Genomic DNA, 71,461 nt, shown 5'->3' on the forward strand with positions numbered 1-71,461 from the left:
CTGACCCCACCCGAACACTACCACACACCCCAATCCCCATGCAATGGGATGGGCACGTGGCACACGCATCCTCCCATCCATCTGCGCCACGCTCAACCCACCCACACCGATGCTCGATGCGTCTCACGATGCAATACGCACCCACTCACATATCTGTGTTTTGCCGTCACAGGAGAAGAGGAGCAAGAACAATCGCGAAAGGGCACGCACCGGAGGTGGCCCGCCGCAAGTGGTGGAGCTCGACCTCGCCCGCACGCGACATTGCCTGTCGGTGGCTGATGGCGAGTGTGTCGCTGCCGAAACGGCCGGTAAGGGAAAGCTGACACTCAACACCCATGATCGCGAGTGACCGTATCATCACCTGCCATCAGGCGCACTGTCAAGTTGGTCCACATGCCTCATAGTGCCCTCTGTTCTCTTGCAGGTCCGTCTGTGTGTGAAGCGATCGAGGAGGGCGATTCCTCAGAGGACATGGCGGTCTCTGAGGGTGCATCGTCACATCAGAGCCAACCATCCACCAGCGCAGAGACACGCACCTCGGTGGGTCCCCCTCGCCAACTAGTTGGGGTAGCACTTGGTGAGTCACCGCGCACGAGTGAGCATGAGCAGACCCTGGTGGCAGGGGCAGCCGCGGAGGGTCCACGACGGAGGGAGCACTCATCTCCTGGCTCTGCTCAGCCGGACCCAGATGCTGAACCCAGGGGGCCACCAGTGAAAAGGAGAGTCGTCGAGGGGCACCAGCTAATTGCTGAGGTACTGGGAGAGGTGCCGCGCGCATTGTCCACAATAGCGCAGGCGATGGAGGAGTCCGACTCCTGCATGCGGGCATTGGTGGCGCAGGCACAGGAGGGTACCGGCGACACAGTGTCACGGGTAGGTGCGGGACTGTCTGCGGTGGAGGACAGGCTGGCCTCCCTCGAGCGTCACGCACAGCTCCAGATCGAGTCCTTGCAGGCCCTGACAACGTCTGTACGGATTCAGGGTGAGCAACATTCCGCCGCCATCAACAGGCTGACGGATACACTAGGGGTGGCCTTGCAAGGCCTCACACATGCCATCCAAACTGCCGTCCAGCAGGGTGGAAGGGGTGATGTGGGCCGAGGCCACGAGAGGGATGATGGTGACCGGGGACATGGAAGCGGGGACGCTTCTCAAGGCGCCCCCACGTCCCACCCGTCGCCCACCTCTCAACCAGTACCCGCAATGGTGCCTCCTCTCCAGGTGGCCGAGTCTGCCCCTGCCCCGGTGCAGGAGGAGCAGTCTGTGGAGGTGCCCTCACGGGCACCGAAACCCAGGGGCCGTCTGCCAAAAGCATCTACCCGGTCAAGGCGAGAACACGAGCAACCTGCCACTACCTCTGCTGGAGCCACAGGGGTAGCACCACGTAGGGGTACCCGGAAAAGAAATGCAAAGGCGTTATAATCACAAAGGGAATACACCAGGGTGTCTATTAATTTGTACATTTTTTTTTTATATCATGTCACATTGGAGATATTAAATACTCTATTCTCACCACTCCTGCCACCTCTCGTCCATTCTTCCGCGGCCTGTGCAATAGTTGCGTTCCGTGCAGGCCATCATGATGGCGAACACCTGCTGCCGCCCATTGGGCACACTGCTGTGGCTGCAGGAGTACTGGCAACACTCTTCAGTGGAGGGGGCTGGTATGGCCGCTCGCATGTGCAGGTGAGGAGATGCGAGCGCCTCGCAGTGTCTGACTCTAGGAGAACCGTTGACGTATGAGTGCCTCCCTGGCCCGGCGAGCATCCCGGTGAGTCGTGGTTCGGCGCATGGGTCGTCCACTATCCTCTGGCGCGACCTCCTCCTCCTCCTCCTCCTCCTCCTCGCCCTCGCCGTCCTCAATGTGGGTGGCGGGTGTGGATGGGGCCTCCTCCAGCGGCACCCCTCTCTGTTGGGCCATGTTGTGCAGGGCACAGCAGACAACTATGATTCGTCCCACTCTGAATGGTGTGTATTGCAGCGCTCCCCCAGAACGATCAAGGCACCTGAAGCGCATCTTGAGAAGCCCTATGGTCTGCTCAATTGAAGACCTGGTAGCAGTGTGGCTGTCATTGTACCGACGCTCCGGCTCGGTGATGGGGTTCCTCAGAGGTGTCATGAGCCACGTGTGTAGAGGATACCCCTTGTCGCCGAGGAGCCAGCTGTTGCCGGCGTTGGGTGCCTGCAGGATGGGCGGGACGGCGGACTCCCTGAGGACGAAGGCATCGTGGCAGCTGCCGGGGTATCTGGCGCACACGTGTAGGAATCTCTGGCGGTGGTCACAGATGAGCTGGGCGTTCATGGAGTGATACCCCTTCCTGTTGATGAACAGCCCTGGCTCATGCGGAGGTGCCCGTATTGCGATGTGGGTGCAGTCGATTACACCCTGCACCCGTGGGAAGCCGGCCATGGCATGGAATCCAACCGCCCTCTCCATCTGGCTGCGCTCGTCCATGGCGAAGTTGATGTAGTGCGAGGCCCTGCGGAACAACCCATCGGTGACCTGCCTTATGCACTTGTGTGCAGAGGACTGACAGACCCCGGTGATGTCCCCGGTGGCACCCTGGAAGGAACCGGATGCGAAGAAGTTGAGGGCAGTGGTGACTTTGACGGCGACAGGTAAGAAGATGCTGCTTGGTCCATCAGGGAGCAGCTCATCGTTAAGGAGGCTGCAGATGTCGGCGACTACCTGGCGATTGACTCTGAGCCGACGTATGCACTGCTCCTCGGAGAGGTCCATGAAGCTGAGCCTCGCTCTGTACACCCTGTGCGGAGGGTAGTGCCTCCTGCGACGCATCTCTCTCTGCAGTTGCCCTCCCTCCTGCTGTGCAGGTGGGTGTGCCACCGCACCGTGTTGGGGGGCCCCACGTCTCCGAGGCGGACGGCGTGGACTGCGAGGCTGCTGGGGCTGGTCATGCTGTTCGTCCTCCGACGATGTCAACGCACCACCCATCTGGCAGGTGTTGGTCTGAGGGGTTGTGCAGGGTAGGTGGGTGGTTCCTCGGACTGGGGCTGCGGTTTCTTGTCGGTCTGTCCTCTGGCTTGGCGGGGGGTGGTGGAGGGCAGGGGTTGCCCTATGTGACGCGGTGGCCTCCTGCGTGGGTGAGGGCTCTCCCCCGTGGAGTGCACCTTGGCACCTGCCACAGGCTGCTGGCTGCAACACGCCTGGTTGAGGAGGGACTGTTTCCCCCAGTGTGTGAAACTCACTGCCTTGAACCTAAAATCCCACACTTCCTCTTTTGACAGCTGCTTCAGCTCATTAAATGACCACAACAAGCAAGGTAAGTACACTCAAGTGGAACCCCGCTGGCTTTAATTGCCTGCGGGATTCCCACCAGCGGGGCCTGCGCGCGCAGCCCCGCACGTCAGCGCGGTACCCGGAAGTGGCCGGGATTTCGTCGCGATCCGGTCACGTGACCGGATATCGGGATTTTCGGGGCCACCCCGCTGGGAACCCGCCGGAAACACGACGCCAAAATCGAGCCCATAGTCACCATATAATTGAAAATTATTTTAAAAAGCACATTTAAACAGTTTCAAATCAAACACAAATAAGAGACAACATTCAGGGACTCAAAAAGTTGTTTGGGAAAATCCCAACCAGTGGTTACGCCAGTGATAATGGATACATTCAAAAACTGAAAATATTTTCTAATAAAATCCAAACCATTCCAGGTGGTGGTTGCACTGTTATTTTTATATGAAGAACGACACTTGACCCTTTGCAGGTGTTGTTGTTCCATCTGCACAATGCCTGCTGGGAATTGGACACTATTTGGGGAAACGCATCAGAACAAGCCGTTAACCAGGTGGGCAGGTCAGCAGTGGCAGGGCTCTGAATGGGAGGAGTCAGCTGCCTGCATGTGGAATATGTGGGCAAAGTATACTGGATGGTGAGAGGTCTGAGGTTGAGAGGGCTATGGGATGCTGTGTAATTAAATAGGGAGAAAGGCAAGGGGAAGTTATTGGAGCTTTGTTTAAGGGCAAATTTGTGACTTTTTTAATGAGATAAATGTTCGATTTATGGGTAAATAGTGGGGTGGGTGAGGAATTGTCATGGCAACTGGATCTCAATTTTCTTTGCTGGGATCTAATTGGATGGAACTTTTTTCCAAATAGAATAAAATTATGTAGTTTTTTTGTGGAGTGCAATTGGAAAGAAAATTGAAAATGGGGAATATGATTCGTTACTCACTGAATAACAAAAGTAGAAAATAACCAAGTTAACCAATTCATAAAAAAGATCAAGTGGTGCTATTAATATCCCTACAATCCTAAATTTCCCCTCTTAGCAGGTGATAATTCAGCACGCTTTTAAAAATGTCAATTAACCCCAAATCAACCACTTCTGAAAGTTTGCTCTACATGGTAATTCTCTGACTTCATGCTCCCAAGTGTGCAGCTGAATCATGGTAAGCAGAAGCTGAATTTCTGATATGTTCGGCCAGCACACAAAGTCAGAGAAGTAGCCCTCACGTGTTCACAATCCTGTAGGTAAGAAAGTTTATCTAATCTCTGCTGCTTGAGGTTTGTGAATTTTGCATTTATGTCTTATGGTTTTATGCTCACGGTCCAAGTTAAAAAGCTTGCTTGCTTCAACCTTACCTGTATCTTTACGGTTACTTATGCTGATCTTTCAGAGAAATGCAAGGTTACTCTGTTCCTAATTCAACAAATAACTTTTGTTGTGTGCCATTTAGTGTTACTAGTTATTCCATCAATAATTAGAATAGAACTAAAAAACTTTTTGAATACTTTTTAATTACAGCATCATATTTTTATTGCATTTTCTAAGTAAGTATATTGAAGAATATTGTTGTATAGAACAATTAGCTGTTATGAAAAAAATGGGCCCTTTTAAACAAAAAGTGTTTGTACAGCAGGTTTGAAGAAAGAGCTATCGAGATGCAAAAACATAAGTAGAGAGAAGTGGCAGGAAATGTGGATGCAGGTGGGCTGAGGGTTTATCATTCTCCTACCTTCCCACTCTTCCAATCCTAATAATTATCACAGACTATGTCAACTCAGAAAACTTTTCTTGGCAGATAAAAATTAAGATATAGGCAGATGAGTATACTTTAACTTCATTCTGTATTTTCTTTTATGATTGTTCCCGTTTACATCTTCATAGGGATGGCACAAGAAGAAATTACTGGACCCTCAGGAGGCAGCTCATCTGGCTCCTGTTATCATTCCAAGACTTAGCATTCAATAGTCCAGTCACATCCACCTGGGAGGTTCTAGATAACAGTATGAAGAGAGTACTGATGTGAAATCGCTGAGCACAGGAGCTGGAAGTGCAGAATGAGGAAGAAGAGGAAACCTAACAGCTGCACAAACAGTGGACCTAGACCTTTGTGGCCTTGCTTTAAAAAGAAGAATGCTTTCAGAGAGTGATAGATTGTTGCAGTCATTGGGTGATATACCCAATGGCTTCTACCACATTATGGAGCACACCACAGGCCACCACAATCTGGGATACTTTCTCCAGATTGTCAGTACAATCCAGCCATCCCAACCTCTGTTTCAGAATGTCAGTGGTCACTCTAGTGGAAGCATTATATCTCTGCTTCACATCATTAGGTGGAGCCCCCAGGGGTAGCATTAAAATGTCAACAGTGGGTGGCTAAGGTCCCTAGCAGCTAGCCCTTCAATCCTTTCCCGTTTTCAAAGAAGGGTGGAATGCTGGTTGTCTGAGAATGAAGGTGTCACATGAGCAGCTGGGAGCATGGCATTCACCTTCATAATTTTATGCCGGTGATCACACACTAGCAAGATATTAATAGAGTAGTACCACTTTCAAGGGGCAATCTCTATGCAGGAGCTCGAATTGGTTCCATCAATCACACTTCACATCCTAGGCAAACCAGCAGTCCCTACTCTTTGCACCAAGTATTAGCATCAATCACTCCCAAGTTAAACATATAGAAATTGTCCATTAGAAACACACAACACGGCTTCCGAAAAAATAGGTCGTGCCTGACAAATTTGATCGAGTTTTTGGAGGCAGTCACTAGGGTAGTGGATGAGGGTAATCCGGTAGACATTGTCTACCTGCACTCTCAGAAAGCCTTTGATAAGGTACCTCACATTAGGTATCAGTAGGAAACTTGTGGTATCAGTAGAAATTTGACAAGCTGGATTAGAAATTGACTCCAACCCCACAGCCAAAAAGTTGTTGTTAATGGATGTGGTTCAGCTTGGAGACATGTTACTGATGGTGTCCCCCAGGGATCCATCCTAGACCCGCGACTCTTCACTGTCTTTATTAATGACCTGGACAGCGGTGTTGGGAGTATGGTAAGTAAGTTTGCAGATGACACCAAAATCTGTGCAAGGGTTAAGACGGTAGAGGAGTGCAATAAAATCCAAAAAGATTTAGATGTGCTAGGGGAGTGGGCCACACATTGGCAAATGGTGTTTAATTTAGATAAATAGAGTGTTATGCATGTTGGTAGGGCCAACACAGAATACATGTATCAATTGCAGGGAACAATACTGAAAAAGGTTGAGCGACAAAAAGATCTTGGTGTTATTGTGCACAGATTGCTAAAGGTTCATGATCAATGTAGGGAAACTGTAGCTAAAGCTGATTGCTGTGATCGTCTCCCAGCCTAATATATGCTATGCGTTTTTAGAACCTGTCACTCACCTGACAAAGGAGGTAAGCTCCGAAAGCTTGTGATTTTCAAATAAAACTGTTGGACTATAACCTGGTGTTGTAAGATTCCTTACATTTGTCCACCCCAGTCCATCACCGGCATCTCCACATCATAACAATATATTGGGTTGTATTAATAGAACCATTCAGTATAAATCAAAGGACACCATTTTGACATTATACAGGTTGCTGGTCAGACTGCATCTAGAGTACTGTGCCCAGTTTTGGTCTCGCCATATGGTGGGTGATATAACAGTTTTGGAAGAGATGCAGAGGATAGCTACAAGAATGCCTCCTAGCTTAAAGGACCTCAGCTACTCAGATAGGCTCAAGGACATCGGTCTATTTACTTTAGAGTAGCGTAGACATAGAGGTGACCTGATAGAGGTCTATAAAATAATTAATGGGCTGGAAAGCGTCGCTATTGATAGATTATTCCAGTTTAACAGGTGGGGGAGGACCAGGGGACACGAGTTTAAACTATGGAAGAGTAGGAATAGAATGGATGTTAGGCAGTTCTTCTTTTCCTAGAGAATTGTGAGCATCTGGAATACATTGCCAGTTGGTGTGGTGGGTGCTGACTCTCTACTTTCAAGAGGAAGCTGGACCAGTTCTTGACTGGGGCAGAGGTCTCATCATATAGAAGGTAAGTGTCTTTATAGATAACACTTGGTCCATGTGATCTCCTGGATTGGTTTCGATCACCTGAGGGGGTCGGAGAGGAATTTTACAGGGTATTTTTTTTCTTATTGGCCCTGGATTTTTTCTGTTTCTTGCCTCTTCCAGAAGATTACATGGCTACGGGGGTGGGTCTGAGGGTGGCAGGTCGGGGGAGGAAAGAAGTGTTTAGCCATGTTGGTCTGGCCATTATGTTGTGGGGCAGGCTTGATGGACCAGCTGGTCTTTTCCTGCCCATCAATTTTGTATGTTCACAAGATAGTAAATTAGATACAGAATAAAGCTCTCTTTGTATTACCCAATTATTGAGCCTAAATCACCAAGCATATCCATTTCAACATCAGCTGTGTACATTCCCTCTATGAGTGAGACCGTCAATTTAGTATCAAAGTACAAGTCATTTATGTGGTATGCATGTGGACCTTCCAGGCACCAGGCTTAGATTGTATTAATTATTTAATTTAAGATGCTTAGGGCTAGAAATTGGGCCCTCTAGCTCCCGTTGTTTCAGTGCTACGCAGCCTCCCGGATTGTCAAAATGTCTTTTTGGCTGCGCATGCACGTTTCTAGCATGCCGGATGCCATCTTGGTAAAGGTAGTTGCGCATGCACAAATAACAAACGCCGGCAGTGTGTAAAGTAAGGAGAAAATGCATACAATCAGTGTGCAACGCTGATTTAAAGTGATAGACACCATTTTGGGACATAACGATCCACTCAACACAGTCTTAACTGCGACCATCTGAACATGTCTTAGAGTACCTGGAGGACTCCCCACCAATACTATTTAAAGGGACCATGCAGGATTTACAGGTTAGTTGCTGGATAATTGCTTCTGGCTGCTGATGCATTTGTAACAGTTTTTGGAGGACTCCTATACTTGAATACTGGGATGCGGGGACATAGCCTAACATTTAGAACCAGGACGTGCAGGAATGAAGTTAGGAAACACTTCTACATGCAAAGGGTGGGAGAAGTTTGGAACGCTCTTCTGCGGATGGCAGTTGATGCTAGATCAATTGTGAATTTTAAATCTGAGATTGATCATTTTCTGTGAACCAAGGGTATTAAGGGATATGAAGCTAAGGCGGATATATGGAGTTAGGTCACAGGTCTACCATGATCTTGTTGAATGGTGGAATAGGCTCGAGGGGCTAAATGCCACTACCACCTGCTGGCACCTGTTATGTGCCAAGTTCTCCTGCAAGAAAGCAAGACGTGTATCTGGGTGATGTGCCTGTCAAGGTCGAATGGCTGCAGTGTTTGTGGCCTGTGTAGTCGTGGGTGGGCGGTTTGCAACAGTGGTAATGTGTAAGGGTGAGAGGAGGCATCTGATTGGCAGAGTTGAGTACTGATGGGAAGAGTTTGTTTGTATGTGGGTGATGGGGGTGTAGTGCATGGAGGAGTGGATGCGGCTAGTGGTGCAGTTGGTAGGAGACGCCACTTGACAGTTGACCTCACTCACCTTGACCACTCATGTCAAAGCATTGAATTTCTCCCTCCACTGCATCCATGTTCGTGGTGCTATGCACCTGGCATTGACTGCATCCCCCAGTGCCTCCCACTGCCTTTTGGGCATATGTTTGAAGGGCCTCTTGCACCCCCCCACCCCCTGCGGATATAGGATGTCCCTCCTTCTGTCCACCTCTTGCACCAAGGCCTGTAGTGCATCAGCAGAGAACCTTGGTGCACGCATTCTTGCAGGCCTGGTACAAACTCAGATCGGCAGATTGGTGAGGTCTGGCATGCAGATTGGAGGATGTGGGATTTAGTAGTGTGCAACCTTTATTCAATGTTTTAACATAACTCATCAGTTTGTAAACATAAGGACGGGAGCTGCATTTGTGTTTTACATATGCAATATCTGATCTCTGTTCAGACTTCGTGCAGACAGCAGACTGTTAGTTTCAGCAAATAACAGGTACCGGCTACCTTTGAGATTTTGGCTGCCTGTCAGAGAGACAGCCTACTTTTAAGAGATTCAGGCTCCACCTGCTGGTGGAAAGTGCGCACGTCCTTGAATCCTCGTGTTGGGCCTGGTTTTTAACGTTGCTTGCAAGTAAGTGTTCAGGCCAGACGAGTGTCTCGTCCTGCCTGCGCAGGAAGCACTGGGCGCGGGTTAGGCGTGGATCACGGAACCCGCGCCCGGTTTCTAACCTAATCGAATTTAACCCCCTTACAGAGAGGACATTTTGATATAAACACTTCAGGCTCAATTCAGGTCCACGAGGTGAAAGGACAGTGGTGGTAATTCAGTAATCAATTGCTTCCAGTGGACAGTGGCATTCTCAAGGAGTGCAGGCTGGGCAATAACTGACCCACGCAATGTGATTTCCCACCATTAACATGAATGGATGGAATGTCACTGGCTGCTGAACCAATGACTTGGGGCCTTGTTTCCTATTTTTAACCTGCGAGTATGACTGAAGTGTGATCAATGTAAACCACAACACGTAGTAGAGGAAAAGTGCAATCTGTGAAGGTTCTTTTTTTCTGAATGAGTAGGCCATCTAATGCATTCACAAGCAATACATTCATATACAACTGCAGTGAACTGAATTCAAAAGATTTTCAGCAAGAGTTAGGGAATGAAATTCCTCTCTGTTCTATTTGTAAGAAAATGGTTAATGATTTATAGAATCATAGAATAATACTGCACAGAAGGGGCCCTTCGGCCTATTGTGTTTGTGCCGGCTCTTTGAAAGAGCTATCCAATTAGTCCCACACCCCTGCTCTTTCCCCCATAGCTCTGCAAATTTTTCCACTTCAAGTATTTATCCAATTCCCTTTTGAAAGTTATTATTGAATCTGCTTCCACTACTGTTTCAGGTGGTGCATTCCAGATCATAACAAATCCCTGCGTAAAATTTTTTCCTCATGTTGTCTCTGGTTCTTTTGCCAATTACCTTCAATCTGTGTCCTCTAGTTACCGACCTTGCTGCCACTGAAAACAGTTTCTCCTCATTTACTCTATCAAAACCCTTCATGATTTTGAACACATCTATCAAATCTCCCCTTAACCTTCTTTGCTCTAAGGAGAACAACCCCAGGTTGTCTAGTCTCTCTACTTGCCAAAGTCTTTCATCCCTGATACAATTTTAGTAAATCTTCTCTGCACCCTCTCTAAGGCCTTGACATCCTTCCTAAAATGTGGTGCCCAGAATTGGACACAATACTCCAGTTGGGGTCTAATCAGTGTTTTATAAAGGTTTAGCATAACTTCCCTGCTTTTGTACTCTATGCCTCTATTTATAAAGCCAAAGATCCTGTATGGCTTTTTAACAACTTTCTCAACTTGTCCTGCCACCTTCAAAGGCTCGTGTACGTACACCCCCAGGTCTCTCTGTTCCTGCATCCTCTTTAAAATTGTACTATTTCGTTTATATTGTCTCTCCTCATTCTTCCTACCAAAATGTATCAATTCACACTTCTCTGCATTAAATTTAATTCGCCATGTGTCTGCCCATTTCACCAGTCTGCGTGAAACTCCTCTTTTCCTTATTTTAACTAACTTATTAACTTGTTTATCTTATTATTAACTTGTTAATATGTTCGAGTATATCACAGATATACTCGAACATATTAACATCGAGCAGGAGGAGGTATTGGCGGTTTTAGCAGGCCTAAAAATGGATAAATCCCCAGGCCCGGACGAAATGTATCCCAGGCTACTGTGTGAGGCAAAGGAGGAGATTGCGGGGGCTCTAACACATATATTCAGAACCTCTCTAGCCACAGGGGATGTGCCAGAGGACTGGAGAACCGCTAATGTAGTACCATTATTCAAGAAGGGGAGTAGGGAAAAACCGGGGAACTACAGGCCAGTGAGCCTAACATCAGTGGTAGGAAAATTATTGGAAAAAATTCTGAAGGACAAAATTAGTCTCCACTTGGAGAAGCAAGGATTAATCAGGGATAGTCAACGTGGCTTTGTCAAGGGAAGATCATGTCTGACTAATTTGATTGAATTTTTTGAGGGGGTGACTAGGCGTGTGGATGAGGGTAACGCAGTGGATGTGGTATACATGGATTTCAGTAAGGCCTTCGATAAAGTCCCCCACAGGAGATTGGTCAAGAAGGTACGAGCCCATGGAATCCAGGGTGCCTTGGCACTTTGGATACAAAACTGGCTTAGTGGCAGAAGGCAGAGGGTGATGGTCGAAGGTTGTTTTTGTGACTGGAAGCCTGTGGCCAGTGGGGTACCACAGGGATCGGTGCTGGGTCCCTTGCTGTTTGTGGTCTACATTAATGACTTGGATATGAATGTAAAAGGTATGATCAGTAAGTTCGCTGATGATACAAAAATTGGTAGGGTGGTAAATAGCGAGGAGGATAGCCTCAGTCTGCAGGACGATATAGATGGGTTGGTCAGATGGGCGGAACAGTAGCAAATGGAATTTAACCCGGAAAAGTGCGAGGTGATGCACTTTGGAGGGACTAACAAGGCAAGGGAATACACAATGAATGGGAGGACCCTAGGCAAGACAGAGGGTCAAAGGGATCTTGGTGTGCAAGTTCACAGATCCCTGAAGGCGGCGGAACAGGTAGCTAAGGTGGTAAAGAAAGCATATGGGATACTTGCCTTTATTAGCCGAGGCATAGACTATAAGAGCAAGGAGGTTATGATGGAGTTGTATAGAACACTGGTTAGGCCACAGCTGGAGTACTGTGTGCAGTTCTGGTCGCCACACTACAGGAAGGATGTGATCGCTTTGGAGAGGGTGCAGAGGAGATTCACCAGGATGTTACCAGGGCTGGAGCGCTTCAGCTATGAAGAGAGACTGGGAAGATTGGGTTTGTTTTCCTTGGAGCAGAGGAGGCTGAGAGGGGACATGATTGAGGTGTACAAAATTATGAGGGGCACAGATAGGATGGATACTAAGGAGCTTTTTCCCTTCGTTGAGGGTTCTATAACAAGGGGACATAGATTCAAGGTAAAAGGCGGGAGGTTTAGAGGGGATTTGAGAAAGAACTTTTTCACCCAGAGGGTGGTTGGAGTCTGGAACTCACTGCCTGAAAGGGTTGTGGAGGCAGGAACCCTCACAACATTCAAGAAGCATTTGGATGAGCACTTGAAATGCCATAGCATACAAGGCTACGGACCAAATGCTGGAATATGGGATTAGAGGAGAAAGGGCTTGATGGCCGGCGCGGACACGATGGGCCGAAGGGCCTCTATCCGTGCTGTATAACTCTATGACTCTAAGATGGATTTTGGAGCATGCATTAGACTTCGATGGTGTTTTGAATGGAGGTAATGGAATAAAACATGCAAGAAAGAATAATGAATCTGCATTTATTTAACATCTTTCACATCCTCAGGACATCGCAAATGCTTCACAGCCAATCAATTATTTTTGAAGTGTAGCCACTTTTGTTTTATGGGCAAATGTGACAATTTATGCACAGCAAGGTCACACAAACAGCAGTTGAGATAAGGTTTTCATTGAGGAATGAATACTGGGCAGGACACCTCTGAGCTCTTCTTTGAATATCACCATAGGATCTTTTAAGATCATCTGAATAGGCAGCTCAGACAAGGCAGCACTCCTTCAGTACTGCACTTTAGTGTCAGCCTAGATTATGTGCTCAAGTCCTGGCTTGTACCCACGACCATAGCCAAGCTGACATTTGGAGCTGGAGATTGAGATTTTTCTCAACCTACTACAAATCAGGAATATTAATGCAAAGAATATTTCACACAGCTTGGAGCTAGCAGCACTTTCATGCAAAATTAACTTTTCCTGAGGAACATTTGTAGTAAATGCAGTAGCTTTGAATGAGCGGAAATAGCAAAATTTAATTTAACAGCAAAAATTTCCTGATTTATAGTATTTTGAGCTGTACTAGTAATTATTTCACTGAAAATTAAGTAATAGCGTATAGTTCATTGCCTTTGTGGGTTTCAAAAAGTGATAGTAATAATATAAAATGTAAGGCTTATAAAAATGGATATATTTCAGAATTCTACCACAAGGTGGAACTGAAATTCCATTTTTAGCACATAGTTTGACGAAATGTTAAGTTAATGGCCCAGAATTTGCTGGAGCGGGGCATGTTGCAGTGAGTTGGAATTTTTTCCTCACCCTTCAGGCTCCTTGAGTGTTACGCTGCAAATTGCTGGAATGTGAGTTGATACACTGCCTGTATGAGAAATCCAGGTATGTCTTCTTGGGTCTGTCCATCCTCTGACGTGGGTATGTACAGCTGGTGTTTTGATGGCACCTATGAAGCTGGGCTCTCCTGGTTTCCATACTCTCCTCCTCCATATTCCTGCCATCATCTTTCTCAAAATAGAAGAGCAAGAGAATTTCTGAAGGGAAATCCATAGCTTCTAAAAAAGAAATGCAACATTGTTAAAGTACTCACTGGAATCTTGCAAGTGAACTATACTGTTTAAGGTCAAAACAGGCTCAGTAATTCTCAGTCCATTTCAGTCTTTAAAAAGACCTACCTGTTCAGCAATGGCCTCAAATGTGCTTTCCCACCCTGGGACACTCCTGACAATGGCTCTCTGGTGCTGTTGTTTCCTGGGGACAGAACAACAAAAAGATACCAATGACAATTAAGCCATTCTCACCCACCAGCATTTACATGTGACGGTGTGGGCTCAAGGATATGCTGATAGGGTTAGATGAAGTAGGGAGGGAGGAGGCTCGTGTGGAGCATAAATGCCGACATGGACCTGTTGGGCTGAATGTTGGGCCAAATGGCCTGTTTCTGTGTTTTTCATTCTATGTAATTCTACGTAAGTTAGGCAGTTGCATTCACTGTTATGTAGGGTGGAGGAAAATTCTGATGGACATTTTTGGGGGGTGGGGTTTTGGTGAATTCCTCTCTGCTTCATTTTTTTTCTTCCTTTTCTTCTACCACCTTAAATCGGTGGTAATCAGAAGGAAAATCCAGGCCAGTATCTTTCATAAATACTCAGACGACTGCTATTAAAGCCTTGGGCTCCAACTTTCAACAGAGTTTTTTGTCTGGCTTTAAAGTGTTGGCCGATTGGATGGAGAGTGACATTAAACAGGGCTTAACTGCCCCCATTGTTACCTAAAGGATTGTTTGCACACAAACCATTGGACATACTGAGGGAGTGCGTAGCAACAGAGGCATGTTCAGAATAGGCATGGATGAAGCTGTTTTCTCTTAAGGCAAGACCCCTTCCAAGACATCCAGCCCTCCCACCCAAATGACAGAAGATGTGCCAGAAAACAAAAGGATCAGCCAGCCACTGCAGCGGCTTATGTGGCAGAAACTGTTGTAGGGCTATTTTAATCCTAAAGGACATCCTACAAGACCGAGCAGCCAGCCACCTCCTTACTTCCCATGCTGTGGAAACATTTAGGAGAAGTAGTAGGATAGGATTGTGAAAACCATACACCGTCAATAAGAGGAAGCACTGAGGTAAGATACGGTAAACGCATTTAGAAATACCACAAATAGGGAATAACTCGGTTGAATTTCATGTCAGCTTTGCCCGGAGAGTTTCTGATGATGCAGGATAATGTATCAGCATAGCAAAGGATGGGCTTCCATGGTAGATGCAGCAGGCAATAATGCTAAAGGTGTTTTGGGCCAGTTGATTGTGAACATGTTAAGAGGGTGAATGGGGGGAGGGCACTTAGCTGAATTATCTTGTATGAGCACATGTCGCAATAGTCTCAAGAAGCTCGACACCATCCAGGACAAAGCAGCCCACTTGATTGGCACCCCTTCCACCACCCTAAACATTCACTCCCTTCACCACCAGCGCACTGTGGCTGCAGTGTGTACCATCCATAGGATGCACTGCAGCAACACGCCAAGGCTTCTTCGACAGCACCTCCCAAATCCACGACCTCTACCACCTAGAAGGACAAGAGCAGCAGGCACATGGGAACAACACCACCTGCACGTTCCCCTCCAAGTCACACACCATCCCGACTTGGAAATATATTGCCGTTCCTTCATCGTCGCTGGGTCAAAATCCTGGAACTCCCTTCCTAACAGCACTGTGGGAGAACCTTCCCCACACGGACTGCAGTGGTTCAAGAAGGCGGCTCACCACCACCTTCTCAAGGGCAATTAGGGATGGGCAATAAATGCCGGCCTCGCCAGCGATGCCCACATCCCATGAACGAATAAAAAAAGTCTTCCTGGCTTCATAGGTTTTTCTGTAGCAACACCCTCTTGATCAGTGCCTGCAGCCTGCACTGACCTTGGTTGCAGTCGTGGTCTCCCCCTCATCTGTCTCTATTGCAGTTATGCAGCAGGCAACAGACAATGATTTTGGAAGCTCTGTTGGGGCTATATTGGAAGTTATCCCCTGATCTGTCAAAGCGAATTCAAGATGCCAGTGGTGTGCTCCATAATAATCCTGGTAGCTGTGTGGTCCCTGTTACTTCTGTATTCAGTTTCTTGTGTTTGGTTAGCCCAGGAATACCATTAGCCAGGGCTAAAAAGGGTAGCCTATGTCTCTTAGGAGCCATCCTTCGTTTTCAAAGAAGCCTGGCACAGAGGATTGCCTTGGAGAGAAAGCATTGTGAGTGCTGCCTACAAAGCAGGCAGTGATCTGCATGATCCAGTATCTCTGATCATTAACCAACTGCAAGTTGATGCAGTGGATCCCCTTTCTGTTCAACAGTGACTAGACTTAAAGATTAATTCATTGGCTGCGAAGCACTTTGGGACATTCTGAGGACATGAAAGTCACTTTATAAATGCAATATCTCTGATGTACATAAGGTTTCCATTAATGATCCATTGGCCTGTGGGGAATCCAGCTGTGTGGGGATATTGCGCAGCTCTGTCATGCTGCTGTTGCTATTCAGTGGTGAGTCTGCAGAATAATGCATCAATCACTTAGTTGATGCATCTATAAACAGCAAAATGGCTAATTCTGCAGATAATCCCTATGGTAGCCTGGAGCGAGGCAGGGGTATACAGTGGAGCGAGGTGACTTCACCTGCCACTGGCAGTGCCATTGCTATGGGGGAGGTTGTCTGTCAGTGTCCTAACAGCAGGGACATCTTTTCAACTACCTACATGCTAACTCGGGCATGTGGACCTCGTTGCTCTTTGGTTATTGGCAAGTAGGTGCGCCAGGCCCTATGATTACAATTGGTGACATAATGGCAGGCGATGGTCAGTCCAACGGTGGTGCCAGCTGATATCCTGACATGACTCCTTTCATCTTCTGCCATCTTAAGCATTAAGAACGGTTAGAGCATTTTAAAAGCCAACCATTACTGAAAAATGCTTCAAATAAAAATTACTCTGCCTTGTTAAAGAACTCTCTTAAAATGTTAGCATTAGATAAACCTAGACTTCTACCATATGACAATGTCGAACTATGTACCATTAAAATGCATGGTGCTTATTGGTCTCCTGGATACATTACCTAAATTTTCTGAGGCAATGTGATAATTTCTAGTTAGGTTCTGAGTATGATTGAATAGGTAATAATGGAACCAAGTGAAGAAAGTCTCACTGAGCTGGACAACAGGAGATACATTGGAAGGTGGTGTGGCCAATCGTGTTGAAAGCTGCAGAGAGGATGAAGAGGGATGGTGTACCATGGTGATGATTACAGAGAATGTCATTCATGACTTTTGTTAGGGCCATTTTGGGACCTATATACTTTTAACTGTTGGGTTTTGATACTGAGATGAAAGATGGTACAAGTGCTAATTAGTTAATTCAATATTGCTTCCCCAAAGACTGTAAGCAGTAAACAATTCCTCCACCTGTTTCAGTAATCAATAAATACCTTGCATGCATTGTGTTGGGACGTCTCTGGCCCTGGGCACTTAGCAGGGGTAGTCTATCCAGCCTTCACTTCTGGATGTGAACACATGGCATTAAAAACAGAGACAGAGACACAAGTAGGCAATCAGTCAGGTTTTGAAAACAGAAAGCTGCAAGGACAAGCTTTGGATAGGCTCAGAAGAAAAATACAGGAGTTTGCTTAAGATTTATTTTATTTAAGTGAAATAAAAATGACCCATTAATATGGAAACTCTTGGTTTAAGAAAATCATTTTTACAAGCTTTCCTGCTGAACACAGACTTCTGTTAAATGCAGATGGCATGACATTGAAAAGAGGACATCTACCATTGGGGATCATGCATGGTGGGAAACATTGTATAACATGGGACAGCATCCTTGGGCTGGAATTCTCAGCTTTTAATCCTTCCCCAATTTGTTCTTATTGTAATTGCTAACACAATGCTTTTGTGTAATATCCTCAATGTATAAAAAGCTGAATATGCAAATAGATGTATTGCACTACTGAGCCATGAGTTAAAGATGGGGTGGGAATGTGAGCCTAACGGGATATCCCTGTAGGTTTAATAGAAGGAAGACATAAGAAAAGCAATTTTACAGCCTTTCCTGCTGAACACAGCCTTCTGTTAAATGTTAACATCAACAGGCTTTTCGTAACCTTGTGTAGATAATGCACCCTTGAGTAATGCGACATCCTGTCTCCATTCTTATCTCATGTTTATAAGATGGGTTAAGGGAGGCAGTGACATCAGGTATTGTATGTTATCTGGAATACGCAGGAGTGAAGCAGATGGCCGCTAGCCTAGAGACAAAGAACGATTGACAGGGGTGAAGCTCAAGAATGCACACAGTCCAGTAGGGTGTTAATAACATATATAAGTTAGGAGGTAAAGTATACTTTTTAGAATATTCTTGGAGCGAGACTGGACTGTTCAAGTGTTACCACAAGGGCCTTCAAGAGTGATCGCCTCAGAACCTTGTTGGTGTTCAGCTTTGCTAGGTTGTATCTCAGTGTCTTATTTAGTATGTTATAATTGTAGTCTTGTATTTTAACATCTGTACTACTTGTAACTTCTTAATAAAACCTTTATGCTTTGAAACAAAACAACCCTCTAGTCTCTTTGTGCAAGGGACCCAACCTTTAACAGGTTGCTCACATTTGGCATGTTTGTTATTTTATATCATTACGTAAAGTCAAGTCATACTCATTAAACTGAGACTGATCATAACTATTGCTCTGTATGTTCACTTGCTGTGAAATAAAAAAGCTTAACACTTCACATCTGGCCTTATCTCATCAATTGTTTTCTTAGTCTAACTATGAAAAGATTGAAGAAACACATGTGCAAAAGATATGGGCCCGGAATTTTTTGAAGTGGCATAACCAGCCAGTTGCGTTGAAATTTATACTGATCTTCCTGTCAGCCAGTTATGTCAAAATTTCCTGCAAATCTCATCACCATATGCCGGAATGTAAAAACCAGCTCAAAATAGTGGAAATCAGCGTAAACAATCAGGGCCTGAGGAAATCATCTCCCTTCTTTGAATCCTGCATTATGCATGAAAATTAAAGTTTGAAGCCATTAAACCACCATTTATGCACATTAGGCACAAAGAATGCAATTGTGGAAGTTTTTCAAATTTTAATACAAATCATTTTGATGCTATAAAGACGCAGTCACAGATACAGAAAATACATTGTAGGTATCAGTGAGGAGAAATTTAAAAAATTGATTAAAACAATCACCATAAAACTCCAGAAATATGACTTTGCGTCCTCTTACAGCCCATTCAGAACTGGTGTAAATTCAGGAAATAAACATGTGCTGCACTTTAGCATGGAGTGGGGGGTGGAACTATGTTAATGAGCCACAAAGGACTTCAGTGGCATTTTCACAGAATCTGCGTAAAAGATTGAGGAAAACGCCCAAATTTCCTGGACCTTTTACACCAGGAATTGGCATTACACTGTTATTTCGCCATAAGTTTTCAGAACATTCCGGGCCATGATATCCAGTTCAGATCACAAGGGAATTTTATTGTTACATCCCTAGATTATGCTAAGATCCTGGGCAGTACGTACAACCCCTAAATGCAAGACCGCTCAAGGGAGTGACTAGTCCCACTGTACCTGAAAGAATAGCTAAGGCAGGACCCTAACCTTGTAACATCCCCTTTTAATTTTTACAAGCAGGATAAGTTTACGTAGAAGCAATAAGATACAGTAAATTATTGATGGTACAAAGGGTTTGAAAATAATAAAGATCAAATCAATCCAGAAGAGATTAAAATATCTTCTTCAAAACATATTTCTTGCACAGTTAAATAATCAACAAGACATTTGAAGAAACTGTATTTCACAGATCTCCTGACACGATGTTATGGGAAAGCTTTAGGCAGCCGCAGAGAATCCAGCTCTCAATTTAAACTCAATTGAAACAGAGTAAAAGGTATTGAAGAAAATCTGCAGTATATATACACCAGACAAAACTTCTCTGAACATTATCAAACATTAATTCATAAAGTTCAAAGTGCATCCTTTGTGTAGAATGACTTGATGAGACACCCATCACACCTTTGACCATGTGACAAAGTTTCTATATCCTGGCCAATTTGCAAATCAAAGAGTCTGCCTATGGCTTGCAGATAGCCTCCATCTTAGTTTAGTAAAGAAATATAAAATTCCATCAACTTCAATCATTCCTTCCCCCTCTGCTATTCTGCTGTAACCATTTAGACATCCTCTGGACCCATCCTCTGTTTCTATACTTGTTATATAATCACTCCTGCCACCACCCACCCCCCAACCTATCACCCTATTCCCTTTTGTTCTTATCCTGCCCCCTGCACTTGCTCATAAACTGTTAAATCTCTAACATCTTCCAGTTCTGATGAAGGGTCATCGACCTGAAATGTTAACTCTGTTTCTATCTCCACAGATGCTGCCTGACCTGCTGAGTGATTCCAGCATTTTCTGTTTTAATTTCAGATTTCCAGCATCCGCAGTCCTTTTGCTTTTTGTTAACTTCTGTCAGCTGTCGTTTTGAAAAAATACATGGATTTTATATATTTACAATCATAAAAAGAGACCCTCGCTATTGAAATCTTCCTGATTTGACCCAGGGCAAGTTGTACTTCCATCACAATTCAGTTGCTTGTCTTCAGACTGCTTTTATTTGATTTCCAGAACTCTTTAATGACAAAATAGTAGTAGATGGCATCCAGGAAACAGTTTACATTTGCTAAACACAGGCAGATTTGGAGAAAGTTGCGCAGAGGCACCAGGTAACTCTCTGATATCCAGCAACTGCGTGCTAAAAAGTACATCAGAATCCCCACATGATAAGGTGTGAAACAAACAAGGAAAGTTAACAGATTTGAAAGGACGATCTTTACAGACTTGCTGTTGGATCTGTTCTCCAATTTCACGGCGCCGCTTCTCCGCAGAGTTCTGATCATCTGGATGGAGCAGAACATCATGGTGACAGCGGTGACTAGAAATATGGTTTGGAGGAATGCAATAATACTCACTTTCCAAACAGACACGGAATGGTTGAAGAAACAGGTTTTCGAGTTCCATTGAGAATAAATGCAGGTGCTGCAAGACCAGACAGCAATCCAAACTACGGCGCAGGCGATCATGGTTTTTTGGGGGGATCTGAAGGTTCTGGCCAGAAAGGGGTGGTTTATGGCGATATAGCGATCCAGGCAGATCAACGTTATGATCAGGATACTTGCATAGGTATTCACATAGTACAGAGATTCCAAGAAGTTGCAGAATCCCGAACCCAGAGACCATGTCCCACCGACCTGATAGGCGTAGATTTTGAAAGGCAGGGAGAAAAGCAGCAATATGTCTGAAACGATCAGGTTGGTCATGTAGATCGTAGACTCCGTCCACTTTTTAAATTTGAAGCACAGGACCCACAGTGCAACTACGTTGAGAACCAACCCCAGAATAAAGGTCGGCGGAGAGAGGATTAACTGAAATCGCTTCACAGAATCGTCCACTGTGGCTGTTGACATGTTGCTCGCTGTACAGTTCATCGCTGAAAGAAACAGAATGAAAATGTGAATTGTTATCAAGACAAAGGAACTTTCAAATCTCGCTCATTTGAAATCATGCTCATTTTGTGTTTTAAAAAAATGTGTGATTTGACGTCTGTCGCCCTCCAAAGTAATCCCAGCTCTTTTGTTTAAATCTGCCTGACACTTTGCGATCACAAATCTCACACAAAGTTGTTGCTAGCCATTAAGTCAATTTTCCGGTTGCCTATTTTGCTTGCTTTTAATTCTTCCCCCGTAATTCCTGCTCTATAAATATGCCTGTTTTGCATTGCATTTTGAATCTCTTCAGGCCACACTACCATAGAATTATAGGATGATACAGCACAGGAGACCATTCGGTCCATCGTGTCTGTGCCGGTTTTTTGAACCAGCCATCCAATCTGTCTCAATTCCCTGCCTTTCCCCCTTCATGCAAGGACATACAATCGATCTATTAAAATATTGCAGAAAAAAACGTACCACCTGCTCAGGTTTGATTCGTTTTTGCTGTGTGATTGGAATTGAGGTACGAGCTACACACTTCCCGTTCAGTGATGTTCTAGGCCAAATAGAATCTTCCGCTTTCTTTCAGATTTTTGGCAGATCACAATAGAAATTAGTCACTAATTTATTTTTAAACAAAATCATCAGCAACTTTCAGCAGAATGTTTGTTCAGCAAACTGGTTGTTCAAACTTTCAAGGGGCCCAAATGCTCTCTCCTGAATTAACAGAGATTTTACTGAAAAATAATGGCATGTGAACAACGCACACCATTTTTAATGTGCAAATCGGTCAGCGAGAAAGAAATAACCAGTGAATTGCCACAAGTTGCTCTGCCCTTAGCTTCACAGAAGTAGCATTTCGCACTTAACCTCCCCGTGAGTTTCATGAAGTTGCTGCATTTGCACATTAATCGCTCATTAAACTCGCCACAGAAAATTAAGTCTAGAAATTAACAGGATGGGTACCCTTTTAACGAGTGCCAATCAACCTCTCTTGTCCAGAAAGGGAAAAATAATAAGGGTGGAGTCTCATTCCTTCAGGTAAAAATGTGCAGGGCTACAGAGAAAGGGCCGGGGAGTGGGACTAGTTGGATTGCTCTTGCAGAGAGCCGGCACGGGCTCAATGGGCCAAATGGCCTCCTTCTGTGATGTAACGATTTTATGAATGTAGGTTGTGAATTGTTGTTGGAGATTTTAAAAATGTTAAATTGAAAAATTTTTTCTTACTTTTCCTTTCTGTCCCTTTTTAATCTCTCTTAATCCAGTCTTTCTTTCCCTCTCTTTATTTTTCTTTCTGTACCTGATTTGACATTGAATTCACCCACTCTAATTTACCCTCCTTCTCAGTCCTTCCTCTGTTTATTTTGCAATCCTTTAATCTCATTGGTTAAGGAGATATACTGTTGGTCCAGTTGTTCACCAAGGTCCCAGATGACCCATTGCCCTCACTGCCCCGTTATCAGCTCACACTTCCTGCAACTTTGTGGGCAAAATTTTTTAAAACTCCTGCTCCAGCAAAATCCGGCCCATTAATTTGCTTTCAAAGGTAATGAATTGTACCTCAGAAGTATGAGATTTTGTATCCTGTTGGAGCTCCTGGCCCATAATTTGCTGTCAAAATAATGGCGAGGCTATTGGCTCATGCCGTTATTTATGTGCAAATGCTACAGCAACTTAAGGCGAGGGGCAGAGGGTGGTGGGTGTATGGAATTCGCTGCCCGAATTGGTGGTAGAGGCAAGGACCCTGAACTCTTTTAAAAAGTACCTGGACCTGCACCTAAAGTGCTGTAAGCTGCAGGGCTACGAACCGGGTGCTGGAAGGTGGGGTTAGAATGGGCACCTGGTTGTCCTTCGAGCCGGCGCGGACACGATGGGCTGAATGGCCCCCTTCTGTGCTGGATGTTTTCTATGGTTCTAACCGTTCACCACTACTCTCTGGTTTCCTGTCACTTAGCCAATTCTGTATCCATGTTGTTACTGCCCCCTTTATTCCATGGGCCGCAATCTTGATAAGCCTACCATGTGGCATTTTATCAAACACCTTTTGAAAGTCCATATACACCACATCAACTCCATTGCCCTCATCTACGCTCTCTGTTACTTCATCAAAAAACACAATCAAGCTAGTTAAACACGATTTTCCTTTAACAAATCCGTGCTGGCTTTCTCTAATCAATCCACACTTGTCCAAGTGACTTAATTCTGTCCTGGATTATCGTTTCTAAAAGTTTCCCCACCACTGAGGTTAAACTGACTGGCCTTGCTGCTGGGTTTATCCTTACACCTTTTTTTGAACAAGGGTGTAACATTTGCAATTCTCCAGTCCTCTGGCACCACCCCTGTATCTGTGGATGTTTAGAAGATTATGGCCAGTACCTCCGCAATTTCCACCCTTACTTCTCTCAGCAACCTAGGACGCATCCCATCCGGACAGGGTGACTTATCTACTTTAAGTACAGCTAGCCTTTCCTGTACCTCTTCTTTAACAATTTTTAGCCCATCCACTATTTCAAATATATCTTCCTTTACTGAGACTCTAGCAGCATCTTCTTCCTTGGCAAAGACAGATGCAAAGTACTCATTTAGTACCTCAGCCATGCACTCCGCCTCCTTGAGTAGATCTTATTTATGGTCCCTAATCGGCTCCACCCCTCCTCTTACTACCCATTTACTGTCTACATGCCTGTAAAAGACTTTTGCTTTCCCTTTTATGTTGGCCGCCAGTCTATTCTCATATTCTCTTTGCCTCTCATTTCCTTTTTCACTTCCCCTCTGAACTTTTTATATTCTGCCTGGTTCTCACTTGTGTTATTGACCTGACATCTGTCATACGCCCCTTTTTTCTGTTTCATCTTACTCACTATCTCTTTTGTAATCCAGGGAGCTCTGGCTTTAGTTGCCCTACCTTTCTGCCTCGTGGGAATGTGCCTAGACTGTACTCACACCATCTCCTCCTTAAAGGCTGCCCACTGTTCAATTACAGTTTTGCCTACCAATCTTTGATTTGTCCCATCACACTTGTGCTGGCCCGTTGCCCTTACTTCTATCATGTTTCAGAATTTTTGACCATTTTTCCAGAGAAAGGATTTGAAAAAAAAGTTAATTTTAAATCTTCGAGTTTTGAAACAAATTGTATACACGCATTTAAAAAAAGCACGGAGATGAAAGGTGATTAAAGGCTAATGAGTTAAGCTTTGACATTGTTTCCCTAAAGCTTGTAAAGTGTAAGCAATCTATTAGCCTGTCCCATTAATTGATAAACACCTCACACCCATTGCATTGCAAAGTCCCTGGATCTGGCAGGCCTTCTCTTTTGGCTGTGAACACAGGATGATAAAACAAGGACAGAGACACAGGCAGATTTTGAAAACAGAAAGCTGCAAGTTCAAGCTTTGGTGAAGCTTGTGAGAATGCAGGTGGTTAGTTAGGACTTATTTTGTTTATGTCAAATAAGCCGACTCACTGATGTGGGAAAACAGCATTCCTGTCTGGGAAGAAGTCTCAACAAACTCCAAAAAAAAATTTTAAATTATTTTTTTCTTTTTTTCCCTCTCTATTCGGCTTTTCTTTTCATCTCTCTATTTCTCTTTCCATACCTGATTTGACATCGAGTTCACTCATTCTAATTTACACTTCCTTCTCAGTCCTTGCGCTGTTAATTTCACAATCCTTCAATCCGATTGGTTAAGGAGATACACAGTTGCTGTGGGAAAGCATGGCATTTTCATTATTCAGTGGCAGAAGGGTCAGTAACCAAACGATGCAGATTTAAGGTGACTGGTAAAAGAACCAGAGGAACCTTTTTTTAAAAAAACACAGCAAGTTATGATCTGGAATGCACTGCCTGAAAGAATGGTGGAAGCAGATTCAATATTAACTTTCAAAAGGGAATTGGATAAATACTTGAAGGGAAAAAAAATTACAGGGTTATGGGGAAAGAGCAGGGGAGTGGGACAAATTGGATAGTTTTTTCAAAGGAGCCGGCACAGGCACAATGGGCTGAATGGCCTCCTCCTGTGCTGTACCGTACTATGATACAACACGTACACCTGTGAAAGACACAAATGGATTACGCTGTTATATAGTTAGCTAATGGGTAGTGTGGGCAACCCCTAAACTCAGACTGGTTATGGAACTGACTAGCAGTGCTGTACTGAGAATGTTTAAAGCCAGGCCCTAAACTTGTAACAACCCTATTGTTTTTCTTTTCCAAATATTTATCCACTTACTTTTTAAAAGCTATTCTGGATAGTGTTTCCATCATTGTTTCTGGTAGGGCAGTCCATGTCCTAACAACCTCTTGCAATTAAAATAAAATCTACCTTTGCCTTCCATTCTTTTGGTAATGATTTTAAACTTTATTCCTTCTGGTAACTGACTCACTGGTCAATGGAAATAATTTTTCCCTATTTACCTTAGCAAAATCCTTCATAATTTTGAACACACACACACCACACACAGTACAGCAATTATCCAAGTGTGGTTTTGCATTTTTGTTTCAATTGCACTCATGCATTTCACTATTATGGTTGGCTACTACTTGTTAATGTTTAACTTAATGTGAAGTGGTCTTCCATGGAACATCTGTGATGAAGACAAGGTGTTGTAGTTAGCATTGCTACTGTGTCATTGAATAATAATTTAAGTACAAAGACAATGTTTGTGGCATTTGTTTAAGGAAATAATCTTTAAAAACATGATTGAAACATATCACTTCCCTATTGCTAATTGTTAGACTCTTCAGTTGTGTGAATTCTGTAAATGATCTGAAACTACTTTCTTTAGGTTCTCCCTTTCTATTGAAGGCAAGAAATCAACAAATCTTGTAGCCTGCTATGAAGCAAACCAGTTTAAGTCACTTTAGTAATCTACCAGTACAATTGTATAAGGACAATCAGCTAGGTGAAATTCAAAACATCTCACTTACACTTTTGCCCCATCAGCTAATACGGTTTTTCCCCAGTCAGGCAAATTACCTGGTAACACTCACTGGCTAGGTTCACAAGAATAGTGCATTTGGTAGGTTACAGAAGACAACCAGTGCATGTGGAACTGTACCCCAGCAAGAGTCAATGTTTTTCAAAAGAGGAAAATAAAAAGTTAACCAAAATTAATTTACTTCTTAATTATATGAAATAACCCCCATGAACATTAGGAAACTTCCCTGGAAGTGTACAGTATCCATCACTAACCTCCCACCCAACACTGATGTAGCCACATATTTATATTGCTGCCTTCCTATTTTCTCAGAGTTAGAGATGCCCTTCAGTATTTAAGTACTCTGGAAGTAATTGAGAAGGCAATTCCTTCTCAATTGCACTAATTATAAAGGAACTGAGAACTAGATTTTTTTTATTGCTGATGAAGTCACTACACAAAAAGAATCTTAGAATAACTCACAGCTGGATTCAGTTCATTTATTTTCTATCCAACTTCCTCACACTCTTATACTGTTTTAAAAAAATTAATGAAATCAAGAAAAAGCAAAACCCCAGACTTTTATATTTCAAGTCCTGATTTAAGATTCATTTCAGGTGTTGTTTTCAAGCAGGAAACACATTTCACCAGCCACCAATTAATGTAAAAAAAAACACAACTTTAACCCTTTAACCACCAATTCGCCACAGTATTAAAAAATCAAATTCTAACAATACCAATGCCAGTTTTGTTGATTTTAAGCAAGAAGTTATTCTCAAAGTCCACAGTACTCATACCCCTCATTTAACCATACACATCTACAGCTTTTACCATAAAATAAATGAAACTCTCTTGTCTCCTCTAGAATTAATTGGCCCTGATATTCCTCTAATGGCTACCCAAAGTGCATCTATTTTTTGGGGACAAAGCATAGGGAACCGTTATGCTGACTCTCTGCCACCACTGCACTCCCTTAATGCTTCCTCTTGCATTGCATTGTTGTTACATTTGGTGCAGCTCAAAGAGGCATTACCATGGAAATGAAATGTAAATGTGGTCCAATGACATCATAAATCCTGTCGAAGAAAGAAAGAAGGAAAGACTCACATTTATATAGTGCCTTTCGCACCTTCAGGATGTCCCAAAGTGCTTTCCAGCCAATTAAGTACTTTTGAAGTGTAGTCACTGTTGTAATGTAGGAAACACCGCATCCAATTTGCTCATACCAAGATCCCACAAACAGCAGAGTGATAATGACCAGATAATCTGTTTTAGTGAAGTTCATTGAGGGATATATATTGGCCAGGTCACCTGGGAGAACTGCCCTGCTCTTCTTCAAAATAGCGCCATGGGATCTCTTATGTCCACCTGAGAGGGTAGACGGGGCTGCGATTTTAACGTCTCATCTGAAAGACAGTACCTCCGACAGTGCAGTACTCCCTCCCTACTGCACTGTAGTCTGCCTAGGTTTTGTGCTTAAGTACATGGAGTGAGACTTTAACCCACAATCTTCTGACCCAAAGATGAGAGTGCTACCACTGAGAAACAGCTGTCACTGAAACAACCCAAACATGGTATGTTCAACAGCAGACTTTGAAGGAAAAACATATAAAACAGCACATTCTGCAATAGTTTTCAGGAGAACCACAAGATGGCGTAGGAGAGGAACTTTTTTATTCTCCCAAGACTTAATCTAAGTTCCTTAAATTAATTTAGCAGGGGGATGCGCACCAGATGTAGCAATGGAAAGGAGAAACAAGGGGCACAAAGGATCGGGAGAGAAAGATAGCACTAGAGCAAGTGGGATCAGACTAAGAGAGAGTAAAAGAAAGTCTAAGACTGGTTTGCAGTGCATGTGTGTAAATGCACGAAGCGTGGTAAACAAGGTTGGTGAGCCACAGGCGCAAATAGCCACATGGGAATGTGATGTTGTGGCGATAACGGAGATCTGTCTCAAAAAAGGGCAGGATTGGGTACTAAATATTCCTGGATACAAGGTGTTCAGGAAAGATAGGGAAGGAAAGAAAGGGGGGGGTGGGGGTGGCAGTATTGATTAAGGAGAATATTGCAGTATTGGAAAGAGAGGATGTCCTGGAGGGGGCAAGGACAGAATCTATTAGATTAGACTTATGAAACAGTAGAGGTGCCATTACCCTACTGGGTGTATTCTATAGGCCACCAACTAGAATCATATAGAGGAACAAATTTCCAGGGAAATTACAGAGAGGTGCAAAAGCTATAGTGTAGTGATAATAGGGGACTTCAACTATTATAGACTGGTATAATAATAATATAAGGGGCAAAGAGGGGGAGGAATTTTTGAAATGTGTTCAGGAGAACTTTCTTGACAGGTATGTTTCTGGCCCAATGAGGAACGAGGCATTGCTGGATTTAGTTCTAGGGAATGAGTTGGGCCAAGTGGAGCAAGTGTCAGTGGGGAGCATTTAGGGAACAGCGATCATAGTATCATAAGGTTTAGAATAGCTATGGAAAAGGACACAGACTACTCGGAAAGTAAAAATATTCAATTGGAGGAGGACCAATTTCACTGGGATGAGAACAGATCTGGCCTGGGTAAATTGGAATCAAAGATTGTCAGGCAAAACTGTAATTGAACAATGGGCGGCCTTTAAAGAGGAGATGGTTCAGGTACAGTCCCATGAGGCAGAAAGGTAGGGCAACTAAAGCCAGAGCTCCCTGGATGACAAAAGAGATAGAGAGAAAGATGAAGCAGAAAAAAGGTGCATATGACAGATGTCAGGCTGATAATACAACTGAGAACCAGGATGAATATAAAAAGTTCAGAGGGGAAGTGAAAAAGGAAATAAGAGGGGCAAAAAGAGAGTTTGAGAGTAGACTGGCGGCCAACATAAAAGAGAATCCAAAAGTCTTCTACAGACATGTTAACAGTAAATGGGTAGTAAGAGGAGGGGTGGGGCCGATTAGTGACCATAAAGGAGATCTACGCATGGAGGCAGTGGGCATATCGAGGTACTAAATGAGTACTTTGTGTCTGTCTTTATCAAGGAAGAAGATGCTGCCAGAGTCTCAGTAAAGGAAGATATAGTTAAGATGTTGGATGGGCTAAAAATTGATAAAGAGGTACAGGAAAGGCCAGCTGTACTTAAAGTAGATAAGTCACCATGTCCGGATGGGATGCATCCTAGGTTGCTGAGGTAAGTAAGGGTGGAATTGCAGAGGTACTGGCCATAATCTTCCAAACATCCTTAGATACGGGGGTGGTGCCAGAGGACTGGAGAATTGCAAATGTTACACCCATGTTCAATAAAAGGGAATAGGATAAACCCAGCAGCTATAGGGAAGTCAGTTTAACCTCGGTGGTGAGGAAACTTTTAGAAATGATAATCTGGGACAGAATTAACAGTCACTTGGATGAGTGTGGATTAATTAGGGAAAGCCAGCACGGATTTGTTAAAGGCAAATTATGTTTAACTAGCCTGATAGAGTTTTTTGATGAGGTAACAGAGACGATAGAAGATGGCAATGCAGTTGATGTGGTGTATATGGACTTTCAAAAGGCATTTGATAAAATACCGCATAGTAGGCTTGTCATCAATGGAATAAAGGGGGCAGTAGCAACATGGTTACAGAATTGGCTAAGTGATGGGAAACAGAGAGTAGTGGTGAATGGTTATTTTTCAGACTGGAGGGAGGTGCACAGTGGTGTTCCCCAGGGGTCGGTGCTGGGACCACTGCTATTCTTAATATATATTAATGACTTGGACTTGGGTGTACAGGGCACAATTTCAAAATTTGCAGATGACACAAAACTTGGAAAGGTAGTGAACAGTGAGGAGGATAGTGATAGACTTCAAGAGTATATAGACAGGCTGGTGGCATGGGTGGACACGTGGCAGATGAAATTTAACGCAGAAAAATGCGAAGTAATACATTTTGGTAGGAAGAACAAGGAGAGGCAATATAAACTAGAGGGCACAATTCTAAAAGGAGTACAGGAACAGAAAGATCTGAGGGTATATGTGTACAAATCATTAAAGGTGGCAGGGCAGGTTGAGAAGGCAGTTAAAAATGCATACGGGATCCTGGGCTTTATAAATAGAGGCATAGAGTACAAAAGTAAGGACGTCATGATGAACCTTTATAAAGCACTGGTTCGGCCACAACAGGGGTATTGTGTCCAGTTATGGGCACCGCACTTTAGGATGTGAAGGCCTTAGAAAGGGTACACAAGAGATTTACTAGAATGATTCCAGAGATGAGGGACTTTAGTAACATGGATAGACTGGAGAAGCTAGGGTTGTTCTCCTTGGAACAGAGAAGGTTGTGAGGAGATTTGATAGAGGTATTCAAAATCATGAAGGGTCTAGACAGAGGAGATAGAGAGAAACTGTTCCCATTGGTGGAAGGGTCAAGAACCAGAGGGCATAGATTTAAGGTGATTGGCAAAAGAACCAAAGGTGACATGAGGAAAAACTTTTTTACAGCGAGTGGTTAGGATCGGGAATGCACCGCCCGAGGGGGTAATGGAGGCAGATTCAATCATGGCCTTCAACAGGGAACTAGATAAGTACTTGAAAGTCAAAAATTTGCAGGGCTACGGGGAGGGAGTGGGACTAGTTTGATTGCTATTGCATAGAGCTGGCGCGGGCTAGATGGGCCGAATGGCCTCCCTCTATGCTGTAAGCTTTCTATGATTCTATGATTCTAATCAATCCTTCGGTCTTGAGTTGTACTCGCTATAAGAAGGGTTGTGTGAGAAGCTACTACTTTCTTTCTGGTAAAAACTGTCATGTCTGTATCTCAAATTAATTTATTTAAAGTTAGAAAATAACTACAATGTCTTGCTTGACCCTTGACCTTTTGTTTCTGAGCAAGAGAGAGTAGAAATCCTACAGCTCTGAAAATGTTATTCTTTTAAAAGCTGGGCCCTGGAGATTTGTATTACTGGCCTTATCAGCTATAGATAGATGCAGCCTCAGCCTCTGTTAATGTACTTCCTCTTCCACTTTCCCTGGATCCTACTCATCTGTGCTCTGTGGATCATCCAGTGTTTTCCCCACCAGCTAATTTTTTACATCCTCAGGGTGGATACCTCTCTTCTGCTGCTTGCGAAATAAGGATTGAAGGATGAGGTGCTAGGTGAGGTGCTGAAAGGTTGTCCCCTGGCAGCTTCTGGTGCCATAACTGTGGAAACAGAAAGAAGAAACTGGCAAGGGAATCCTTTCAGAATATCTTGCTGATAAAGCTGCCTTTGCCAAGAAGCTGGTATGGTTGGGCTGATGTATGGCAGATTGGGCGTCACTGCCTATGGGAGTATCTAGGATGGAGTGTGAAAGAAGGAGCAGTGTGGTACAGACCCTGAGCTGGGGCCATCTTCCTGGTTTCCCATTTCCTGCCTCCTCCTGCAAATCCCACCCCTGGATCTGCAGGTCATGCTCCTCGAAGAGCGTCAGATCATGAATTGTTGCTCGCCCCCTCCAATAGCAGACAGCTGCCTTCTGTTGTTCACTGCTTTCTCCTATAAAAGAAAAAGGGATAGATATTTGCAAAAACTCTACCCTGCCCCAAGTGTAAAGGTGCATTCCACAGAGTAAGATTATACCGTCACCTGTTGAATCAGTATCGAACATATAGTTTGTGTAATTCACCTTTAGATTAATCAAACATATATCTGATGATTGTTCACCAATGTATTGCTGTAATCGCACATGTACCTTTACTCATTGTACCACATGTATTTGTGATATGTACCTTTTGCTATTCTTATATGAGCACCTTTCTCTCTTCGGTACTAATTAAACAAGTTTATAGTAATCAACTACATAACTCAGAATCTGTCAAGCTTTACAAAAACCCTTAAAAATCCCTTAATAAAACTAATGAAAATATGAAATTGCCAGCACAACACACAAGCCGTAACCATAGCTACATTAACAAGTTACTCAGTCATGCCCACGAGATAAGAACCTAATTGTCCAAATGAGACTGGAGTTGTGGAGTTACCAGCCTGGGACCCAGACAGGAGTATAAGATAATAGACCTAGAAGTTGCTAAAAGTGGCCTTGAGAGAAACACAACAGGATAAAATGAGGGGCCAGTCCCGTGGGAATGGTAGCAACTGGTAATTGGTCAATCAGAGGGGTATGGCATTTGGGGGAACTACTCCATGACCCCCTGTCCATCAAAGAAAGAGATAAGGAGTCGGCCGACTCTTCTTCCTTTGAAAGATACTCGACACCCAATTGGCCGCCATGCCTTTTGGCAAGATCTCCAAAGGGTCAAACACCTGTGTCAATTATAGCACCTGTAACTACCCTCAAAAGTGGCTTAAAAGAGAAACCGCATATGAGAGTCAGGTTGTAGAGAACACGGATGGGAGTAAGGGCTTGACCCTGGAGTGAAACCAGGCATTCCTGAGGTGAAGAAGATCCGGATCCACAATAGTCAGAGGCCTATGAGTCAGAGACCTTCAAAGGGAACCTTGTCCCGAAGGGACAGGAAGAGAGGAAACCCCAGGCGGGGTAAGGCCAAGAGCCTACAATGGTATTGGCAGAAGTGACCCCAAGCGGGGTGACTGTCAAGACTCCTATACAAAGTGGGCACGACCTCTACCTGGAGCGGGATGGGTGATATAGCTCTTGTTCTGCACTGTTGACTACTGCTTAAGTGCGCGTGGTGCTGAACCTTGTGTGAAACTTAATAAAACTCCTCTGTACCATAATGGGGTCACGTCGATCATTGGCAAGAAGGTTAGAGTTACCCCACAGTAGGGATTGTGAAGACAGAAAGATGCAGCATGCAGATGAAGGCTGGACAGAGTTATTAGCAGATTGTCCTGGGGTGGGCATCCTTGTGCAGAAGGATCTGAGACTTGGCAGGGGAGTGGTGGCACATGCACAGTGGAGTTTCATGGACACTCATGGAAAGGTACAGAGAAAGGACAGGAATGAATGAGTAAGTGGTATAACATGATGCCAGTACCACGGGAAAAATAAGAGTTGCATTAGCCTACATACCTTGTCCCTCCTGCTGATGTCGGGGAATTTTTTATAGCATTGGAACCACATCCCCTGGACTGTGCTGGAGGCATTTACTTTATGTGTCACCTCCAGCCAAGCTGTTCATCCCATTGTTTGGGTGATCTTGCAGCCTGCCGGGGAAGAGAAGTTCCCTTCTCTGCTCCACTTCCTGATGTGGAGATGCCGGTGATGGACTGGGGTTGACAATTGTAAACAATTTTACAACACCAAGTTATAGTCCAGCAATTTTATTTTAAATTCACAAGCTTTCGGAGGCTACCTCCTTCCTCAGGTGAACGATGTGGAACTTCCTGAAGCAACAGCCCAACAGCATCTTCGTCTAAGCAGGGAGCCCTGCTTCTTCGCCCAGAGCTGCTTGGTATCCTTTTGTCTGATGTAACACTTTCAATTTCCAGGCAGCCCTGACAAAGTTCAGGCAAAAAATTGGAAATCAGCGGTTCAGGAAACACAAAAGCAACAAATCAAATGTTCAGACAGCACAAAACCCAAGCAACAAATCACACAGAAAAAAAGCTCAAGCTGACAGACACCAAGGCAGTGCACATTTAAGCTGTTGCAGGCCTTTAAGAGTTGTAAGCAATGCTTCAGCCATGTTTGAGTGCACATTCTTGGATGCAGCAAATATAACTGCAGCTCCCTGCACTACAAAAAAAGTACAAATTCTGCTGATACTGCATCTGCATGTATAGTGAACACCAGCATAATTCACATCCTCCTGGGTAAAGAGCACTTTGATGTAGTTACCACAGTAAAGGTGTTTAACACCATCCTGAATAAACAGTACCACCACCAGTAAATACAACAAATGATTTGAATTGAGCAGTTGACATCAGCTGCTGTGGTAGAACCTCTTTTACTGAACTGCTGGCTGTTTCGTTGAAATAAGTTTAGGTTGTATTTTAAATTCAATGATAACCCATTGACCTACCTCAACTAATTACAAAGATGGGTTTCATGAAAATGCAAAACAATTGGCATCTCATGCTGTACTCCCCTATGCTTTGTATGGAGGCTGAGGGTCGTACCAGTTTTTTTAATACATTCAAAGATGCAGCTAAATTTGTCTATAAACCAGGAGAGAGTCAAGCTAACAGCAGGTCTATGAGCAATCATAAGCTTAGAGCCAAAGGACTATACGCAGACAAATTCAGATCATCCTGAATAAGATTGCATGGTGATTTTTTTTCTGTTCAGGCTACAGCTAATCTGGTTATATCAGAATGTGTAGGTTTAGAACTGACCATTGCGATCATTCTGGTCAGTACCAATGTTTGAAAAAGACAATAGAGTACTCTATCTATCATACTGCTCATCTTATACTGAATATATCTGCTATAAAAGCATTAACTTGATTTAACCAAACCGGTGATGCTCTTTTTAGCTGAAGCCTTTTAAAGGGTTGATTCAGCTCTCCCCAAGTGAACTGTAAATGAAAGGCTCTTACCCTAGTTTTATCTAAAATCACCAGGCCTATTATTAAGAAAGGTTTTCTTGTATGGAACGATCATTCTTATGTGATTTGGAACTGAGGTGAAGAAGTAGGGATTTAGTTTTCAAGTAGTTTTTTAAAAAATTGAACATTATAAGCATTTGATTTAGCTTAGTTTGCTGCTGGATTAGTGGAGACTTCCTAAGCCCACAAAGGGACGCCAAACTCATGCCTTATTGTATGAGATCCAGGATCTTGTGAATAAAGTTTCATTTTATGTGATGCAATGCTTCATAATCACGGCTTATCATCTACTTCGTTTTAAATGTACCAGTTCAATTTTTAAATGGAATAAATTCTTTTTATTTCCCCAATAATTCAGAACTGAAATAGTCAATTTTTAATAGGGAAATAGGGTAATACACATGGGCATACATACATTCATTCAGATATATTATTCTATATATATATGATTTTATGATTATAAAAATGATATAACGGCATGCATGTCCTTTCCATCTGATGTTGCATTTCATGTGTCATACTTCGATTTCCTTAAATTAAAAAAAATCACAATTCTGTAATCATGACAAATCAGAAAAGAAAAACTGATTAAATCAAATCATTCAAAATCTTTTTCCAAAAGCCCTTCATCCTCTATTTTCTTCTCACAAACTCAAAAATTTCAGGAATACAAATAAACTTTATAACCTAATAAAATCAAAGCAGCATAATAATATTAAAATCAAAACAGAAAATGCTGCAAATACTCAGCAAGTCAGGCAGCATCTGTGGAGAAACAGAGTTAATGGGCTCGATTTTACCAGGAGTGCGGGTTCTCGGCGGGTGGGCCAGCGGGCGCGTTCAAAACGCGCCGGGTGAAATTAGTGGGTTTCCCGCGCGATCGTAGCAGGCAACCCACTAATTGGAGCCACTTACCTGCTCCTCCGGGTTCCGCGCTGCTGATCTGCGCGTCGGGCGGGCTGCGCATGCGCAGTAAGATCTCTCAGCTGGAGGCGCTCTATTTAAAGGGGCAGTCCTCCACTGACAGATGCTGCCACAAGCAGCAAAAATTACAGCATGGAGCAGCCCAGGGGGAAGGCTGCTCCCAGTTTTATGATGCCTCACCCCAGGTATCATTAGATGGGGTGAGGAGGAGGGGGAGGACAGAGATCTTCCACCCGGCGGGCGGGAGGAAGCGGCCTGCCTCTGCCACCAAGAAGGCCTGGCTCGAGGTGGCAGAGGAGGTCACCTGCACCACCAACATATCGCCCACCTGCATACAGTGCAGGAGGCGCACCAATGACCTCAGTAGGTCAGCCACAGTGAGAACACGTAGTCTTTCCCCTACACTCCGTCTGCCACAATACTGCCCCCACCCCACATCTCCTTCGGCACTGCCAACACTACTCTGTCACATCACCCCTCATACCCACTCAAACCACATCCTCATCTTACCTGCACCTACTCACCTCGCGAGTACTCACCCCGCCACTACCACTCAACCCAATCCTCATACAATCTCATGGCTCTATCCCATACTCACCCTCTCGTGCATCTCTCTCACGGCCAGCCTCACTCAACCTGCCACCACCTGTGCTGCAGCCACTGGGCATGCATCACATATGTGCAGTAGGCAGCGTAAGGCAAACGTGTCGTGAGCATGAAGGGGATACACAAGGGTGTTTGAGGGTTTGTCATGGGTGTTACCTATATTGAATATCAGAACAGCTCACAGCACACATTATATTGGCACCACGACTGCCATGTCTTCGCGAATCCTGTCTGTTTTGTGCAATAATGCTCGCTCCTGGGTATCACTATGAGGACCCACCACTGATGCCACCCATTGTCACTGCAGAGTGGGTGTGGGTGTATTTGCAGTGCTCTTCTGCGCAGACGACTAAGAGACATTGGCGATGTCCCCGGTTGCACCCTGGAAGGCTGCGGAGGAGAAGTTCGGGAGGGCAGTGGTGACTGTGACAGCGACAGGTAGGAGGATGGTGCATCGGCCAGCCGGGAGCAGCTCGGCATGAAAGAGGCTGCAGATGTCCACGGCTACATGGCGAGTGACTCTGAGCCTCCGTGTGCACTGCTGCTCAGAGAGGTCCAGGAGGCTGAGCCTCGGTCTGTGGAACCTGTGGCGAGGGTAGTGCCCTCTGCGACGCATCTCTCTCTGCGGTAGCCCTCCCTCCTGCTGTACAGGTGGATGTGTCACAGCACCCTGTTGTGGAGCTCCACGTGTCAGAGGTGGACGGCGTGGATGGCGAGGCTGGTGAGGCTGGTGATGCTGTTCGCCCTCCGAGGAGGTCATGACTGCAGCTACGGCGGCCCCCATCCGCAAGATAGGTATATGTCTCCGGACCCCGGGGTAAATGTGCAGGTTGATGACTTTGACCATCAGGAGGAGGGTGGTGGAGGCCAAACTTTGTCCCAAGTGACAGATTGGCCTCCTGCAATGGGTGAGGGTCTCCCCCCCCACCTGTCAAATGGACCTTTGCAGCTGCCACAGGCTGACAGCTGCAACACGTCCATTCGACCTGGGAGTGTTTCCCCCAGTGTGTGAAACAGTCCCATGTTTATCCAAAATCACACACAGTCCCTTAATCAGGTCAGTTAATGACCTGAACAAGCAAATAAATACTTTCAAGTGGCATCCCGCTGGCTTTAATTGCCTGCGGGATTCCCACCAGCGGGGGCTGCGCGCGCACGCCGGCGCGTCAGCGTGGAACCCGGAAGTGGGCGGGATCGAGGCGCGATCCGGTCCCGCTCCTCCATTTCGGGATTTTCGAGGCACCCCCGCCGAGAACGCACCCGAGAGCGGGTGCTAAAATCGGCCCCAATGTTTCAGGTCGATGACCTGTCATCAGAACTGGAAGAAGTTAAAGATTGAACAGTTTTTAAGCAAGTACAAAGCCAGACAAAGGGTGGGGGGAGGAAGGGAGGGGAGGAAAGAACAAAGGAAAGGTCTGTGATCGGGTGGAGGGCAGAAGTGATTAAATGATAAAAGGGATGACGGTGCAAGGCAAGGAGGGTGGTAATGGGACAGGTAAAGAAATAAAAGATGGGTCTAGAGGAGCTGTAAATGGTTACAGCAGAACCATTACCAGCACCTGCTGTTCGAAAAAAATGGGAGCAGTGGTTATGATCTGAAGTTGTTGAAATCAGTGTCGAGTTCGGAATGTTGTAAAGTGCCTAATCGAAAGATGAGGTGCTGTTCCTCGAGTTTCCATTGAGCTTCATTGGAACCGTGTAGGAGGCCGAGGACAGAGAGGTCAGAGTTGGAATGGGACGGAGAATTAAAATGGCAAGCGACCGGAAAGTCAGTGTTATGCTTGCGGACTGAGCAGAGGTGTTCAGCAAAGCAATCACCCAATCTGCTTTTGGTCTCCCCAATGTAGAGGAGACCCCATCGTGAGCAGCGAATACAGTATACTAAATTGAAAGGTGGCATCGTTAGAACAGATGCAACGGAGATGGAGAAACTGGGAGAATGGAATAAAGTCTTTACATGAAGCGGGGTGAGAGGAAGTGTAATCAAGGTAGCTGTGGGAGACGGTGAGCTTATAGTAGATATTGGTTGACAGCCTATCCCCAGAAATGGAGATAGAGAATTCGAGGAAGGTAAGGGAAGATTCAGAGATGGACCAAGTGAAAGCAAGGGAAGGGTGGAAATCGGAAGACAGGTCAATGAAATTTTCCAGTTTGGGGCGAGAGCAGGAAACTGCACCAATACAGTCATTAATGTACTGGGAAAAGAGGTGAGGGTGGTGAGGGAGGGGACCTGAGTAGGACTGGAACAAAAAATGTTCCACATATCCCATAAAAAGGCAGGCATACCTAGGTTTAAACCTACGTATAAAAATTGCCTATTGTATTTTTCCATCTGTTCTGCAATGTTTTTCTTGGGAGGCTTCGTCCTCTCGCACAAGTGTGGGGCTATAGTTAAAGTATTAATCCCTCATTTCAACTGCTTTTATTGACATTTACATTTGCCTTTCACGCATGCCATATGTTCAATCCACACCACGAATCCTAGAATATTTGTGGTCCATCTCTTTATCTTTCTTTAGTTTTATATAAATGCTAGTAAACTGTTCATGATGTTGCTTATAGTGAGTCAGAGGGTTCCCTGTTTTATAACAGTAGGGGTGTTTATGCCACATAGGGCATAAACATTAGGGCCACTGCTTTACAGTGACTGAATAAGTCAAATGCCATTTTTATTAAATGGTTTCCTGGGACTTTTATTGGTGCTTTGGGAATTGAATTTATAACTCTACCCATTACTCTGTGAAAACTGTAAATGAGGAGCCTTTTTTTATATATCTAATTCCTTTACCTATGTGTTTAAAATGTACTCAATTTTTATCCCTCACCATTTTTAAAGCTGACAATATATAGTATGATGGTGTGCAAGATACATCAATTGGAGGTAGATATTCAGGCCCTACAATCCTTGGGGGTCTGCTGTGCTAGTACAAGTGCAGCGGAACGGAATCCCTTTTCATCCCACCTCCAGGCTGGAAACCTTGTCTCAAATCTCTTTTCCAGTCTGGCTCCAAAAGGAACTGTTAATCCTCCAGGCAAGGCAATTACCTCAGCCTACTAAACATGTGAGGCATTCAGAAGGCTTCAAATGGACTCGTGTCAGTTCTGAGCTGGTATAAGTTCCACTGCATCCTTTCAAGGGTGTAAGGGCGAAATTTTCTAGGGAAGCCCAGGAATTCTACCCAACACACCCCTTAATGTGGGGAGGGACCTGAATGTATAAAATGACGAGAGTGGACCTGAGTGTATAAAGCGGGGAGAGTGGACATGAGTATATAGAACGACAAGAGTGGACCTGAGTGTATAAAGCGGGGAGAGTGGACCTGAATGTATAAAGTGGGGAGAGTGGACATGAGTATATAGAACGACAAGAGTGGACCTGAGTGTATAAAGTGGGGAGAGTGGACCTGAATGTATAAAGTGGGGAGAGTGGACCTGAGTATATAAAGTGGGGAGAGTGGACCTGAATGTATAAAGTGGGGAGAGTGGACCTGAATGTATAAAGTGGGGAGAGTGGACCTGAGTGAATAAAGTGGGGAGAGTGGACCTGAGTGTATAAAGTGGGGAGAGTGGACCTGAGTATATAAAGTGGGGAGAGTGGACCTGAATGTATAAAGTGGGGAGAGTGGACCTGAGTGTATAAAGTGGGGAGAGTGGACCTGAATGTATAAAGTGGGGAGAGTGGACCTGAGTGTATAAAGTGGGGAGAGTGGACCTGAGTGTATAAAGTGGGGAGAGTGGACCTGAGTATATAAAGTGGGGAGAGTGGACCTGAATGTATAAAGTGGGGAGAGTGGACCTGAGTGTATAAAGTGGGGAGAGTGGACCTGAATGTATAAAGTGGGGAGAGTGGACCTGAGTGTATAAAGTGGGGAGAGTGGACCTGAGTGTATAAAGTGGGGAGAGTGGACCTGAGTATATAAAGTGGGGAGAGTGGACCTGAATGTATAAAGTGGGGAGAGTGGACCTGAGTGTATAAAGTGGGGAGAGTGGACCTGAGTGTATAAAGTGGGGAGAGTGGACCTGAGTATATAAAGTGGGGAGAGTGGACCTGAATGTATAAAGTGGGGAGAGTGGACCTGAGTGTATAAAGTGGGGAGAGTGGACCTGAGTGTGTAAAGGAGTGAGAGTGGACCTGAGTGAATAAAGCGGGGAGAGTGGACATGAGTATATAGAACGACAAGAGTGGACCTGAGTGTATAAAGTGGGGAGAGTGGACCTGAGTGTATAAAGTGGGGAGAGTGGACCTGAATGTATAAAGTGGGGAGAGTGAACCTGAGTGTGTAAAGTGGGAAGAGTGGACCTGAGTGTGTAAAGTGGGGAGAGTGAACCTGAGTGTATAAAGTGGGGACTATGCTGGTGTGTACTAAAAATGTAACAAGTATCAAAGAATTGTTTTATTGGGGTATGTAATTATGAAATACATTTAATATGTAACCACATATATTGTATAATTCAAATGTACGTATCAACCACTTTTATTTTAGGTAGCCACATTTACTCAGTATATTAAGGTGGTTAGCTTGGGGGTGTATTTAAAACCCACAGTTCCCACTTTGTTTGAGTTTTATAGACCTAGAAAAATGTAGCATGTCTGAGAAAGGATGATTGTAAACAATTTTACAACACCAAGTTATAGTCCAGCAATTTTATTTTAAATTCACAAACTTTCGGAGGCTACCTCCTTCCTCAGGTGAACGATGTGGAAATGAAATCCTCGAATGGGCTGCATTCCCCCAAAAGAGATAAGAGGTCATCAATTTTGATGAGGTTTAAGTGTCTTGCCATTGTCTAGAACACGTTCGTGTCGCCAGCCCAATCTCCTCATCAATTTTGATGAGGTTTAAGTGTCTTGCCATTGTCTAGAACACGTTTGTGTCGCCAGCCCAATCTCCTCATCAATTTTGATGAGGTTTAAGTGTCTTGCCATTGTCTCAGCAAGTTGATGATGTGAGGTTGGCGATGTCAGCTGGGATCTTTTCAGTAAGTTGATGGGGCTACTTCAGGCCTCATCATCATTTTTGAGGATGTTAAGTCAGCGCACCACATGACCTTCACCTAACAGTGAATAAAGATAAAGCTCAAACAAAGGTTCAACATAGAGGATCCCCCAGAAGAAGCAGGCTAGGTTTGTCAAGGCTGGAGCTGGCAGGAGCTCAGTGCCTGTGTAATCGGAAGAAAAAAAGAAGTCTACAGATGGTGCGATCCGGAGGATCCAAGGGGGTGTGGGCCATGAGGACTGCGAAAGGTGTGAGACCAAGGTAAAAGCTCTACACAGCGTGGAAGCGGGTAATATATCTTCAGTTTCCATTCTGTAAACTGCTGTTTAAATAATGAGTGTATTAAACTGTTCTTTGCAATAAAGTGCTTGCCATCATAACCAATTGGTGTCAACTCGAATCTTTCGGAACTGGGAAGTGAGCAGCAGAGCATCCCCAAGCGGTCGTACACCGTCTATTCTCAATACGAGAGTGGGACCTGAGTGTATAAAGGAGCATGAGAGGACCTGAGTGTATAAAGGAGCATGAGAGGACCTGAGTGTATAAAGGAGCGAGAGTGGACCTGACTGTATAAAGGAGCATGAGAGGAACTGAGTGTATAAAGGAGCATGAGAGGACCTGAGTGTATAAAGGAGCGAGAGTGGACCTGAGTGTATAAAGGAGCATGAGAGGACCTGAGTGTATAAAGGAGCGAGAGTGGACCTGAGTGTATAAAGTGGCGAGAGTGGACCTGAGTGTATAAAGTGGCGAGAGTGGACCTGAGTGTATAAAGGAGTGAGAGTGGACCTGAGTGTATAAAGTGGGGAGAGAGGGATCTGAGTGCATAAAGTGGGGAGAGAGGGATCTGAGTGTATAAAGTGGGGACAGAGGGAACTGAGTGTATAAAGTGGGGAGAGAGGGAACTGAGTGTATAAAGTGGGGAGAGAGGGAACTGAGTGTATAAAGTGGAGAGAGAGGGATCTGAGTGTATAAAGTGGGGAGAGAGGGATCTGAGTGTATAAATTGGAGAGAGACGGATCTGAGTGGAAAAAGTGGGGAGAGAGGGATCTGAGTGTATAAAGTGGAGAGAGACGGATCTGAGTGGAAAAAGCGGGGAGAGAGGGATCTGAGTGTATAAAGTGGGGAGAGAGGGACCTGAGTGTATAAAGTGGGGAGAGAGGGAAGTGAGTGTACAAAACAGTGAGAGAGGGATCTGAGTGTATCAAGTGGGGAGAGAGGGAACTGAGTGTAAAAGGAGCAAGAGTGGTCCTGAGTGTATAAAGGATTGTGAGCGGACCTGAGTGTACAAAGCGGGGAGAGAGGGATCTGAGTGTATAAAGGAATGAGAGTGGACCTGAGTGTATAAAGTGGGGAGAGTGGACCTGAGTGTATAAAGGAGCGAGAGTGGTCCTGAGTGTACAAAGGATTGTGAGCGGACCTGAGTGTACAAAGCGGGGAGAGAGGGATCTGAGTGTATAAAACAGCGAGAGAGGGATCAGAGTGTTAAAAGTGGGGAGAGAGAGATCTGAGTGTATAAAGTGGGGAGAGAGGGATCTGAGTGTATAAAGTGGGGAGAGAGGGATCTGAGTGTATAAAGTGGGGAGAGAGGGAACTGAGTGTATAAAGTGGGGAGAGAGGGATCTGAGTGTATAAAATGGGGAGAGAGGGAACTGAGTGTATAAAGTGGGGAGAGAGGGATCTGAGTGTATAAAGTGGGGAGAGAGGGATCTGAGTGTATAAAGTGGGGAGAGAGGGATCTGAGTGTATAAAGTGTGGAGAGAGGGATCTGAGTGTACAAAGTGGGGAGAGAGGCATCTGAGTGTATAAAGTGGGGAGAGAGGGATCTGAGTGTATAAAGTGGGGAGAGAGGGACCTGAGTGTATAAAGTGGGGAGAGAGGGAACTGAGTGTATAAAACAGTGAGAGAGGGATCTGAGTGTATCAAGCGGGGAGAGAGGGATCTGAGTGTATAAAGTGGGGAGAGAGGGAACTGAGTGTATAAAGGAGCAAGAGTGGTCCTGAGTGTATAAAGGATTGTGAGCGGACCTGAGTGTACAAAGCGGGGAGAGAGGGATCTGAGTGTATAAAACAGCGAGAGAGGGATCAGAGGGTTTAAAGCGGGGAGAGCGGGATCTGAGTGTATAAAGTGGGGAGAGAGAGATCTGAGTGTATAAAGTGGGGAGACAGGGATCTGAGTGTATAAAGTGTGGAGAGAGGGATCTGAGTGTATAAAGTGGAGAGAGACGGATCTGAGTGTATAAAGCGGGGAGAGAGGGATCTGAGTGTATGAAGTGGGGAGAGAGGGAACTGAGTGTATAAAACAGTGAGAGAGGGATCTGAGTGTATCAAGCGGGGAGAGAGGGATCTGAGTGTATAAAGTGGGGAGAGAGGGAACTGAGTGTATAAAGGAGCAAGAGTGGTCCTGAGCGTATAAAGGATTGTGAGCAGACCTGAGTGTACAAAGCGGGGAGAGAGGGATCTGAGTGTATAAAACAGCGAGAGAGGGATCAGAGTGTTTAAAGCGGGGAGAGCGGGATCTGAGTGCATAAAGTGGGGAGAGAGGGAACTGAGTGTATAAAGTGGGGAGAGAGGGATCTGAGTGTAAAAAATGGGGAGAGAGGGAACTGAGTGTATAAAGTGGGGAGAGAGGGATCTGAGTGTATAAAGTGGGGAGAGAGGGATCTGAGTGCATAAAGTGGGGAGAGAGGGATCTGAGTGTATAAAGTGGGGACAGAGGGAACTGAGTGTATAAAGTGGGGAGAGAGGGAACTGAGTGTATAAAGTGGGGAGAGAGGGAACTGAGTGTATAAAGTGGAGAGAGAGGGATCTGAGAGTATAAAGTGGGGAGAGAGAGATCAGAGTGTATAAAGTGGGGAGAGAGGGATCTGAGTGTATAAATTGGAGAGAGACGGATCTGAGTGGAAAAAGTGGGGAGAGAGGGATCTGAGTGTATAAAGTGGAGAGAGACGGATCTGAGTGGAAAAAGCGGGGAGAGAGGGATCTGAGTGTATAAAGTGGGGAGAGAGGGACCTGAGTGTATAAAGTGGGGAGAGAGGGAACTGAGTGTATAAAGGAGCAAGAGTGGTCCTGAGTGTATAAAGGATTGTGAGCGGACCTGAGTGTACAAAGCGGGGAGAGAGGGATATGAGTGTATAAAACAGCGAGAGAGGGATCAGAGTGTTAAAAGTGGGGAGAGAGAGATCTGAGTGTATAAAGTGGGGAGAGAGGGATCTGAGTGTATAAAGTGTGGAGAGAGGGATCTGAGTGTATAAAGTGGGGAGAGAGAGATCTGAGTGTATAAAGTGGAGAGAGACGGATCTGAGTGTATAAAGCGGGGAGAGAGGAATCTGAGTGTATAAAGTGGGGAGAGAGGGATCTGAGTGTATAAAGTGGGGAGAGAGGGATCTGAGTGTATAAAGTGGGGAGACAGGGATCTGAGTGTATAAAGTGTGGAGAGAGGGATCTGAGTGTATAAAGTGGGGAGAGAGAGATCTGAGTGTATAAAGTGGAGAGAGACGGATCTGAGTGTATAAAGCGGGGAGAGAGGGATCTGAGTGTATGAAGTGGGGAGAGAGGGAACTGAGTGTATAAAACAGTGAGAGAGGGATCTGAGTGTATCAAGCGGGGAGAGAGGGATCTGAGTGTATGAAGTGGGGAGAGAGGGAACTGAGTGTATAAAGGAGCAAGAGTGGTCCTGAGTGTATAAAGGATTGTGAGCGGACCTGAGTGTACAAAGCGGGGAGAGAGGGATCTGAGTGTATAAAACAGCGAGAGAGGGATCAGAGTGTTTAAAGCGGGGAGAGCGGGATCTGAGTGTATAAAGTGGGGAGAGAGGGAACTGAGTGTATAAAGTGGGGAGAGAGGGATCTGAGTGTATAAAATGGGGAGAGAGGGAACTGAGTGTATAAAGTGGGGAGAGAGGGATCTGAGTGTATAAAGTGGGGAGAGAGGGATCTGAGTGCATAAAGTGGGGAGAGAGGGATCTGAGTGTATAAAGTGGGGACAGAGGGAACTGAGTGTATAAAGTGGGGAGAGAGGGAACTGAGTGTATAAAGTGGGGAGAGAGGGAACTGAGTGTATAAAGTGGAGAGAGAGGGATCTGAGTGTATAAAGCGGGGAGAGAGGGATCTGAGTGTATGAAGTGGGGAGAGAGGGAACTGAGTGTATAAAACAGTGAGAGAGGGATCTGAGTGTATCAAGCGGGGAGAGAGGGATCTGAGTGTATAAAGTGGGGAGAGAGGGAACTGAGTGTATAAAGGAGCAAGAGTGGTCCTGAGTGTATAAAGGATTGTGAGCAGACCTGAGTGTACAAAGCGGGGAGAGAGGGATCTGAGTGTATAAAACAGCGAGAGAGGGATCAGAGTGTTTAAAGCGGGGAGAGCGGGATCTGAGTGTATAAAGTGGGGAGAGAGGGATCTGAGTGTATAAAGTGGGGACAGAGGGAACTGAGTGTATAAAGTGGGGAGAGAGGGATCTGAGTGTATAAAGTGGGGAGAGAGGGATCTGAGTGCATAAAGTGGGGAGAGAGGGATCTGAGTGTATAAAGTGGGGACAGAGGGAACTGAGTGTATAAAGTGGGGAGAGAGGGAACTGAGTGTATAAAGTGGGGAGAGAGGGAACTGAGTGTATAAAGTGGAGAGAGAGGGATCTGAGTGTATAAAGTGGGGAGAGAGAGATCAGAATGTATAAAGTGGGGAGAGAGGGATCTGAGTGTATAAATTGGAGAGAGACGGATCTGAGTGGAAAAAGTGGGGAGAGAGGGATCTGAGTGTATAAAGTGGAGAGAGACGGATCTGAGTGGAAAAAGCGGGGAGAGAGGGATCTGAGTGTATAAAGTGGGGAGAGAGGGACCTGAGTGTATAAAGTGGGGAGAGAGGGAACTGAGTGTACAAAACAGTGAGAGAGAGATCTGAGTGTATCAAGTGGGGAGAGAGGGAACTGAGTGTATAAAGGAGCAAGAGTGGTCCTGAGTGTATAAAGGATTGTGAGCGGACCTGAGTGTACAAAGCGGGGAGAGAGGGATCTGAGTGGATAAAGGAGTGAGAGTGGACCTCAGTGTATAAAGTGGGGAGAGTGGACCTGAGTGTATAAAGGAGTGAGAGTGGACCTGAGTGTATAAAGTGGGGAGAGAGGGATCTGAGTGCATAAAGTGGGGAGAGAGGGATCTGAGTGTATAAAGTGGGGACAGAGGGAACTGAGTGTATAAAGTGGGGAGAGAGGGAACTGAGTGTATAAAGTGGGGAGAGAGGGAACTGAGTGTATAAAGTGGAGAGAGAGGGATCTGAGTGTATAAAGTGGGGAGAGAGAGATCAGAGTGTATAAAGTGGGGAGAGAGGGATCTGAGTGTATAAATTGGAGAGAGACGGATCTGAGTGGAAAAAGTGGGGAGAGAGGGATCTGAGTGTATAAAGTGGAGAGAGACGGATCTGAGTGGAAAAAGCGGGGAGAGAGGGATCTGAGTGTATAAAGTGGGGAGAGAGGGACCTGAGTGTATAAAGTGGGGAGAGAGGGAAGTGAGTGTACAAAACAGTGAGAGAGGGATCTGAGTGTATCAAGTGGGGAGAGAGGGAACTGAGTGTATAAAGGAGCAAGAGTGGTCCTGAGTGTATAAAGGATTGTGAGCGGACCTGAGTGTACAAAGCGGGGAGAGAGGGATCTGAGTGTATAAAGGAATGAGAGTGGACCTGAGTGTATAAAGTGGGGAGAGTGGACCTGAGTGTATAAAGGAGCAAGAGTGGTCCTGAGTGTACAAAGGATTGTGAGCGGACCTGAGTGTACAAAGCGGGGAGAGAGGGATCTGAGTGTATAAAACAGCGAGAGAGGGATCAGAGTGTTAAAAGTGGGGAGAGAGAGATCTGAGTGTATAAAGTGGGGAGAGAGGGATCTGAGTGTATAAAGTGGGGAGAGAGGGATCTGAGTGTATAAAGTGGGGAGAGAGGGAACTGAGTGTATAAAGTGGGGAGAGAGGGATCTGAGTGTATAAAATGGGGAGAGAGGGATCTGAGTGTATAAAGTGTGGAGAGAGGGATCTGAGTGTACAAAGTGGGGAGAGAGGCATCTGAGTGTATAAAGTGGGGAGAGAGGGATCTGAGTGTATAAAGTGGGGAGAGAGGGACCTGAGTGTATAAAGTGGGGAGAGAGGGAACTGAGTGTATAAAACAGTGAGAGAGGGATCTGAGTGTATCAAGCGGGGAGAGAGGGATCTGAGTGTATAAAGTGGGGAGAGAGGGAACTGAGTGTATAAAGGAGCAAGAGTGGTCCTGAGTGTATAAAGGATTGTGAGCGGACCTGAGTGTACAAAGCGGGGAGAGAGGGATCTGAGTGTATAAAACAGCGAGAGAGGGATCAGAGGGTTTAAAGCGGGGAGAGCGGGATCTGAGTGTATAAAGTGGGGAGAGAGAGATCTGAGTGTATAAAGTGGGGAGACAGGGATCTGAGTGTATAAAGTGTGGAGAGAGGGATCTGAGTGTATAAAGTGGAGAGAGACGGATCTGAGTGTATAAAGCGGGGAGAGAGGGATCTGAGTGTATGAAGTGGGGAGAGAGGGAACTGAGTGCATAAAACAGTGAGAGAGGGATCTGAGTGTATCAAGCGGGGAGAGAGGGATCTGAGTGTATAAAGTGGGGAGAGAGGGAACTGAGTGTATAAAGGAGCAAGAGTGGTCCTGAGCGTATAAAGGATTGTGAGCAGACCTGAGTGTACAAAGCGGGGAGAGAGGGATCTGAGTGTATAAAACAGCGAGAGAGGGATCAGAGTGTTTAAAGCGGGGAGAGCGGGATCTGAGTGTATAAAGTGGGGAGAGAGGGAACTGAGTGTATAAAGTGGGGAGAGAGGGATCTGAGTGTAAAAAATGGGGAGAGAGGGAACTGAGTGTATAAAGTGGGGAGAGAGGGATCTGAGTGTATAAAGTGGGGAGAGAGGGATCTGAGTGCATAAAGTGGGGAGAGAGGGATCTGAGTGTATAAAGTGGGGACAGAGGGAACTGAGTGTATAAAGTGGGGAGAGAGGGAACTGAGTGTATAAAGTGGGGAGAGAGGGAACTGAGTGTATAAAGTGGAGAGAGAGGGATCTGAGAGTATAAAGTGGGGAGAGAGAGATCAGAGTGTATAAAGTGGGGAGAGAGGGATCTGAGTGTATAAATTGGAGAGAGACGGATCTGAGTGGAAAAAGTGGGGAGAGAGGGATCTGAGTGTATAAAGTGGAGAGAGACGGATCTGAGTGGAAAAAGCGGGGAGAGAGGGATCTGAGTGTATAAAGTGGGGAGAGAGGGACCTGAGTGTATAAAGTGGGGAGAGAGGGAACTGAGTGTATAAAGGAGCAAGAGTGGTCCTGAGTGTATAAAGGATTGTGAGCGGACCTGAGTGTACAAAGCGGGGAGAGAGGGATATGAGTGTATAAAACAGCGAGAGAGGGATCAGAGTGTTAAAAGTGGGGAGAGAGAGATCTGAGTGTATAAAGTGGGGAGAGAGGGATCTGAGTGTATAAAGTGTGGAGAGAGGGATCTGAGTGTATAAAGTGGGGAGAGAGAGATCTGAGTGTATAAAGTGGAGAGAGACGGATCTGAGTGTATAAAGCGGGGAGAGAGGAATCTGAGTGTATAAAGTGGGGAGAGAGGGATCTGAGTGTATAAAGTGGGGAGAGAGGGATCTGAGTGTATAAAGTGGGGAGACAGGGATCTGAGTGTATAAAGTGTGGAGAGAGGGATCTGAGTGTATAAAGTGGGGAGAGAGAGATCTGAGTGTATAAAGTGGAGAGAGACGGATCTGAGTGTATAAAGCGGGGAGAGAGGGATCTGAGTGTATGAAGTGGGGAGAGAGGGAACTGAGTGTATAAAACAGTGAGAGAGGGATCTGAGTGTATCAAGCGGGGAGAGAGGGATCTGAGTGTATGAAGTGGGGAGAGAGGGAACTGAGTGTATAAAGGAGCAAGAGTGGTCCTGAGTGTATAAAGGATTGTGAGCGGACCTGAGTGTACAAAGCGGGGAGAGAGGGATCTGAGTGTATAAAACAGCGAGAGAGGGATCAGAGTGTTTAAAGCGGGGAGAGCGGGATCTGAGTGTATAAAGTGGGGAGAGAGGGAACTGAGTGTATAAAGTGGGGAGAGAGGGATCTGAGTGTATAAAATGGGGAGAGAGGGAACTGAGTGTATAAAGTGGGGAGAGAGGGATCTGAGTGTATAAAGTGGGGAGAGAGGGATCTGAGTGCATAAAGTGGGGAGAGAGGGATCTGAGTGTATAAAGTGGGGACAGAGGGAACTGAGTGTATAAAGTGGGGAGAGAGGGAACTGAGTGTATAAAGTGGGGAGAGAGGGAACTGAGTGTATAAAGTGGAGAGAGAGGGATCTGAGTGTATAAAGCGGGGAGAGAGGGATCTGAGTGTATGAAGTGGGGAGAGAGGGAACTGAGTGTATAAAACAGTGAGAGAGGGATCTGAGTGTATCAAGCGGGGAGAGAGGGATCTGAGTGTATAAAGTGGGGAGAGAGGGAACTGAGTGTATAAAGGAGCAAGAGTGGTCCTGAGTGTATAAAGGATTGTGAGCAGACCTGAGTGTACAAAGCGGGGAGAGAGGGATCTGAGTGTATAAAACAGCGAGAGAGGGATCAGAGTGTTTAAAGCGGGGAGAGCGGGATCTGAGTGTATAAAGTGGGGAGAGAGGGATCTGAGTGTATAAAGTGGGGACAGAGGGAACTGAGTGTATAAAGTGGGGAGAGAGGGATCTGAGTGTATAAAGTGGGGAGAGAGGGATCTGAGTGCATAAAGTGGGGAGAGAGGGATCTGAGTGTATAAAGTGGGGACAGAGGGAACTGAGTGTATAAAGTGGGGAGAGAGGGAACTGAGTGTATAAAGTGGGGAGAGAGGGAACTGAGTGTATAAAGTGGAGAGAGAGGGATCTGAGTGTATAAAGTGGGGAGAGAGAGATCAGAATGTATAAAGTGGGGAGAGAGGGATCTGAGTGTATAAATTGGAGAGAGACGGATCTGAGTGGAAAAAGTGGGGAGAGAGGGATCTGAGTGTATAAAGTGGAGAGAGACGGATCTGAGTGGAAAAAGCGGGGAGAGAGGGATCTGAGTGTATAAAGTGGGGAGAGAGGGACCTGAGTGTATAAAGTGGGGAGAGAGGGAACTGAGTGTACAAAACAGTGAGAGAGAGATCTGAGTGTATCAAGTGGGGAGAGAGGGAACTGAGTGTATAAAGGAGCAAGAGTGGTCCTGAGTGTATAAAGGATTGTGAGCGGACCTGAGTGTACAAAACGGGGAGAGAGGGATCTGAGTGGATAAAGGAGTGAGAGTGGACCTCAGTGTATAAAGTGGGGAGAGTGGACCTGAGTGTATAAAGGAGCAAGAGTGGTCCTGAGTGTATAAAGGATTGTGAGCGGACCTGAGTGTACAAAGCGGGGAGAGAGGGATATGAGTGTATAAAACAGCGAGAGAGGGATCAGAGTGTTAAAAGTGGGGAGAGAGAGATCTGAGTGTATAAAGTGGGGAGAGAGGGATCTGAGTGTATAAAGTGTGGAGAGAGGGATCTGAGTGTATAAAGTGGGGAGAGAGAGATCTGAGTGTATAAAGTGGAGAGAGACGGATCTGAGTGTATAAAGCGGGGAGAGAGGGATCTGAGTGTATAAAGTGGGGAGAGAGGGATCTGAGTGTATAAAGTGGGGAGAGAGGGATCTGAGTGTATAAAGTGGGGAGAGAGGGATCTGAGTGTATAAAATGGGGAGAGAGGGAACTGAGTGTATAAAGTGGGGAGAGAGGGATCTGAGTGTATAAAGTGGGGAGAGAGGGATCTGAGTGCATAAAGTGGGGAGAGAGGGATCTGAGTGTATAAAGTGGGGACAGAGGGAACTGAGTGTATAAAGTGGGGAGAGAGGGAACTGAGTGTATAAAGTGGGGAGAGAGGGAACTGAGTGTATAAAGTGGAGAGAGAGGGATCTGAGTGTATAAAGTGGGGAGAGAGAGATCAGAGTGTATAAAGTGGGGAGAGAGGGATCTGAGTGTACAAAGTGGGGAGAGAGGCATCTGAGTGTATAAAGTGGGGAGAGAGGGATCTGAGTGTATAAAGTGGGGAGAGAGGGATCTGAGTGTATCAAGTGGGGAGAGAGGGAACTGAGTGTATAAAGTGTGGAGAGAGAGATCAGAGTGTATAAAGTGGGGAGAGAGAGATCAGAGTGTATAAAGTGGGGAGAGAGGGATCTGAGTGTACAAAGTGGGGAGAGAGGCATCTGAGTGTATAAAGTGGGGAGAGAGGGTTGTGAGTGTATAAAGTGGGGAGAGAGGGATCTGAGTGTATCAAGTGGGGAGAGAGGGAACTGAGCGTATAAAGTGTGGAGAGAGAGATCAGAGTGTATCAAGTGGGGAGAGAGGGATCTGAGTGTATCAAGTGGGGAGAGAGGGAACTGAGTGTATAAAACAGTGAGAGAGGGATCTGAGTGTATCAAGCGGGGAGAGAGGGAACTGAGTGTATAAAGGAGCAAGAGTGGTCCTGAGTGTATAAAGGATTGTGAGCGGACCTGAGTGTACAAAGCGGGGAGAGAGGGATCTGAGTGCATAAAACAGCGAGAGAGGGATCAGAGTGTTTAAAGCGGGGAGAGCGGGATCTGAGTGTATAAAGTGGGGAGAGAGAGATCTGAGTGTATAAAGTGGGGAGACAGGGATCTGAGTGTATAAAGTGTGGAGAGAGGGATCTGAGTGTATAAAGTGGGGAGAGAGAGATCTGAGTGTATAAAGTGGAGAGAGACGGATCTGAGTGTATAAAGCGGGGAGAGAGGGATCTGAGTGTATAAAGTGGGGACAGAGGGAACTGAGTGTATAAAGTGGGGAGAGAGGGAACTGAGTGTATAAAGTGGGGAGAGAGGGAACTGAGTGTATAAAGTGGAGAGAGAGGGATCTGAGTGTATAAAGTGTGGAGAGAGAGATCAGAGTGTATCAAGTGGGGAGAGAGAGATCTGAGTGTATAAAGTGGAGAGAGACGGATCTGAGTGGAAAAAGCGGCGAGAGACGGATCTGAGTGTATAAAGTGGGGAGAGAGGGATCTGAGTGCACAAAGTGGGGAGAGAGGCATCTGAGTGTATAAAGTGGGGAGAGAGGGAACTGAGTGTATAAAACAGTGAGAGAGGGATCTGAGTGTATGAAGTGGGGAGAGAGGGAACTGAGTGTATAAAACAGTGAGAGAGGGATCTGAGTGTATCAAGCGGGGAGAGAGGGATCTGAGTGTATAAAGTGGGGAGAGAGGGAACTGAGTGTATAAAGGAGCAAGAGTGGTCCTGAGTGTATAAAGGATTGTGAGCGGACCTGAGTGTACAAAGCGGGGAGAGAGGGATCTGAGTGTATAAAACAGCGAGAGAGGGATCAGAGTGTTTAAAGCGGGGAGAGCGGGATCTGAGTGTATAAAGTGGGGAGAGAGAGATCTGAGTGTATAAAGTGGGGAGACAGGGATCTGAGTGTATAAAGTGTGGAGAGAGGGATCTGAGTGTATAAAGTGGGGAGAGAGAGATCTGAGTGTATAAAGTGGAGAGAGACGGATCTGAGTGTATAAAGCGGGGAGAGAGGGATCTGAGTGTATGAAGTGGGGAGAGAGGGAACTGAGTGTATAAAACAGTGAGAGAGGGATCTGAGTGTATCAAGCGGGGAGAGAGGGATCTGAGTGTATAAAGTGGGGAGAGAGGGAACTGAGTGTATAAAGGAGCAAGAGTGGTCCTGAGTGTATAAAGGATTGTGAGCGGACCTGAGTGTACAAAGCGGGGAGAGAGGGATCTGAGTGTATAAAACAGCGAGAGAGGGATCAGAGTGTTTAAAGCAGGGAGAGCGGGATCTGATTGTATAAAGTGGGGAGAGAGGGAACTGAGTGTATAAAGTGGGGAGAGAGGGATCTGAGTGTATAAAATGGGGAGAGAGGGAACTGAGTGTATAAAGTGGGGAGAGAGGGATCTGAGTGTATACAGTGGGGAGAGAGGGATCTGAGTGCATAAAGTGGGGAGAGAGGGATCTGAGTGTATAAAGTGGGGAGAGAGGGAACTGAGTGTATAAAGTGGGGAGAGAGGGAACTGAGTGTATAAAGTGGAGAGAGAGGGATCTGAGTGTATAAAGTGTGGAGAGAGAGATCAGAGTGTATAAAGTGGGGAGACAGGGATCTGAGTGTATAAAGTGTGGAGAGAGGGATCTGAGTGTATAAAGTGGAGAGAGACGGATCTGAGTGTATAAAGCGGGGAGAGAGGGATCTGAGTGTATGAAGTGGGGAGAGAGGGAACTGAGTGTATAAAACAGTGAGAGAGGGATCTGAGTGTATCAAGCGGGGAGAGAGGGATCTGAGTGTATAAAGTGGGGAGAGAGGGAACTGAGTGTATAAAGGAGCAAGAGTGGTCCTGAGCGTATAAAGGATTGTGAGCGGACCTGAGTGTACAAAGCGGGGAGAGAGGGATCTGAGTGTATAAAACAGCGAGAGAGGGATCAGAGTGTTTAAAGCGGGGAGAGCGGGATCTGAGTGTATAAAGTGGGGAGAGAGGGAACTGAGTGTATTAAGTGGGGAGAGAGGGATCTGAGTGTATAAAATGGGGAGAGAGGGAACTGAGTGTATAAAGTGGGGAGAGAGGGATCTGAGTGTATAAAGTGGGGAGAGAGGGATCTGAGTGCATAAAGTGGGGAGAGAGGGATCTGAGTGTATAAAGTGGGGACAGAGGGAACTGAGTGTATAAAGTGGGGAGAGAGGGAACTGAGTGTATAAAGTGGGGAGAGAGGGAACTGAGTGTATAAAGTGGAGAGAGAGGGATCTGAGAGTATAAAGTGGGGAGAGAGAGATCAGAGTGTATAAAGTGGGGAGAGAGGGATCTGAGTGTATAAATTGGAGAGAGACGGATCTGAGTGGAAAAAGTGGGGAGAGAGAGATCTGAGTGTATAAAGTGGAGAGAGACGGATCTGAGTGGAAAAAGCGGGGAGAGAGGGATCTGAGTGTATAAAGTGGGGAGAGAGTGACCTGAGTGTATAAAGTGGGGAGAGAGGGAACTGAGTGTATAAAGGAGCAAGAGTGGTCCTGAGTGTATAAAGGATTGTGAGCGGACCTGAGTGTACAAAGCGGGGAGAGAGGGATCTGAGTGTATAAAGGAGTGAGAGTGGACCTGAGTGTATAAAGTGGAGAGAGTGGACCTGAGTGTATAAAGGAGCAAGAGTGGTCCTGAGTTTATAAAGGATTGTGAGCGGACCTGAGTGTACAAAGCGGGGAGAGAGGGATATGAGTGTATAAAACAGCGAGAGAGGGATCAGAGTGTTAAAAGTGGGGAGAGAGAGATCTGAGTGTATAAAGTGGGGAGAGAGGGATCTGAGTGTATAAAGTGTGGAGAGAGGGATCTGAGTGTATAAAGTGGGGAGAGAGAGATCTGAGTGTATAAAGTGGAGAGAGACGGATCTGAGTGTATAAAGCGGGGAGAGAGGGATCTGAGTGTATAAAGTGGGGAGAGAGGGATCTGAGTGTATAAAGTGGGGAGAGAGGGATCTGAGTGTATAAAGTGGGGAGACAGGGATCTGAGTGTATAAAGTGTGGAGAGAGGGATCTGAGTGTATAAAGTGGGGAGAGAGAGATCTGAGTGTATAAAGTGGAGAGAGACGGATCTGAGTGTATAAAGCGGGGTGAGAGGGATCTGAGTGTATGAAGTGGGGAGAGAGGGAACTGAGTGTATAAAACAGTGAGAGAGGGATCTGAGTGTATCAAGCGGGGAGAGAGGGATCTGAGTGTATGAAGTGGGGAGAGAGGGAACTGAGTGTATAAAGGAGCAAGAGTGGTCCTGAGTGTATAATGGATTGTGAGCGGACCTGAGTGCACAAAGCGGGGAGAGAGGGATCTGAGTGTATAAAACAGCGAGAGAGGGATCAGAGTGTTTAAAGCGGGGAGAGCGGGATCTGAGTGTATAAAGTGGGGAGAGAGGGAACTGAGTGTATAAAGTGGGGAGAGAGGGATCTGAGTGTATAAAATGGGGAGAGAGGGAACTGAGTGTATAAAGTGGGGAGAGAGGGATCTGAGTGTATAAAGTGGGGAGAGAGGGATCTGAGGGCATAAAGTGGGGAGAGATGGATCTGAGTGTATAAAGTGGGGACAGAGGGAACTGAGTGTATAAAGTGGGGAGAGAGGGAACTGAGTGTATAAAGTGGGGAGAGAGGGAACTGAGTGTATAAGGTGGAGAGAGAGGGATCTGAGTGTATAAAGCGGGGAGAGAGGGATCTGAGTGTATGAAGTGGGGAGAGAGGGAACTGAGTGTATAAAACAGTGAGAGAGGGATCTGAGTGTATCAAGCGGGGAGAGAGGGATCTGAGTGTATAAAGTGGGGAGAGAGGGAACTGAGTGTATAAAGGAGCAAGAGTGGTCCTGAGTGTATAAAGAATTGTGAGCAGACCTGAGTGTACAAAGCGGGGAGAGAGGGATCTGAGTGTATAAAACAGCGAGAGAGGGATCAGAGTGTTTAAAGCGGGGAGAGCGGGATCTGAGTGTATAAAGTGGGGAGAGAGGGATCTGAGTGTATAAAGTGGGGAGAGAGGGAACTGAGTGTATAAAGTGGGGAGAGAGGGATCTGAGTGTATAAAGTGGGGAGAGAGGGATCTGAGTGCATAAAGTGGGGAGAGAGGGATCTGAGTGTATAAAGTGGGGACAGAGGGAACTGAGTGTATAAACTGGGGAGAGAGGGAACTGAGTGTATAAAGTGGGGAGAGAGGGAACTGAGTGTATAAAGTGGAGAGAGAGGGATCTGAGTGTATAAAGTGGGGAGAGAGAGATCAGAATGTATAAAGTGGGGAGAGAGGGATCTGAGTGTATAAATTGGAGAGAGACGGATCTGAGTGGAAAAAGTGGGGAGAGAGGGATCTGAGTGTATAAAGTGGAGAGAGACGGATCTGAGTGGAAAAAGCGGGGAGAGAGGGATCTGAGTGTATAAAGTGGGGAGAGAGGGACCTGAGTGTATAAAGTGGGGAGAGAGGGAACTGAGTGTACAAAACAGTGAGAGAGGGATCTGAGTGTATCAAGTGGGGAGAGAGGGAACTGAGTGTATAAAGGAGCAAGAGTGGTCCTGAGTGTATAAAGGATTGTGAGCGGACCTGAGTGTACAAAGCGGGGAGAGAGGGATCTGAGTGCATAAAACAGCGAGAGAGGGATCAAAGTGTTTAAAGCGGGGAGAGCGGGATCTGAGTGTATAAAGTGGGGAGAGAGAGATCTGAGTGTATAAAGTGGGGAGACAGGGATCTGAGTGTATAAAGTGTGGAGAGAGGGATCTGAGTGTATAAAGTGGGGAGAGAGAGATCTGAGTGTATAAAGTGGAGAGAGACGGATCTGAGTGTATAAAGCGGGGAGAGAGGGATCTGAGTGTATAAAGTGGGGACAGAGGGAACTGAGTGTATAAAGTGGGGAGAGAGGGAACTGAGTGTATAAAGTGGGGAGAGAGGGAACTGAGTGTATAAAGTGGAGAGAGAGGGATCTGAGTGTATAAAGTGTGGAGAGAGAGATCAGAGTGTATCAAGTGGGGAGAGAGAGATCTGAGTGTATAAAGTGGAGAGAGACGGATCTGAGTGGAAAAAGCGGCGAGAGACGGATCTGAGTGTATAAAGTGGGGAGAGAGGGATCTGAGTGCACAAAGTGGGGAGAGAGGCATCTGAGTGTATAAAGTGGGGAGAGAGGGAACTGAGTGTATAAAACAGTGAGAGAGGGATCTGAGTGTATGAAGTGGGGAGAGAGGGAACTGAGTGTATAAAACAGTGAGAGAGGGATCTGAGTGTATCAAGCGGGGAGAGAGGGATCTGAGTGTATAAAGTGGGGAGAGAGGGAACTGAGTGTATAAAGGAGCAAGAGTGGTCCTGAGTGTACAAAGGATTCTGAGCGGACCTGAGTGTACAAAGCGGGGAGAGAGGGATCAGAGTGTTTAAAGCGGGGAGAGCGGGATCTGAGTGTATAAAGTGGGGAGAGAGAGATCTGAGTGTATAAAGTGGGGAGACAGGGATCTGAGTGTATAAAGTGTGGAGAGAGGGATCTGAGTGTATAAAGTGGGGAGAGAGAGATCTGAGTGTATAAAGTGGAGAGAGACGGATCTGAGTGTACAAAGCAGGGAGAGAGGGATCTGAGTGTATAAAACAGCGAGAGAGGGATCAGAGTGTTTAAAGCGGGGAGAGCGGGATCTGATTGTATAAAGTGGGGAGAGAGGGAACTGAGTGTATAAAGTGGGGAGAGAGGGATCTGAGTGTATAAAATGGGGAGAGAGGGAACTGAGTGTATAAAGTGGGGAGAGAGGGATCTGAGTGTATAAAGTGGGGAGAGAGGGATCTGAGTGCATAAAGTGGGGAGAGAGGGAACTGAGTGTATAAAGTGGGGAGAGAGGGATCTGAGTGTATAAAGTGGGGAGAGAGGGATCTGAGTGCATAAAGTGGGGAGAGATGGATCTGAGTGTATAAAGTGGGGACAGAGGGAACTGAGTGTATAAAGTGGGGAGAGAGGGAACTGAGTGTATAAAGTGGGGAGAGAGGGAACTGAGTGTATAAAGTGGAGAGAGAGGGATCTGAGTGTATAAAGCGGGGAGAGAGGGATCTGAGTGTATGAAGTGGGGAGAGAGGGAACTGAGTGTATAAAACAGTGAGAGAAGGATCTGAGTGTATCAAGCGGGGAGAGAGGGATCTGAGTGTATAAAGTGGGGAGAGAGGGAACTGAGTGTATAAAGGAGCAAGAGTGGTCCTGAGTGTATAAAGGATTGTGAGCGGACCTGAGTGTACAAAGCGGGGAGAGAGGGATCTGAGTGTATAAAACAGCGAGAGAGGGATCAGAGGGTTTAAAGCGGGGAGAGCGGGATCTGAGTGTATAAAGTGGGGAGAGAGAGATCTGAGTGTATAAAGTGGGGAGACAGGGATCTGAGTGTATAAAGTGTGGAGAGAGGGATCTGAGTGTATAAAGTGGAGAGAGACGGATCTGAGTGTATAAAGCGGGGAGAGAGGGATCTGAGTGTATGAAGTGGGGAGAGAGGGAACTGAGTGTATAAAACAGTGAGAGAGGGATCTGAGTGTATCAAGCGGGGAGAGAGGGATCTGAGTGTATAAAGTGGGGAGAGAGGGAACTGAGTGTATAAAGGAGCAAGAGTGGTCCTGAGCGTATAAAGGATTGTGAGCAGACCTGAGTGTACAAAGCGGGGAGAGAGGGATCTGAGTGTATAAAACAGCGAGAGAGGGATCAGAGTGTTTAAAGCGGGGAGAGCGGGATCTGAGTGTATAAAGTGGGGAGAGAGGGAACTGAGTGTATAAAGTGGGGAGAGAGGGATCTGAGTGTAAAAAATGGGGAGAGAGGGAACTGAGTGTATAAAGTGGGGAGAGAGGGATCTGAGTGTATAAAGTGGGGAGAGAGGGATCTGAGTGCATAAAGTGGGGAGAGAGGGATCTGAGTGTATAAAGTGGGGACAGAGGGAACTGAGTGTATAAAGTGGGGAGAGAGGGAACTGAGTGTATAAAGTGGGGAGAGAGGGAACTGAGTGTATAAAGTGGAGAGAGAGGGATCTGAGAGTATAAAGTGGGGAGAGAGAGATCAGAGTGTATAAAGTGGGGAGAGAGGGATCTGAGTGTATAAATTGGAGAGAGACGGATCTGAGTGGAAAAAGTGGGGAGAGAGGGATCTGAGTGTATAAAGTGGAGAGAGACGGATCTGAGTGGAAAAAGCGGGGAGAGAGGGATCTGAGTGTATAAAGTGGGGAGAGAGGGACCTGAGTGTATAAAGTGGGGAGAGAGGGAACTGAGTGTATAAAGGAGCAAGAGTGGTCCTGAGTGTATAAAGGATTGTGAGCGGACCTGAGTGTACAAAGCGGGGAGAGAGGGATATGAGTGTATAAAACAGCGAGAGAGGGATCAGAGTGTTAAAAGTGGGGAGAGAGAGATCTGAGTGTATAAAGTGGGGAGAGAGGGATCTGAGTGTATAAAGTGTGGAGAGAGGGATCTGAGTGTATAAAGTGGGGAGAGAGAGATCTGAGTGTATAAAGTGGAGAGAGACGGATCTGAGTGTATAAAGCGGGGAGAGAGGAATCTGAGTGTATAAAGTGGGGAGAGAGGGATCTGAGTGTATAAAGTGGGGAGAGAGGGATCTGAGTGTATAAAGTGGGGAGACAGGGATCTGAGTGTATAAAGTGTGGAGAGAGGGATCTGAGTGTATAAAGTGGGGAGAGAGAGATCTGAGTGTATAAAGTGGAGAGAGACGGATCTGAGTGTTTAAAGCGGGGAGAGCGGGATCTGAGTGTATAAAGTGGGGAGAGAGGGAACTGAGTGTATAAAGTGGGGAGAGAGGGATCTGAGTGTATAAAATGGGGAGAGAGGGAACTGAGTGTATAAAGTGGGGAGAGAGGGATCTGAGTGTATAAAGTGGGGAGAGAGGGATCTGAGTGCATAAAGTGGGGAGAGAGGGATCTGAGTGTATAAAGTGGGGACAGAGGGAACTGAGTGTATAAAGTGGGGAGAGAGGGAACTGAGTGTATAAAGTGGGGAGAGAGGGAACTGAGTGTATAAAGTGGAGAGAGAGGGATCTGAGTGTATAAAGCGGGGAGAGAGGGATCTGAGTGTATGAAGTGGGGAGAGAGGGAACTGAGTGTATAAAACAGTGAGAGAGGGATCTGAGTGTATCAAGCGGGGAGAGAGGGATCTGAGTGTATAAAGTGGGGAGAGAGGGAACTGAGTGTATAAAGGAGCAAGAGTGGTCCTGAGTGTATAAAGGATTGTGAGCAGACCTGAGTGTACAAAGCGGGGAGAGAGGGATCTGAGTGTATAAAACAGCGAGAGAGGGATCAGAGTGTTTAAAGCGGGGAGAGCGGGATCTGAGTGTATAAAGTGGGGAGAGAGGGATCTGAGTGTATAAAGTGGGGACAGAGGGAACTGAGTGTATAAAGTGGGGAGAGAGGGATCTGAGTGTATAAAGTGGGGAGAGAGGGATCTGAGTGCATAAAGTGGGGAGAGAGGGATCTGAGTGTATAAAGTGGGGACAGAGGGAACTGAGTGTATAAAGTGGGGAGAGAGGGAACTGAGTGTATAAAGTGGGGAGAGAGGGAACTGAGTGTATAAAGTGGAGAGAGAGGGATCTGAGTGTATAAAGTGGGGAGAGAGAGATCAGAATGTATGAAGTGGGGAGAGAGGGATCTGAGTGTATAAATTGGAGAGAGACGGATCTGAGTGGAAAAAGTGGGGAGAGAGGGATCTGAGTGTATAAAGTGGAGAGAGACGGATCTGAGTGGAAAAAGCGGGGAGAGAGGGATCTGAGTGTATAAAGTGGGGAGAGAGGGACCTGAGTGTATAAAGTGGGGAGAGAGGGAACTGAGTGTACAAAACAGTGAGAGAGAGATCTGAGTGTATCAAGTGGGGAGAGAGGGAACTGAGTGTATAAAGGAGCAAGAGTGGTCCTGAGTGTATAAAGGATTGTGAGCGGACCTGAGTGTACAAAGCGGGGAGAGAGGGATCTGAGTGGATAAAGGAGTGAGAGTGGACCTCAGTGTATAAAGTGGGGAGAGTGGACCTGAGTGTATAAAGGAGCAAGAGTGGTCCTGAGTGTATAAAGGATTGTGAGCGGACCTGAGTGTACAAAGCGGGGAGAGAGGGATATGAGTGTATAAAACAGCGAGAGAGGGATCAGAGTGTTAAAAGTGGGGAGAGAGAGATCTGAGTGTATAAAGTGGGGAGAGAGGGATCTGAGTGTATAAAGTGTGGAGAGAGGGATCTGAGTGTATAAAGTGGGGAGAGAGAGATCTGAGTGTATAAAGTGGAGAGAGACGGATCTGAGTGTATAAAGCGGGGAGAGAGGGATCTGAGTGTATAAAGTGGGGAGAGAGGGATCTGAGTGTATAAAGTGGGGAGAGAGGGATCTGAGTGTATAAAGTGGGGAGAGAGGGATCTGAGTGTATAAAATGGGGAGAGAGGGAACTGAGTGTATAAAGTGGGGAGAGAGGGATCTGAGTGTATAAAGTGGGGAGAGAGGGATCTGAGTGCATAAAGTGGGGAGAGAGGGATCTGAGTGTATAAAGTGGGGACAGAGGGAACTGAGTGTATAAAGTGGGGAGAGAGGGAACTGAGTGTATAAAGTGGGGAGAGAGGGAACTGAGTGTATAAAGTGGAGAGAGAGGGATCTGAGTGTATAAAGTGGGGAGAGAGAGATCAGAGTGTATAAAGTGTGGAGAGAGGGATCTGAGTGTACAAAGTGGGGAGAGAGGCATCTGAGTGTATAAAGTGGGGAGAGAGGGATCTGAGTGTATAAAGTGGGGAGAGAGGGATCTGAGTGTATCAAGTGGGGAGAGAGGGAACTGAGTGTATAAAGTGTGGAGAGAGAGATCAGAGTGTATAAAGTGGGGAGAGAGAGATCAGAGTGTATAAAGTGGGGAGAGAGGGATCTGAGTGTACAAAGTGGGGAGAGAGGCATCTGAGTGTATAAAGTGGGGAGAGAGGGTTGTGAGTGTATAAAGTGGGGAGAGAGGGATCTGAGTGTATCAAGTGGGGAGAGAGGGAACTGAGCGTATAAAGTGTGGAGAGAGAGATCAGAGTGTATCAAGTGGGGAGAGAGGGATCTGAGTGTATCAAGTGGGGAGAGAGGGAACTGAGTGTATAAAACAGTGAGAGAGGGATCTGAGTGTATCAAGCGGGGAGAGAGGGAACTGAGTGTATAAAGGAGCAAGAGTGGTCCTGAGTGTATAAAGGATTGTGAGCGGACCTGAGTGTACAAAGCGGGGAGAGAGGGATCTGAGTGCATAAAACAGCGAGAGAGGGATCAGAGTGTTTAAAGCGGGGAGAGCGGGATCTGAGTGTATAAAGTGGGGAGAGAGAGATCTGAGTGTATAAAGTGGGGAGACAGGGATCTGAGTGTATAAAGTGTGGAGAGAGGGATCTGAGTGTATAAAGTGGGGAGAGAGAGATCTGAGTGAATAAAGTGGAGAGAGACGGATCTGAGTGTATAAAGCGGGGAGAGAGGGATCTGAGTGTATAAAGTGGGGACAGAGGGAACTGAGTGTATAAAGTGGGGAGAGAGGGAACTGAGTGTATAAAGTGGGGAGAGAGGGAACTGAGTGTATAAAGTGGAGAGAGAGGGATCTGAGTGTATAAAGTGTGGAGAGAGAGATCAGAGTGTATCAAGTGGGGAGAGAGAGATCTGAGTGTATAAAGTGGAGAGAGACGGATCTGAGTGGAAAAAGCGGCGAGAGACGGATCTGAGTGTATAAAGTGGGGAGAGAGGGATCTGAGTGCACAAAGTGGGGAGAGAGGCATCTGAGTGTATAAAGTGGGGAGAGAGGGAACTGAGTGTATAAAACAGTGAGAGAGGGATCTGAGTGTATCAAGCGGGGAGAGAGGGATCTGAGTGTATAAAGTGGGGAGAGAGGGAACTGAGTGTATAAAGGAGCAAGAGTGGTCCTGAGTGTATAAAGGATTGTGAGCGGACCTGAGTGTACAAAGCGGGGAGAGAGGGATCTGAGTGTATAAAACAGCGAGAGAGGGATCAGAGTGTTTAAAGCGGGGAGAGCGGGATCTGAGTGTATAAAGTGGGGAGAGAGAGATCTGAGTGTATAAAGTGGGGAGACAGGGATCTGAGTGTATAAAGTGTGGAGAGAGGGATCTGAGTGTATAAAGTGGGGAGAGAGAGATCTGAGTGTATAAAGTGGAGAGAGACGGATCTGAGTGTATAAAGCGGGGAGAGAGGGATCTGAGTGTATGAAGTGGGGAGAGAGGGAACTGAGTGTATAAAACAGTGAGAGAGGGATCTGAGTGTATCAAGCGGGGAGAGAGGGATCTGAGTGTATAAAGTGGGGAGAGAGGGAACTGAGTGTATAAAGGAGCAAGAGTGGTCCTGAGTGTATAAAGGATTGTGAGCGGACCTGAGTGTACAAAGCGGGGAGAGAGGGATCTGAGTGTATAAAACAGCGAGAGAGGGATCAGAGTGTTTAAAGCAGGGAGAGCGGGATCTGATTGTATAAAGTGGGGAGAGAGGGAACTGAGTGTATAAAGTGGGGAGAGAGGGATCTGAGTGTATAAAATGGGGAGAGAGGGAACTGAGTGTATAAAGTGGGGAGAGAGGGATCTGAGTGTATACAGTGGGGAGAGAGGGATCTGAGTGTATAAAGTGTGGAGAGAGGGATCTGAGTGTATAAAGTGGGGAGAGAGAGATCTGAGTGTATAAAGTGGAGAGAGACGGATCTGAGTGTATAAAGCGGGGAGAGAGGGATCTGAGTGTATAAAGTGGGGACAGAGGGAACTGAGTGTATAAAGTGGGGAGAGAGGGAACTGAGTGTATAAAGTGGGGAGAGAGGGAACTGAGTGTATAAAGTGGAGAGAGAGGGATCTGAGTGTATAAAGTGTGGAGAGAGAGATCAGAGTGTATCAAGTGGGGAGAGAGAGATCTGAGTGTATAAAGTGGAGAGAGACGGATCTGAGTGGAAAAAGCGGCGAGAGACGGATCTGAGTGTATAAAGTGGGGAGAGAGGGATCTGAGTGCACAAAGTGGGGAGAGAGGCATCTGAGTGTATAAAGTGGGGAGAGAGGGAACTGAGTGTATAAAACAGTGAGAGAGGGATCTGAGTGTATGAAGTGGGGAGAGAGGGAACTGAGTGTATAAAACAGTGAGAGAGGGATCTGAGTGTATCAAGCGGGGAGAGAGGGATCTGAGTGTATAAAGTGGGGAGAGAGGGAACTGAGTGTATAAAGGAGCAAGAGTGGTCCTGAGTGTATAAAGGATTGTGAGCGGACCTGAGTGTACAAAGCGGGGAGAGAGGGATCTGAGTGTATAAAACAGCGAGAGAGGGATCAGAGTGTTTAAAGCGGGGAGAGCGGGATCTGAGTGTATAAAGTGGGGAGAGAGAGATCTGAGTGTATAAAGTGGGGAGACAGGGATCTGAGTGTATAAAGTGTGGAGAGAGGGATCTGAGTGTATAAAGTGGGGAGAGAGAGATCTGAGTGTATAAAGTGGAGAGAGACGGATCTGAGTGTATAAAGCGGGGAGAGAGGGATCTGAGTGTATGAAGTGGGGAGAGAGGGAACTGAGTGTATAAAACAGTGAGAGAGGGATCTGAGTGTATCAAGCGGGGAGAGAGGGATCTGAGTGTATAAAGTGGGGAGAGAGGGAACTGAGTGTATGAAGGAGCAAGAGTGGTCCTGAGTGTATAAAGGATTGTGAGCGGACCTGAGTGTACAAAGCGGGGAGAGAGGGATCTGAGTGTATAAAACAGCGAGAGAGGGATCAGAGTGTTTAAAGCAGGGAGAGCGGGATCTGATTGTATAAAGTGGGGAGAGAGGGAACTGAGTGTATAAAGTGGGGAGAGAGGGATCTGAGTGTATAAAATGGGGAGAGAGGGAACTGAGTGTATAAAGTGGGGAGAGAGGGATCTGAGTGTATACAGTGGGGAGAGAGGGATCTGAGTGCATAAAGTGGGGAGAGAGGGATCTGAGTGTATAAAGTGGGGAGAGAGGGAACTGAGTGTATAAAGTGGGGAGAGAGGGAACTGAGTGTATAAAGTGGAGAGAGAGGGATCTGAGTGTATAAAGTGTGGAGAGAGAGATCAGAGTGTATAAAGTGGGGAGACAGGGATCTGAGTGTATAAAGTGTGGAGAGAGGGATCTGAGTGTATAAAGTGGAGAGAGACGGATCTGAGTGTATAAAGCGGGGAGAGAGGGATCTGAGTGTATGAAGTGGGGAGAGAGGGAACTGAGTGTATAAAACAGTGAGAGAGGGATCTGAGTGTATCAAGCGGGGAGAGAGGGATCTGAGTGTATAAAGTGGGGAGAGAGGGAACTGAGTGTATAAAGGAGCAAGAGTGGTCCTGAGCGTATAAAGGTTTGTGAGCGGACCTGAGTGTACAAAGCGGGGAGAGAGGGATCTGAGTGTATAAAACAGCGAGAGAGGGATCAGAGTGTTTAAAGCGGGGAGAGCGGGATCTGAGTGTATAAAGTGGGGAGAGAGGGAACTGAGTGTATAAAGTGGGGAGAGAGGGATCTGAGTGTATAAAATGGGGAGAGAGGGAACTGAGTGTATAAAGTGGGGAGAGAGGGATCTGAGTGTATAAAGTGGGGAGAGAGGGATCTGAGTGCATAAAGTGGGGAGAGAGGGATCTGAGTGTATAAAGTGGGGACAGAGGGAACTGAGTGTATAAAGTGGGGAGAGAGGGAACTGAGTGTATAAAGTGGGGAGAGAGGGAACTGAGTGTATAAAGTGGAGAGAGAGGGATCTGAGAGTATAAAGTGGGGAGAGAGAGATCAGAGTGTATAAAGTGGGGAGAGAGGGATCTGAGTGTATAAATTGGAGAGAGACGGATCTGAGTGGAAAAAGTGGGGAGAGAGAGATCTGAGTGTATAAAGTGGAGAGAGACGGATCTGAGTGGAAAAAGCGGGGAGAGAGGGATCTGAGTGTATAAAGTGGGGAGAGAGTGACCTGAGTGTATAAAGTGGGGAGAGAGGGAACTGAGTGTATAAAGGAGCAAGAGTGGTCCTGAGTGTATAAAGGATTGTGAGCGGACCTGAGTGTACAAAGCGGGGAGAGAGGGATCTGAGTGTATAAAGGAGTGAGAGTGGACCTGAGTGTATAAAGTGGAGAGAGTGGACCTGAGTGTATAAAGGAGCAAGAGTGGTCCTGAGTTTATAAAGGATTGTGAGCGGACCTGAGTGTACAAAGCGGGGAGAGAGGGATATGAGTGTATAAAACAGCGAGAGAGGGATCAGAGTGTTAAAAGTGGGGAGAGAGAGATCTGAGTGTATAAAGTGGGGAGAGAGGGATCTGAGTGTATAAAGTGTGGAGAGAGGGATCTGAGTGTATAAAGTGGGGAGAGAGAGATCTGAGTGTATAAAGTGGAGAGAGACGGATCTGAGTGTATAAAGCGGGGAGAGAGGGATCTGAGTGTATAAAGTGGGGAGAGAGGGATCTGAGTGTATAAAGTGGGGAGAGAGGGATCTGAGTGTATAAAGTGGGGAGACAGGGATCTGAGTGTATAAAGTGTGGAGAGAGGGATCTGAGTGTAAAAGTGGGGAGAGAGAGATCTGAGTGTATAAAGTGGAGAGAGACGGATCTGAGTGTATAAAGCGGGGAGAGAGGGATCTGAGTGTATGAAGTGGGGAGAGTGGGAACTGAGTGTATAAAACAGTGAGAGAGGGATCTGAGTGTATCAAGCGGGGAGAGAGGGATCTGAGTGTATGAAGTGGGGAGAGAGGGAACTGAGTGTATAAAGGAGCAAGAGTGGTCCTGAGTGTATAATGGATTGTGAGCGGACCTGAGTGCACAAAGCGGGGAGAGAGGGATCTGAGTGTATAAAACAGCGAGAGAGGGATCAGAGTGTTTAAAGCGGGGAGAGCGGGATCTGAGTGTATAAAGTGGGGAGAGAGGGAACTGAGTGTATAAAGTGGGGAGAGAGGGATCTGAGTGTATAAAATGGGGAGAGAGGGAACTGAGTGTATAAAGTGGGGAGAGAGGGATCTGAGTGTATAAAGTGGGGAGAGAGGGATCTGAGTGCATAAAGTGGGGAGAGATGGATCTGAGTGTATAAAGTGGGGACAGAGGGAACTGAGTGTATAAAGTGGGGAGAGAGGGAACTGAGTGTATAAAGTGGGGAGAGAGGGAACTGAGTGTATAAAACAGTGAGAGAGGGATCTGAGTGTATCAAGCGGGGAGAGAGGGATCTGAGTGTATAAAGTGGGGAGAGAGGGAACTGAGTGTATAAAGGAGCAAGAGTGGTCCTGAGCGTATAAAGGTTTGTGAGCGGACCTGAGTGTACAAAGCGGGGAGAGAGGGATCTGAGTGTATAAAACAGCGAGAGAGGGATCAGAGTGTTTAAAGCGGGGAGAGCGGGATCTGAGTGTATAAAGTGGGGAGAGAGGGAACTGAGTGTATAAAGTGGGGAGAGAGGGATCTGAGTGTATAAAATGGGGAGAGAGGGAACTGAGTGTATAAAGTGGGGAGAGAGGGATCTGAGTGTATAAAGTGGGGAGAGAGGGATCTGAGTGCATAAAGTGGGGAGAGAGGGATCTGAGTGTATAAAGTGGGGACAGAGGGAACTGAGTGTATAAAGTGGGGAGAGAGGGAACTGAGTGTATAAAGTGGGGAGAGAGGGAACTGAGTGTATAAAGTGGAGAGAGAGGGATCTGAGAGTATAAAGTGGGGAGAGAGAGATCAGAGTGTATAAAGTGGGGAGAGAGGGATCTGAGTGTATAAATTGGAGAGAGACGGATCTGAGTGGAAAAAGTGGGGAGAGAGAGATCTGAGTGTATAAAGTGGAGAGAGACGGATCTGAGTGGAAAAAGCGGGGAGAGAGGGATCTGAGTGTATAAAGTGGGGAGAGAGTGACCTGAGTGTATAAAGTGGGGAGAGAGGGAACTGAGTGTATAAAGGAGCAAGAGTGGTCCTGAGTGTATAAAGGATTGTGAGCGGACCTGAGTGTACAAAGCGGGGAGAGAGGGATCTGAGTGTATAAAGGAGTGAGAGTGGACCTGAGTGTATAAAGTGGAGAGAGTGGACCTGAGTGTATAAAGGAGCAAGAGTGGTCCTGAGTTTATAAAGGATTGTGAGCGGACCTGAGTGTACAAAGCGGGGAGAGAGGGATATGAGTGTATAAAACAGCGAGAGAGGGATCAGAGTGTTAAAAGTGGGGAGAGAGAGATCTGAGTGTATAAAGTGGGGAGAGAGGGATCTGAGTGTATAAAGTGTGGAGAGAGGGATCTGAGTGTATAAAGTGGGGAGAGAGAGATCTGAGTGTATAAAGTGGAGAGAGACGGATCTGAGTGTATAAAGCGGGGAGAGAGGGATCTGAGTGTATAAAGTGGGGAGAGAGGGATCTGAGTGTATAAAGTGGGGAGAGAGGGATCTGAGTGTATAAAGTGGGGAGACAGGGATCTGAGTGTATAAAGTGTGGAGAGAGGGATCTGAGTGTAAAAGTGGGGAGAGAGAGATCTGAGTGTATAAAGTGGAGAGAGACGGATCTGAGTGTATAAAGCGGGGAGAGAGGGATCTGAGTGTATCAAGCGGGGAGAGAGGGATCTGAGTGTATGAAGTGGGGAGAGAGGGAACTGAGTGTATAAAGGAGCAAGAGTGGTCCTGAGTGTATAATGGATTGTGAGCGGACCTGAGTGCACAAAGCGGGGAGAGAGGGATCTGAGTGTATAAAACAGCGAGAGAGGGATCAGAGTGTTTAAAGCGGGGAGAGCGGGATCTGAGTGTATAAAGTGGGGAGAGAGGGAACTGAGTGTATAAAGTGGGGAGAGAGGGATCTGAGTGTATAAAATGGGGAGAGAGGGAACTGAGTGTATAAAGTGGGGAGAGAGGGATCTGAGTGTATAAAGTGGGGAGAGAGGGATCTGAGTGCATAAAGTGGGGAGAGATGGATCTGAGTGTATAAAGTGGGGACAGAGGGAACTGAGTGTATAAAGTGGGGAGAGAGGGAACTGAGTGTATAAAGTGGGGAGAGAGGGAACTGAGTGTATAAGGTGGAGAGAGAGGGATCTGAGTGTATAAAGCGGGGAGAGAGGGATCTGAGTGTATGAAGTGGGGAGAGAGGGAACTGAGTGTATAAAACAGTGAGAGAGGGATCTGAGTGTATCAAGCGGGGAGAGAGGGATCTGAGTGTATAAAGTGGGGAGAGAGGGAACTGAGTGTATAAAGGAGCAAGAGTGGTCCTGAGTGTATAAAGGATTGTGAGCAGACCTGAGTGTACAAAGCGGGGAGAGAGGGATCTGAGTGTATAAAACAGCGAGAGAGGGATCAGAGTGTTTAAAGCGGGGAGAGCGGGATCTGAGTGTATAAAGTGGGGAGAGAGGGATCTGAGTGTATAAAGTGGGGACAGAGGGAACTGAGTGTATAAAGTGGGGAGAGAGGGATCTGAGTGTATAAAGTGGGGAGAGAGGGATCTGAGTGCATAAAGTGGGGAGAGAGGGATCTGAGTGTATAAAGTGGGGACAGAGGGAACTGAGTGTATAAAGTGGGGAGAGAGGGAACTGAGTGTATAAAGTGGGGAGAGAGGGAACTGAGTGTATAAAGTGGAGAGAGAGGGATCTGAGTGTATAAAGTGGGGAGAGAGAGATCAGAATGTATAAAGTGGGGAGAGAGGGATCTGAGTGTATAAATTGGAGAGAGACGGATCTGAGTGGAAAAAGTGGGGAGAGAGGGATCTGAGTGTATAAAGTGGAGAGAGACGGATCTGAGTGGAAAAAGCGGGGAGAGAGGGATCTGAGTGTATAAAGTGGGGAGAGAGGGACCTGAGTGTATAAAGTGGGGAGAGAGGGAACTGAGTGTACAAAACAGTGAGAGAGGGATCTGAGTGTATCAAGTGGGGAGAGAGGGAACTGAGTGTATAAAGGAGCAAGAGTGGTCCTGAGTGTATAAAGGATTGTGAGCGGACCTGAGTGTACAAAGCGGGGAGAGAGGGATCTGAGTGCATAAAACAGCGAGAGAGGGATCAAAGTGTTTAAAGCGGGGAGAGCGGGATCTGAGTGTATAAAGTGGGGAGAGAGAGATCTGAGTGTATAAAGTGGGGAGACAGGGATCTGAGTGTATAAAGTGTGGAGAGAGGGATCTGAGTGTATAAAGTGGGGAGAGAGAGATCTGAGTGTATAAAGTGGAGAGAGACGGATCTGAGTGTATAAAGCGGGGAGAGAGGGATCTGAGTGTATAAAGTGGGGACAGAGGGAACTGAGTGTATAAAGTGGGGAGAGAGGGAACTGAGTGTATAAAGTGGGGAGAGAGGGAACTGAGTGTATAAAGTGGAGAGAGAGGGATCTGAGTGTATAAAGTGTGGAGAGAGAGATCAGAGTGTATCAAGTGGGGAGAGAGAGATCTGAGTGTATAAAGTGGAGAGAGACGGATCTGAGTGGAAAAAGCGGCGAGAGACGGATCTGAGTGTATAAAGTGGGGAGAGAGGGATCTGAGTGCACAAAGTGGGGAGAGAGGCATCTGAGTGTATAAAGTGGGGAGAGAGGGAACTGAGTGTATAAAACAGTGAGAGAGGGATCTGAGTGTATGAAGTGGGGAGAGAGGGAACTGAGTGTATAAAACAGTGAGAGAGGGATCTGAGTGTATCAAGCGGGGAGAGAGGGATCTGAGTGTATAAAGTGGGGAGAGAGGGAACTGAGTGTATAAAGGAGCAAGAGTGGTCCTGAGTGTACAAAGGATTCTGAGCGGACCTGAGTGTACAAAGCGGGGAGAGAGGGATCTGAGTGTATAAAACAGCGAGAGAGGGATCAGAGTGTTTAAAGCGGGGAGAGCGGGATCTGAGTGTATAAAGTGGGGAGAGAGAGATCTGAGTGTATAAAGTGGGGAGACAGGGATCTGAGTGTATAAAGTGTGGAGAGAGGGATCTGAGTGTATAAAGTGGGGAGAGAGAGATCTGAGTGTATAAAGTGGAGAGAGACGGATCTGAGTGTACAAAGCGGGGAGAGAGGGATCTGAGTGTATAAAACAGCGAGAGAGGGATCAGAGTGTTTAAAGCGGGGAGAGCGGGATCTGATTGTATAAAGTGGGGAGAGAGGGAACTGAGTGTATAAAGTGGGGAGAGAGGGATCTGAGTGTATAAAATGGGGAGAGAGGGAACTGAGTGTATAAAGTGGGGAGAGAGGGATCTGAGTGTATAAAGTGGGGAGAGAGGGATCTGAGTGCATAAAGTGGGGAGAGAGGGAACTGAGTGTATAAAGTGGGGAGAGAGGGATCTGAGTGTATAAAGTGGGGAGAGAGGGATCTGAGTGCATAAAGTGGGGAGAGATGGATCTGAGTGTATAAAGTGGGGACAGAGGGAACTGAGTGTATAAAGTGGGGAGAGAGGGAACTGAGTGTATAAAGTGGGGAGAGAGGGAACTGAGTGTATAAAGTGGAGAGAGAGGGATCTGAGTGTATAAAGCGGGGAGAGAGGGATCTGAGTGTATGAAGTGGGGAGAGAGGGAACTGAGTGTATAAAACAGTGAGAGAAGGATCTGAGTGTATCAAGCGGGGAGAGAGGGATCTGAGTGTATAAAGTGGGGAGAGAGGGAACTGAGTGTATAAAGGAGCAAGAGTGGTCCTGAGTGTATAAAGGATTGTGAGCAGACCTGAGTGTACAAAGCGGGGAGAGAGGGATCTGAGTGTATAAAACAGCAAGAGAGGGATCAGAGTGTTTAAAGCGGGGAGAGCGGGATCTGAGTGGAGAAAGTGGGGAGAGAGGGATCTGAGTGTATAAAGTGGGGACAGAGGGAACTGAGTGTATAAAGTGGGGAGAGAGGGATCTGAGTGTATAAAGTGGGGAGAGAGGGATCTGAGTGCATAAAGTGGGGAGAGAGGGATCTGAGTGTATAAAGTGGGGACAGAGGGAACTGAGTGTATAAAGTGGGGAGAGAGGGAACTGAGTGTATAAAGTGGGGAGAGAGGGAACTGAGTTTATAAAGTGGAGAGAGAGGGATCTGAGTGTATAAAGTGGGGAGAGAGAGATCAGAATGTATAAAGTGGGGAGAGAGGG

At 46.1% G+C, this 71,461-nt stretch overlaps 1 protein-coding gene across 1 annotated transcript; it reads right to left on the bottom strand.

The window, feature by feature from the left end:
• Window positions 1-18,798: 18,798 nt before the first annotated feature.
• On the bottom strand, window positions 18,799-21,143 carry LOC137331091 (lysophosphatidic acid receptor 6-like). Its single transcript, XM_067994695.1, has one exon. It carries the CDS (start codon window positions 21,127-21,129, stop codon window positions 20,251-20,253), a length of 879 nt encoding a protein of 292 aa, XP_067850796.1. The 5' UTR covers window positions 21,130-21,143; the 3' UTR covers window positions 18,799-20,250.
• Between the last annotated feature and the right edge of the window lie 50,318 nt (window positions 21,144-71,461).

The sequence above is a fragment of the Heptranchias perlo genome, chromosome 13 (assembly GCF_035084215.1).
Source record: "Heptranchias perlo isolate sHepPer1 chromosome 13, sHepPer1.hap1, whole genome shotgun sequence".
Taxonomy (NCBI): Eukaryota; Metazoa; Chordata; class Chondrichthyes; order Hexanchiformes; family Hexanchidae; genus Heptranchias; species Heptranchias perlo.

Bases quoted from the DNA above. Each gene is read 5' to 3' on its own strand.
- LOC137331091 (XM_067994695.1), bottom strand. From the start codon at position 21,129: ATGTCAACAGCCACAGTGGACGATTCTGTGAAGCGATTTCAGTTAATC.